This window comes from Trachypithecus francoisi, unplaced genomic scaffold (assembly GCF_009764315.1).
Source record: "Trachypithecus francoisi isolate TF-2019V2 unplaced genomic scaffold, Tfra_2.0 Contig01440, whole genome shotgun sequence".
NCBI lineage: Eukaryota > Metazoa > Chordata > Mammalia > Primates > Cercopithecidae > Trachypithecus > Trachypithecus francoisi.
In genome coordinates this window covers 7,248,036-7,320,124 of record NW_022681431.1, presented here as the reverse complement: position 1 = coordinate 7,320,124, position 72,089 = coordinate 7,248,036, and the positions used below count along the sequence as shown (strand labels likewise).

Here is a 72,089-nt window from a genome sequence, read left to right as displayed (position 1 = left end):
TTCAAGTTCATCTGAGTGTAGCCACGTTGGAAACCATGCCCTAAAAAGTGAATTACAAAGATGAATACAGTGACAAATACAGTACAATTTGATGAAGTTATTTGTACATGGAAATCCCCATGGAGTACTGGCCACATAAACTGTGAACTTAGGCAAAGCACCACTGTTGCAAATATGACACTTTACCCAAATTACAGGCCTCAGGCAAAAAGCAAGTAACTTCAGAACCCAAAGTTGCAAATATGCTAACACACACAAGGGCTCTACGTAGCTGTATGATCAAAGGCAAGATTTTAAAAGCCAGGTTGATTGGGATGTAACTTGCATAGTAAAATTTACCCTTTTTAGTATGAGTTTTGATCAGTGCATTCAGCCATCATGATATAGAACAGTTCCATCATCCAGAAAACTTCTCTGGTGTGCTTTTGTAATCAACCCCTCCCTTCACTGCCAACCGTTGGCAACCACTGGTTCATAATCCATATAATTTGAAGACAGAATTCTTTTTTTTTTTTTTTTTTTTTTTTTTGAGACGGAGTCTTGCTCTGTCGCCCGGGCTGGAGTGCAGTGGCCGGATCTCAGCTCACTGGAAGCTCCGCCTCCCGGGTTTACGCCATTCTCCTGCCTCAGCCTCCCGAGTAGCTGGGACTACAGGCGCCCGCTACCTCGCCCGGCTAGTTTTTTGTATTTTTTAGTAGAGACGGGGTTTCACCGTGTTAGCCAGGATGGTCTCGATCTCCTGACCTCGTGATCCGCCCGTGAAGACAGAATTCTTAATCTTTGTAAGTCTTGGTTTTCTGATTCATCATATGAGAATAGTAACACCATAACCTCTGTTATAGGGTTGTTGAAATGATTAAGTAAGATCATACATGTAAAATGCTTCGTACAATGTGTCGTGCAACAAGCACTAAATAAGTGTTAGTGATTTATTATTATTATGAAAATGCTGAGTATTGAGAAGTTGTAACCCAGAAGGCACAATAGTATAAGTAAGAATAAGTTCGAGTTTGTAAAACAAAGTCTTCCATGTAATGTAGAAGCTTTTTTCTTTTTTTTTTTTGAAATAGAGTCTCACTCTGTCGCCCAGGCTGGAGTGTAGTGGCACAATCTTGGCTCACTGCAACCTCCACCTCCTGGGTGCAAGCAATTCTTCTGCTTCAGCTTCCCAAGTAGCTAGGATTACAGGCATGCACCACCACACCCAGCTAATTTTTTTGTGTATTTTTGGTAGAAATGGAGTTTCACCATGTTGGCCAGGCTGGTCTCGAACTCCTGATCTCAAGTGATCTGCCCACCTCAGTCTCCCAAAGTGCTGGGATTACAGGCGTGAGCCACCGCGCCCAGCCAAGAAACATTTTGTATGGTACCCTGACAATTTGTGGCCAAGCCTAAATTAGAATGCCTCCAATAGTGGGAAACTCAAGGGTTTTTCCAGGCAGTTTATTACATGGGTGGACATTAATGGTTATTTAAATGTTTCTTTTTGCCTTTCCATAACTTTTACTCACAATGGCCTTTCAACACAAGTACAATTTCTCTATCAAATAATGTCTTGAAATATTGGAAGAGAGTAACCTCACCTCTCCTTAGTCCTATTCCTGAGATTTTTCCCCACTAAAGAAGACCAAAAAAAGATAAAGCTAGGTATTATTTGTAGGTGTTGCAAGGATATTGATTGTGCCTCAGTATATAAAAGAGTGTTCTAAGAGAATTACTCAAAGATGAATGTGCTCTAAATAGAGTGAATTATTCCTTTACCCCTAAGCTGTTTAAATCTTGGTTGAAGGGTAATTTATCAGAGATGCAGTAAGATCTGGAGTAATTGCTAAGCTCCCGCTAGCCTGAGGGGTATGATTCTACATACATTGGTTCTTTCTGTCATATTCCTATGTGACGGTTAATTTTGTGTGTATCTTGACTGGACTATGGTGTTCTCAGATATTTGGGGTTTCCATGAGCATGCTTTTCATGAGATTCACATTTAAGTGCATAAACTGAGTAAAGCAGATTGCCCACTCTGCTGTGGGTAGACCTCATCTAATTGGTTAAAGGCCTGCATAGAACAAAAAGGCTGACCCTCCCTGAGAAAGAGAGACCACTCTCTTTCTACCAGATCATCTTCACTCTGGGACATCAGCCTTTTTTCTGCCTACAGACTTGAACTTGAACTGAAACATCAGTTCTTCCTGGGTCTCAAGCCTGCCACCCTGGGACTAGAATTGCACCGTCAGCTCTCCTGGTTCCCAGGCCTTTGCCCTCAGATTAGAACCAAAGCATCGTTCTCCTGGGTCTCCAGCCAACTCCCCTTGCTGATCTTGTGATTTATCGGCCTCCATAATTGCATGAACCAAATTCCTCATAATATATTTCTTTCTCTACATATATACATCGTATTGGTTCTCTGGAAAACCCTAATGCACTCTAAAATATTTTATCCATAATTTCAAACAGAGTCATAGGAATCATCCTGACTTCTTTGAGGTGATTCCTTGCCTTGTACTTAGAAATCCATGTATCTTCCTTGAGTTGTTTGATCAAAGTCATCTCAAGTTTTTGCTAACCCATTTGGATAACAGAAAATGCACATGAGAATCTCTGTAACATTGTTAAGGTGCTGTCAAACTTTATGTAGTCAGAATCCTTAAATTGAACCTCAAAACATTATTTTAACTATTTTCAGTGGAAATTTGTCTACATTGTATATATGCTATGGTTATACATTTTTACAGTTTAACTATAATTTATGCTTACCTGTCTTTATTACTGCTGAAGATTTCACATTTTGGGCAAGACTCAGCATTATTGTTAAGAATACTACCAGGCGCAGTGGTTCATGCCTGTAATTCTAGTACTTTGGGAGGCTGAGGCAGGCAGATAGCTTGAGGTCAGGAGTTCGAGACCAGCCTGGCCAACATGGTAAAACCTTGCATCTACTAAAAAAAAATAGCTGGGTATGGTGGCTCATGCCTGTAATCCTAGCCACTCAGGTGGCTGAGGCACAAGAATCACCTGAATCCAGGAGGCAGAGGTTGTAATGAGCCTAGATCGTGCCACCGCACTCCAACCTGGACAACAGACTAAGACTCTGTCTCAAAAATATATATATTAATTGGAGGCTGGGTGTAGCGTCTCACACCTGTAATCCCAGCACTTTAGGAGACTGAGGTGGGAGGATCACTTGAAGCCAGGAATTTGAGACCAGCCTAGGCAACATAGCAAGACCACATCTCTATTTTTTTAAAAAGTAAAAGAATATAAATTGAGATACTGAGTCATAACACAATAATGTTCCCAGGGGCAAGTATAGCAATGGATCTTTGTCCCTACATAAAATGCTCCCAAACAACGCTTTGTATGTGTGCACTTCCACATGTAGGATTTCTGCTTTTTTTCCTGCGTCCTCGATCTCAAATAGTGGTCACAGTGCCCTTACCTGTAGTAAGTCTTTCTTTTTTTAAATTTATTACGCCTTCAAAATCACATATCTAAGCTTATTAGAACCAAGTATCAAACAAGAATACGTAAGTTCTGAGTGATGGACTAAGGTATAAAATTCATCAACCATCATGCATGGCGCTTATATCATATGTATTTCTGCGGTTCAGAGTAGTTTAAAAATAACTTCTGGTTCTCTCTTGTATTGTGTGAAGAGGAAGTTTGAGGCTGTGAGTGACTTGAGATCATGTGAAATCTGGAATTATTTCTCCATTAATAAGCAAAGTGAGTTTCTCACCTTCACATCCAGGATTAGCAGGGGCACTGCTTCCACAGCAGCAACTGCCGTCGCTGCGGGGGGACCGGCAGATGCACTGAAAGCAACATTCTCTTGGTATTAAGAGAGAAGCCGGTGCAGGGTTTGGTTTATACGCCAGATATCTTGGCCACTTTTACTCATTTTTGATAATTATCTCATTCAGTGAATATTATTTCAAAGAAAACTGTTAAAAATGCTAGATTCAAAGAAGTCAGAAAGGAAACTAATGGGAGAATTCACCCCAACAGTACTCCCCTTTGGGAAGATGAAGTGGAGAAATGGGAGTCCAGAGAAAGAACTGAAGGCTGTTTGTAGGAAGACAAAAGCTGCAAGAAGCAGAAAGGATAGGCTTATTTTTTCTTACGCTCATTTGTCACTGGCTTCTCCTTTATCTGGGGAGGTACATTTGGCTCTTTGTTCCTGGTAAAAGATGTTCTTGGATCTTGCATGGTGGCACCATTCCAGTTGTAGCATCAGGAGGAAGCTGTGGGGTCACTGAGGTCAATAGTAAAAGCTGCAATCAGAAAAAATGGGCTTCCTGGAATCTGCTGGACACCCTCCATCAGTGGCCCCGCAGGTCTTGTTCCCTTGGACTGCCAGGAACTGTGCTCCTGAGCTCTGCGCTCGGTGCCCAAACACCTCTTGAGAAGAGAATTTCTAGATTTCAATGTGCATAGAGATCATTCAGGAACCCCATTGAAATACAGGTTCTGACTCAGTAGGTCTGGGCTGGGACTGGGATTTCTAACAAGCTTCCCAGTGATGCTCATATGAATTGCAAATGGGCCTCTCTGAGGAGCAATGATTTTGATTATTTCAACTGACTGATTATTTGAATTAGCTAGGAATCTTGAGAGGAAAGGAAATAGTAGTTATAAAATAAACCAAGTGATGAGCTCCACAATGTTAGTGCTAAAGGGACAGAGAGAACATCCGAAAAAGGGAGGCCCAGGGAACTGTGTTTCCCCAGCACTCATCCCTAGTGAAGGGTAACAGTGCTGAGAGCCAGAGGCCAGGCCTCTTGATTTCCCATGCAAGGCTTTCCAGGTCACTGTGTTGTTCCTTGTGATAAATGGGTCTGGAAAATACTGAAAGAGAGAAGACCCTGGAACTGAAGAGAGGGGTGGAATAAAAATATGAGGGAGCCTCAAAAGGGGAGAAAAGCATGTAATCCCAGAACTTTGGGAGGCCAAGGCGAGCGGATCACGAGGTCAGGAGATCAAGACTATCCTGGCCAGTATGGTGAAACCCTGTCTCTAAAAAAACACAAAAAATTAGCCAGGCGTACTGGCAGGTGCCTGTAATCCCAGCTACTCGGGAGACTGAGGCAGGAGGATGGCATGAACCCAGGAGGCAGAGCTTGCAGTAAGCCTTGATCGCGCCACTGCACTCCAGGCTGGGCGACAGAGCAAGACTCCATCTCAAAAAAAAAAAAAAAAAGACAAGCAACTAGAGAGAAAAAGTGACAGGTGGCAGGAGTAAAAAAGTCTGGTTGCATGAATGGGGTCAGTAGGAAGTCCTCCAGTGACTGGAATTAAGGATATTGAAAGATCCTGACCCCAAACTTTCTTCCAGTTGATATTACAAGTCTGTAACCATTAAAACATGGACTTCGTTGAATCTCTGGACACCTTCCCACAGCCTCCATTAATTCCTGACTTCCCATTGGCAATGTCTCTTCCTCGTTATGAATGGCTCTCTTATGGTGAGGATCTCTTCAACTGAACATTCCTGTCTTAGTACTGGCTGCTACAACCCGATAGCATAACTGGATGGCTTACACAGCAAGCATCTATTTCTCACAGTTCTAGAGGCTGGTAAGTCCAAGATCAAGATGCCAGTAAATTTGGTGTCTGGTGAGGGTCTGCTTCCTGGCTTGTAGGTGACCAGCCTCTCTCTGTATTCTCATGTGGCAGAAAGAGGATGAGTGAGCTCTCTGGGAGTTCCTTTTATAAGGGTGCTGATCCACTCATGAGGGCTCTACCCTCATGACGTAAGCACCTTTCAAAGGCCTTGCCTCCTGATATCATCACCTTGAGGGGGTTAGCATTTCAGCACGTATGTTCTCGGGGAACACAAACATTCAGGCCATCACAACTACTGAGAAATTTAATACCTACGTCTTTATTATTTTGGCAAATACACGTAAAAGATGCTTCTTTGGGAAAGATAGAAACATCTTCGGCATGTTAGCAAAGGTAGAGGTCGAGGAGGGAAGCTGCAGAGCTGAGATGAGACAGGGAAGAATCTTGAAGGCAGCAAGACATTTTCACCAAAGAGGGAAAGGCAATGCATTTGCCTCGGTGCCAGGAACCCCAGAAAAGAAAAGAAGATACTCAAGCAGTGTCTCTCAGCAGAAAAATTAGAGGCAAAGCCGTGTGTTCCCTGTGTTGGTTCCTGCTCTGCTCTTCATGTGAGCATTCCAGCTCCTGAGCCTTGAGGCCCCAGAATATTCACCACGAAACTTACAGTCCAAGCTCAAATGGTGCTAGCACTATAAATATAGCATTCACATTCCCTTCACTGTGAAGACAAATGAGAGTAATGAATCAAGGTGTTCTCTTCTCTCAGAATATTTGGCATTTGAGAGCACTTCTCATTTCTATCATTTACTTGTGTGCATAGACACCTACCTCCAAAACAAAAACACAGTTGGCCCTTGAACAATGTGCAGGTTAGGGGTACCGCTTCCCCACCTAGTCAAAAATCCATGTATAACTTTTGACTCCCCCAAAACTTAAATACTAACAGCCTAGTGTTGACCAGAAGCCTTACCAATAACACGTTCTGTGTGTTATACGTATTATATACTGTATTCTCACAGTAAGTGAGCTAGAGAAGAGAAAATGTTATTAAGAAAATCTTAAGGAAGAGAAAAAGTATTTACTGTTTGTTAAGTGGAAGTGGATCATCATAAAGACCTTCACCATCGCTGGAGTAGGCTGAGGACGAGGAGGATGAGAAGGGAGTGGATCTTGCTGTCTCAGGTGTGGCAGAAGTGGAAGAAAATTCAACTATAGGTGGAACTACACGGTTCAAACCAGTGTGGCTCTAGAGTTAACTGCAATGATGACATATTAAAGCCATCACAAATTTTAAAGTCAGTCATCTGTTATTGTGCTTTATTAACAAACAAGAATCTCCTCTTTCATTATCCTTCCCTCTTTCCTTCTCTCCTTACTTCTTTTTCTTTCTTCCTTCTTTTCTTCTTCCTACCTTCCTTTCTTTCATCCCTCCTTCTCCCCTTCCTTCCTTTTGTTCTTTCTTCTTTTGATTTATTTGGAGTTTAGAGAAAATCATACTCTTGTCAAAATTAACCTTGATTCTTGATAGGATAATAAGTCTCCTCTAGAAATTAAAAGTTTACTAAGCAGAAACAACTTTGAAAGCAACTACCCATTTTTCAATGCAATCTACTTTCTGTTTTAGAGAAGTTCTTTTTCAGAATTAAGTGTCCTGCTAACTAAGCTCTCAGGCTATTTGTTGAAGTGAATGAAATGTCAAAGATTTTGCTTTGGCTTTTGTGTGGTTTATGCTTTCTAAATTTCCTTCACAAAGAATAGCCTGTAAAATTGTCTAGAAAGAGATCCCTTTGGGGAAATATTTATTCATATGAGTATTTTTATTCTAAAAATAAGAGCTTGATGTTTAATGAACAGTTTTGCTTGAGTGAAACCGTAGAAACTCTTACAGAGCTGTGTTTATGTTCTCTGAGATTCGTTGAATTTTCTAGAAGAAGGAAGTCTGTTAGAGAAAATAAGGATTATGGTATGGGATCAGTGCTATGCCCTATATTTTCTATAAAGCCAGTGTGCATTGAATGCCATTATTTTCTCTAACTTAACCACTTAATGTGTATTTCTGTGTAGGGCCATGCAAACCTGCTTTTTCTCAGGTTACATACTTAATTTGCTCAATTTTGGAAGCTAGCAAAGTGGAAGGAATAGGCATCTGGCATCAGACAAAACTGGATTTTCATCCAGTGTCTGCCATGACTGGCTATGTGACCTTGAGAAATATTCCGAAACTGACTGAGCCCCAGTTTCTGCCTATATAATCGGGGTAATAAAACCCCTCAGACTTCTTAGGAAGAGTAAGTGAGATAAATGCAGGAAATATTGAAGAAAAGGAAGAATATAAAATATGAAGTGAGATGTACTATAAAATTAGAAGATCAAAAGAGAAGGAGCTATCATTCTTAGATTCAAATAGCTCAGACATTCTTAAGGAAGCTTGAGAAATTGTTTAATTATTATACTTATTTCTCTTACAAGTTTTCGGAAATGAAAATGACAACAAAATTAGCAAATATCTCTAAAATCTTGACTTTAGTTCGAACAGTCAAAAGCTCAACCAGAATTTTAAAGAGCAGTCATTTGTTATTTATGATTTTGTGTTCCCCTGAATGCAGAGCTTGAGGCAAGGGTTTGAGTACAAGTATGTTAATTTGGAGGTGCAGTGGCAGAATTCTAAAGATGATCCTTCAAATTTTCCCATTCTAATTTCTGGAACTGTGAATATGGTGAGATATAATGACAGGGATTATATTTACATTATATGGCCAAAGGGACTTTGCAGATGCGATTGAGTTACTAATCAGCTGTCTTTGAGTTAAACAAAAAGGAGATTGTCCAGGTAGGCTTAATCTAAGAAGTAAGTCCTTTAACAGCAGAAAGTTTTCTCCAGTTGATTGCAGAAGGGGAAGATAGATTCAAAACCCAGGAAGGAACTGACATGCCATGACAGGCATTGGAAATGGAGGGAGACAGGCAGAAAGGAGCCGAGAATGACCCCCTGGCTGATAGTCAGGAGACAGGCACCTCAGTCCCACCACTGAAAGGAACTGGATTCTGCTAACAAACTGGATGATCTTGGAAGCAGATTCTTCCCCAAAACCTCCAGAGAAGTGCCCAGCCTGGTGGAAACTTGATTTCAGCCTTGCAATATTCTAAGCTGAGAACCCAGTCAATCCCAATCAGACCTCTGACCTACAGAACAGGTAATGCATCTGATACAGGTAATAAATGGGTGGTAATCTGAAATGCAGCAATAAAACTCTGATATGGGAGATGATGTCGGGAAGCAGGAGTAAGGGAGTGGAAAGTGAAGAGGGAAAGAGGAAAGCTGATATAATATGCCTGATGGGAGGTTATGGTTAGGAGCAATGACAGCTTGATGATCCTGTGATCTCCTAAGAAGCATGCAGAATGCCATCCAGAATTATCCATCGAGAGCCATGAGACTACAGCATTTACCTGCTGGTTCCATCCAACTCAGAACCCCACCCCTACTTAGGTTAGGGGGCCTTAATTACCTGCACTCAAAGGCTATCCTTGCAGGACAGTGTGAAAGTGTCCAGAGCAGACCCAGCAATCCCATTACTGGCTATATACCCAAAGAAATGTAGATTGTTCTACCGTAAACACACATGTATACATATGTTCATTGCAGCACTATTCACAATGGCAAAGACATGGAATCAACCTAGATGCCCATCAGTGGTAGACTGGATTAAGGCAATGCAGCAAAATGCAGTTTTTTTCAACTGAAGGCTGGACATACAAAATCAGTCTGAGTTTGCACAGAATGTTCTAGAAAGCTGCAGTTGAAAATAGAATTAGGTCAAAGTCTTATGAAAAGAGTGGTTAAAGTAAAATAGTAATAAAAATAAATAAGAAATAAAAATTATAAAGAATCAGATCTGAGCCTAAGAGAGAAGATGGGTCTCACTGAAAGGAGGCAAGTATGTGGACAGCAGGGTCAGAATGGGCACTCCAGCCCCGTGATGCCAGTGCAGCCTCTCTCCACTGCCCCTGGAGCTTCAGCCTTGTAGGAAATGCTGTGTTAAACCAATGAACTCAAGGTGGGAACACAAATTAGTTCAGCCACTGTGGAAAGCAATTTGGCAATTTCTGAAAGAACTTGAATCAGAATTGCCATTTGACCAAGCAATCCCATTACTGGCTATATACCCAAAGGAATGTAGATCGTTCTACTGTAAACACACATGCATACATATGTTCATTGCAGCACTATTCAGAATGGCAAAGATATGGAATCAACCTAGATGCCCATCAATGGTGGACTGGATTAAGGCAATGTAGTACTTGTAAACCATGGAATACTACACAGCCATAAAAAAGAATGAGGTTATGTTCTTTTGCAGCAACATGGATGGAGCTGGAGGCAATTATCCTAGGCAAACTAACACAGGAGCAAAAAAACAAATACCAGATGTTCTCACTTATAAGTGGGAGCTAAGCATTCAGTACGTATGGACACGAATAAGGGAACAACAGACACTGATGCCTACTTGAGGGTGAAAGGTGGGAGATGATGAGGGTTGAAAAGCTACCTATCAGACACTACGCTTATTACCTGGGTGGCAAAATCACCTGTACACCCAAAATTTTCCACCCACCTTTGGGACCACATTATTCTATGTGTTATACCAAACTAGAATACAAGGCTGTTTCCACCCTCTAAGTTCATTTCACACTTAAACATGTAGTGCTTTCAACTAGAAATAGATTTCAGGGTTACAGTGTATTAGCAAACCAAAATCATACAAAGCTTAGCATTATTCGCAAAGAATTAAATACCAGGATAGCCGGGAAAAGGTGCTATTGAGCTGATTACCTGTATTTCCAAGTTGCGAGCTCTCCACAATTCATGTTGAGTCATCTAGAAACTTCTCAGCTTCTCCTGCCTTGTGGCATATCTCTCTGACTTCCGGAGTTGGAGGGGAATTGGAAAAGAATGGACGGAACAATCTGATCCCCAAATTTCTTCCCGACAAAGTCTAGCTTCTTGTGGCAGATCAGTCATCCTAATCTACACCTATTTTTAAAGCAATAAGTCTGTTACTTCTCTTAATACTAAGCATTTAAAAATCTCATCTTGAGCAATTGAACTTACATAGCAACTAAGACTTAATAAAGTTGCTGATAAAGCTTTATCTTTGCACCCTAGGGTGAGGTTGGCAAGCTTTCCTGAGCATCTTATCTTAAATTTGATTTCAATTTCAGTTTCAAGAATTTAGACTTGTTTTTTCAGGTGCTCCAATTACTCTTAAAATAATCTATTCACCGTGCTGGGCCAGCATTCTCATTATATTTGAGCTTCATTCTAAGTACCTGGATTTATAACAAAGGAAAACAAGAAAGCGATAGTTCGCTTCACAAAAGATTGAACAAAGACAGCTTAAAATAGAGTTCCATTAAAATGACTTCAAACATTCTGCAACAAAGAACTTTCTGCAACACACCTAAAGCACTATATTTTATTAATTCAAAGGCGAATTTTTTTTTAATGTTTTGGCAACTATGAAATTGGAATGTATCTTACACTGATGTTGGCCAGGGAGCGTTTGTAATGTACAGATCTTTGTCTGTATATGCACAAACATAAAAAATGCCAGCATCAAAACTTGCAGAGTGATTAAGTCTGACACGGCCACCATTTTCTCCTACTGCCCTCCCCTTTTGAGAGCTCACTCCAGATATAGGGGCCTGTCTGAGGGTCTAGGTTTGGTTGTGCATCTTTGTATCATCAAATCAGTATGCTTGGAATGCATCTTCCTCCAATATCATTATAATCTTCATTCTTATTCCAGTTGTGAACCCTGAAAATTTGAGACAGGTCTCAGTTAATTTAGAAAGTTTATTTTCCCAAGGTTGAGGACACACACCCATGACAGCCTCAGGAAGGCCTGACAACATGTGCCCAAGGCGATCGGGGCACAGTTTGGTTTTATACATTTTAAGAAGACATGAGACATCAGTTAATATATGTAAGAAGTACATTGGTTCCATCCAGAAAGGTGGGGACAACATGAAGCAGGGAGAGGACTTCCAGATCACTGATAGGTTGTGTTCTTTGAGTTTCTGATAAGCCTTTCCAGATCAGAATATGCATCTGTCTCAGTGAGCAGAGTGACTTTGAATAGAAATGGGGGATAGACTTGCCTTGAGCAGTTCCCAGCTTGAATTTTCCCTTTAGCTTAGTGATTTTGGGGGCCCAGGATATTCTGCTTTCACACAATCTCAGCCTAAAATGTCTACTTAAACACATAACCTAAAGTAGCTGTCCAGTCTAGTCATTACATATCTGCACTCACTCACCACTATCTGAAATTTTCCTTGCTAGTTACTGATTGATTGACTGACTGACTGATTGATTATCTCCGCTTCCCAGAATACAAGCTCCTCCTGAGTTTTTCTGCCTGCCTGCATCACTGCTGTATCCCTAACACCGAGAGCAACGCCTTGCACATGTTGGTGCTTCACAAACGCATGTGGAAAGTAAGAATATATGTCAACTTTATTTTAATCCACATAATACGTAATACGGGCACTACCAAGACCAGTTTTGTTTTAATACTTAATTTGATTGAGCCAAAGGAAAAAAAAAGGAGGAAACGCAATTGAGCAGACCTGGCTGGCATGGCAACTGTGTGTTGTGTTAGATGTCAGGGGAGAAACCCCTTGATATGGTTTGGCTGTGTCCCCACCCAAATCTCATCTCAAATTGTAATCCAAACTGTAATCCCCACGTGTGGAGGGAGGGACCTGGTAGGAGGTGATTGGATCATGGGGCAGTTTCTTCCATGCTGTTCTCATGATAGTGAGCGAGTTCTCGTGAGATCTGGCTGTTTGATAAGTGTCTGGCACTTCCTCCTTCTCTCTGTTTCCTGCCGCCATGTAAGACTTGCCTTGCTTTTCTGTCACCTTCCACCATGATTGTAAGTTTCCTGAGGCCTCTTCAGACATGCAGAGTGTGGGTCAATTAAACCTCTTTTGTTTATAAATTACCCCGTCTCCAGTAGCATATAGCAGTGTGAAAATGGACTAATATATCCCTCACCATCTCCAGTTTTTAAGGCTCTTAATGCCAGTTTCTAAAGCTCCTCTCTGCTCTCTCTGCTTCATGGAAAGCAAGTCTGTGTCTCTTTGTTCCATGTCTCAAGAAATAATCAGAAGTGAGCAAAATTCCCGCACACACATTTATTCATGAGTACAAATGGTTTTGAATAAATAAACATACACACATTAAGGGAGCAATCTCCTAATCCCACCCAGTGACTGTGGAAGAAATGGAATGATTCCAAACAGTTCTATGGACCAGACCCACTTTTGGAAACAGCTGAGTTCCATGTGCAGATCTGAGTCAATGCCTGGGTCATTGTCTTGGAAAGTACAGAGTTCTACTTCTTATCACCATATCATGGAGCCAAATTCCCCCAATTTCCTCTTTTGGGACAAAGGATATCCTTATGTTTATATATAATGATCCATTAATCACTGAATAAATAACTTCCCTTTTTTTCCAGAAGCTCTTTATTGTATGCCAATTTAAGGGAATTGTAGAAGCCACATGTTAAAATTACAAATCTTGAAAACAGACAGGACCCTTATCCAGAGAATGTGGCTTCAGAAATGTACATTACCATGTCTCTTTTGAGTCCTGAGAAGCTGAGGTTAAAAGAGCCTTAGGGTCACCTGTCTGTGAGGAGTGGAGCTGGCAGTGAGGTCACCTGTCTCGTACTTCTCTGTTCTTTCTAATTCTTTCCCAGCTGGTCCATATTTAGCCCAGATCTCATCATTTACACATCTCATTTTTAAAACTGAGGCAAAAATACCTCTGCCATTAACCAATACCAAGTTATTCAGTATCAGTTTTTTTTAAATTTTGTTTTCTGTTTGTTTGTTTGTTTTGAGACAGGGTCTCACTCTGCACTGCAGCCTCAACCTCCCAAGCTCAGTTGATCCTCCCCACTCAGTCTCTTGAGTAGCTGGGACTTCATGTGCTCACCACCGTGCCCAGCTAATTTTGTGTGTGTGTGTGTGTGTGTGTTTTGTAGAGATGGGATTTTGTTATGTTGCTCAGGCTGGTCTCAAACTCCTGGGCTCAAGCAGTCCTCCTGCCTTAGCTTCTCAAAAATCATGCTGGGATTACAAGCATGAGCCACCCTGCCTGGTCTTCTTTAGTTTCTATACTCACCAAATGCTTATTGTAAGCACCATGGTGATTTTCCTTTGTCTAGCTGGTTTACTGTTTTCACAGTATTGTCAGCTGAAATGTTGTCACTGAATCCTTAAGAATGCCACAGGCGATGAAAGAAAGAATGCAAAGTATGGCTCAGAGGGGTGGTCACCAGAAAGAAACAGGGAAGACTCTGACCCTTACTCTGACCCACAGAAAGAGACCAAGACACACAATTACCAATGCAGAGAAAAAAAAATGAACTGGAAGAAAAAGCATCAGATAGTTCACAGCAGAAATACACAATGTTGGAAAAAATGCTGTTTGCTAAATGAAGCAAAGAGTAGGTGAGGCAGAGAGAGTGATGTGAGTGGGTGCATTAGAGGAAAGGAGAGACGGCTGTCAGGGAGTGGGTGACAGGCGAGAGGAACATGAAGCCCAGGTGGCAGAGCAAGTTGGCAAAGGGAGCCAGGTGAGGAAGTGAGCAATTTGCAGGGGTCAGACAGGCCAGGCGTTGATGAGGCAAGTATAGGTGAGAGGCATTCAGAAACCACTGCTCAGTCGATCAGTCTTTTCTGTTGCTTCAGGATCTAGCTTCAGTATCATGTAGAGCTAGTGGGGATGAAATTAGGTAAAACCAATTCAGTCCTCATAATCATACTCCTTATAATCAGCATCTACTTAGAGTCCAAATTGTATTGTCATAACCAATAGCATTTGTTTTCCAACATTAGTGCTTTGTAATGAAGTCAGGTTAAGTCGGTAAGTAAACAGACAGTTGTCTGTACAAATGTACTGGTTTTCCTTGAAGGCAAGTATTTATGAAAGCGGGAAGAGCTTACTGAAGTCATCTCTGCTTTACAAAAGCAAAATATCAGTAAAAATGTACTGTAGTGGATAATTTGATTATTTCAGTTTGGTGTAGTCAGTATGGAAATGTTTATAGTTGCCTAAAATCTATAGAAACAAATAATTTTCTCAGTAAACACTGATCAGTTAGAGCTTCTCTTTCTTGTGAGGAAGTTACAATTCAGTGTAATCAGTCAGATGAGTTTGGGAAAAGAAGAGGAAGCATTTTCCCTTTGAGAGTCAGAAAATAGTGCCACCTGCTGGTGTTCATGTAAAACTCCATTTCTTTCCTTAAAAAGAGGGAATAATGAGTAATTTAAAAATATATCTATATTAAATGTAAACGTTTAAAAAGTAAAGCATAGAGCATATTTTAAAATCAAGTATAACTAAATAACACATGACCAAAAATCGTGGGCTATACCCACACTCTTCTCCCCTCCTTCCCATATTCTGTTCTCCAGAGATAATCTCTTTTAACGTTTTTAACTGTGTTTTCTTATGTTTAGCTTTATACATCATTTTGGTAATAAACTTAGACTGCTGCTTTTGAACTATAAATTTTAGACATTATCTATGGATTTCATGTTATTATAAATGACTGTATTCCTTTTCCCCTACCCCCATCAAATTAAATATTCACTTTAATTTGTATTTAAAGCCAGCCAGGGTTTATATGACCACAGTGTGACTTTACAGAATTTATTTATTTCCTTTCTTTTACTCCTTGCTTTTCCGTAATTGCTTCTTTCTTTTCACTTGTGTAATTTCCTGTTAAGGTCATATTAATTTTTTCCCATTGACTCTATCATAGTCCTGTTAGTAGTTTTTCTCCAAATACATATATTTGGAGAAAAGATATTGTATCGTTGATAGAAAAAGATATTCCATCAATGATAGAAGATGTTCTGTTATTTCCATTCTTTTCTGGAGACCACTCTTCTTCTGGAACCTTCCCTCCACCTGCTCAAGGCAGGTCCTGTTGCTCTTGTGCCAACTCAGTTATCTGTCACCTTGAGACCCCTCTTCACCACCTTCCTGCAGTTCCCTCCTGAACCACGTTTTTCTCTTCTTTGAAGCATGTCCTCTCATAACTTATAAAAAAGTGAGGCATGAGATGTGAGTTTCTTTGAGTCCTTGTACGAATGAATATGTAATTATTCCACCATTACAATTGATTGACATTTTGCTGGGCGTGCAATCACTAGTTGAAAAAAATCTCCCCAGGATTTTGAAGAAACCCTACCATTTTTTTTCTATTCGTGATACTATATTCAATGGCTTTCTGTTTCCTGTTGCTTCAAAAGGGATTTTTTTTTTCTTCGTTGGATATACTTAGCACCTCTCTTCCCATGTTCTGAAATGTCGGTTTGATTTTCTTTGTGCTGGGTCTTTTCCTATTAATTCTCCTGAGCACTTGATGAGTTCTTTGATCGGAGGACTCATGCTATTCCATCCTAGAAAATGTTCTTGTATTCTTTTATTAATCTTCTCCCTATATTTCCCTTGCACTTTCTTTTCATAATTCCCATGGATGTTGTATTAGACCTCTTATATTGATCTTCTAATGTTCTCTTCTTGTAATTCCTGTTTTCCATGTTTTATCCTTTTGTTTGTTTTTCTGGGAATGTGCTATGTCTTTATCTTTTAATTCTTCTACTTTTTTAAAACTTTGACTACCATACGTATTTTTAATTTCCAGGAGCTCTGTTTATTCTCCTCGAGTTTCTATTTAATTGCATGCTATTCATAATATGTAGATGCAATATCTTCATACGTTTATTTGAGGGTATCATAGTAGTTTTCTTAAATGTTTTCTTCTGAGTCTTGCATTCGTCAGGCTTATTAACTTTTGGATTTCACTTCAAGGTCGCTAGGCAGCGAGAGTCAGTTTCTTTGGAGAATTCCTAAATGTTTAATGTCTCAATCTTTTCTCTTGGTCATTCAGTTTCTCTAGAGACAAACTCATCAGTTTCTGACATGTGGTAGGCAGCTGTCATTTGTGGATAAGGACAGGAAAAGAGGTTTGTAAAATCTCACCAGTGCAATATGAACATTTTCATTTACTCCTATTATTTTGAGATTTTGCCCCACCTTTTTCCTTACCATATCTGGTTTTTCCTTATTTGAGAGCCTTGCTAGTGACCTGTACAAAGTGTTCCTGCCCCCTGCAAGGTAGAGGTGGGTTTGGAAGGTATCTAGGATGTAACTATTCATAAGCAAACTTTCAATCAGTCCTTCATTTTTGGTCAGAACCTCACCATACCTTCTTGGTACCTGGATTTCAAATCCTAAGGTTTTCACGGGTCTATAAAACACATAAGCTAACTACTCTCTGCATACTTATTTATAGATAAAGTAATAGCTCTTTTTGTTCATCTAAGAGAATTCCCACCACATTTCCATCCATACCTATCTTCAATAGATCTATTTAAACCTCATGTCCATTGCGATGCACTCTTGCCCTCCTTCTTTGCTCTTGTGGGATTATATCTCTAAATCTATCTCTGTCTCCATCTCTATCTTTATCTGTAGCTCAGTCTAGTTCTATGTCCGTATCTACGTATTCTTTGCCACTTTACCGGCAGGCCAGCAATGAAGGATTTATGCATATATCCACCCATCAAGTTCAACCAGAACCATTTCCTAAAACTAAATCAGATTAGTCATCACCCTGATTCAAACCTTGTAGTGGTTTTGCAGTCAATTAACCCACAGCCCTTTCCCTGCCTACCTCTCTGGCCTCATCTTTGCCACTCCCTTTAAAAAAAATCTACTACTAGCTTGAGCCCAGGAGTTTGAGACCAACTGAAGCAACATAGGGAGACCCCCATCTCTACAAAAAACAAAAAATTAGCCAGGCAGGCATGGTGATGTGCACCCATAGTCCCAGCTACTCAGAGAGCTGAGGCAGGAGGATTGATTGAGCCCAGGAGTTCGAGGCTGCTGCAGTGAACCATGATCACACCACTGCACTCCGGCATTGGCGACAGAGCAAGACCCTGTCTCAAAAAAAGAAAAAGAAAAAATAAAATCTGCTACTGGAATCTTAAAACTGGAAGTGGCCTTAAAGTTTAGCCAGTTGAGTTGTTTTTAAACTCTGCCTTGCCGATACCCAGAGATTTCGTAGAGATGCCAGAGTCACTGCTGAAGGTTGTGGGCTGTGGGGGGTTGTGGTGGGGTGGTTACAGAAGTGGACAAACAGGCATACTCTGGCGTTTTCCCTCAGTTTAGTCTGAACAGCTCCGATTTTTATCAGTTTTATAAGCCAAATCTCTGCTTAAAAAAACTGCAGGCTGCAGTAAAATTAAAAACACAAAAACCATCCATCCGAAGCACTTACGTTAAACATGAGCAATCTGGAGCCCAGGGAGGTGGTAAGATGACCTCCGCATTCACGGTCAGTAGGGACAGCGCCAGGGCACTCAGTATATCATTTGCTCTGTGATGCTGCCCACAAAAGAATCCAGCGGATGATGTGGGCCGCCCAAGCCTGCGTTGGAACAGAAGAGGCATATTTATGTCTGGATATGTTCACATAAAAGAACATTTATCCATCACCTGCCATGCCAGCCACTGTTCTAGAATGCAGGGATGGAGCAGTGAACACCGCACACATGGTGATACACCCACCTCAGGCTCCCAAAGTGCTGGGGTGAGCACAAGGTGTGAGCCACTGTGCCAGGGCATTTTTTTTTTTTTTTAAGAAAAACAGGCTGGGTGTGGAGGCTCACACCTGTAATCTCAGCACTTTGGGAGGCCAAGGCAGGCAGATCACCTGACGTCAGGAGTTCAAGACCAGCCTGGCCAACGTGGCGAAACCCCATGTCTACTAAAACTACAAAAATTAGCCGGATGCGGTGGCACACGCCTATAGAATTAATAGTGGTATAGGGCTTATCAATGGACCAAACCTGGCCCACTACTGCTTTTTGTAAATAAAGTTCTAATGGAACACAGCCTTGCTCATTTATTTATGGATTGTCTGTGACTGCTTTTGCAACTATAAGCCATTGCATCAAAAATGGAAATTTAGGCCAGTTGTGGTGGTCCATGCCAGTAATCCCAGCACTTTGGGAGGCTGAGGCAGGCAGTGGATGGCTTAAACTCAGGAGTTTGAGAAACTGGACCAAATTGTGAAACTCCATCTCTACCTAAAATAAAAAATAAAATAACAAAAATAATTAACCGGGTATGGTGCCCTGCACCTGTGGTCCCAGCAACTCAGGAGGCTGAGGTGGGAGGATCGCTCGAGCCCAGAAAGCAGAGGTTGCAGTGAGCCAGGATTGTGCCCCTATACTCTAGCCTGGGTGGCAGAGGGAGACCCCATCTCAAAAAACAAACAAACAAACAAACAGAAAACCAAAACACCATACATGCTGAAATTTAGACTCTCAAAGCCTAAAATATCCGATTATTTACAGGAGAAGTTTGTTACATGCACAACGTGAATGTATTCCACGAAACAAATGGTGAATGGAAGAAGAGGACTCCCGTAAAATTCAGAAATAGTTACAACTAATCTATGATGTTAGCAGTCAGAATAGTGAATACTTTTGGAGTAAGATAGTGATTCTGCAGGGTGTGCTGAGGGCTTCTAAGGAGCTGAGACTATTCCATTTTTTATGTGAATGCTGGTTACACAGTTGGGTTAAATTTGGAACTTTGTTGGGTCATACATTGCATAAGATTTGTGCAGTTTCAGTATTATGTTTTAAGTTTACTTTTAAAACTCATTTGTTAAGGTAAGGCATAAAATCTCTTCTGCAGTATAAAACATGGAAGGAGATAAATTGCGTTAAAGGATGAATTAGATATCAAGAATGTAGGTTTCCCAGAAGTATTTACTCTTCCTTATATGATTTCTATCTTTTATGTTTTTTCTTTCTTTCTTTCTTTCTTTCTTTCTTTCTTTCTTTCTTTCTTCTTTCTTTCTTTCTTTCTTTCTCTCTCTCTTTCTCTCTCTTGCTTGCTTTCTTCCTTGCTTTCTTTCCTTCCTACCTTTCTTTCCTCTTCCCTCCCTCCCTTTTTCTTTCTTTCCTTCTTTCTTTTCTTTCCTTCCTTCCTCTTTCCTTTCTTCTCTTCTTTCCCTCCTCCCTCCCTCCCTCCCTTCCTTATCGCTTTCTTTCTTCTTCTTTCTTTCTTTCTTCTTTTGTTTTTGTTTCGTTCTTCATTTCTTTCTTTTTCTCTTTCTTCCTTCCTTCTTCTCTTTCTTTCCTTTCTTTCCTTCCTTCCTTCCTTCCCTCCTTCCTTCCCTCTCTCCCTCCCTCCCTTCCTTCCTTCTCTCTCTCTTTCCTTCCCTCCCTCCCCCCCCCTTTCTTTCTTTCTCTCTTTCTCTCTCTCTTTCTCTCCCTTCCTTCCTTCCTTGCTTCCTTCCTTCCTTCCTTCCTTCCTTCCTTCCCTTTCTTGTATTTGGGGTACTAGGCGTATAAATCTATTATGAGAAAGAAAAAGTAAACATTTCAGAAAGCTCTATAATTCTTTGAGGCTATTAACATAACATATAATAAATTAACAACCCAAGGCACATGTATTGTAATATAAAGAGTATTGCAGCTTCTAAAGCTCCCTGAAGTTACTTTTATGGAAAATCTCAGCACATCTATTAAAATGTAATCTTTCTTTCATGCAGAAGAACAGTGAGTTAATGAGCTGCCAAGCAAGCCTTTATGTGTTTCTGCAAATGGATTTGATATACTCTGGGAGGTTAAATTTATATCAAATTAGGGATTAGATGTTTCCTGAGGTTATAGTATTAGGGAAGTGGTTTAACTCCTTAGGTAAGCTTGGTAAATGGTTTCCCTAAATCATTAGCAAAAAGAAGAAAATATTCATGCTTTCAACTTTTTGCTCCCCTTGCTTCCATTCAGTCTTCTTATCTCTTTTCTTTAAAGTGCTTTTCTTCTTTTTATTAAATTTTCTTCTGAGACTACCACTTAACTGTTTCACAGTTTTCACAGTGTGATTTCATTTGTGTATGTAAGACTTTCTTTTTTCTTTTTTAAGCAAAAGGGTCTTGCTCTGTTGCCCAGGCTGTAGTACAGTGGTTCAATCACAGCTCACTGCAGCCCCTACTTCCTGGGCTCAAGCAATCCTCCTGCTTCAGCCTCCTGAATAACTGGGGCTACAGGCATGCACCACCATGCCTGGCTAATTTTTTAATTTTTATTTTTGCAGAGATAGGGTCTCACTATGTTGTCCAGGCTGGTCTTGAACTACTGGGCTCAAGTGATCCTCCTGCCTCGGCCTCCCTTAGTGCTGGTTTTATAGGCATGAGCCACTGCACCTGGCCAGAAAATGAAAATATTTTTCATGTTACATTAGCATGTATTTCGGGAATTCTAATTTAATCACTCATTCAAGGAGGAAGAGACCAAAGCTTGGGAAATGCCAGTCAGAAGCATAAGACTGCTACTTGGCCTTGGGAAGAAGTTAGGTAACTCACCATAATCAGCCACCCAGCCTTCAATTGCAACTGTTTGGCTGAGCCAAGGACATAACTCCTGTCTTCAGAGGTGTCCTAGCATAAGCTGGATGACCACTAGGGGCAATGTCATAGACCAGTGGACAATCCAATAGAACTATAATGTGAACCACAAACAAGAGCCACATATGTAACTTTGCATTTTCTAGAAGCCACATTAAAAACAGAGAAATAAATAGGTAAACTTAATTTTAATAATACGTTTTAACTCAACATATCTAAAATGTTATTTCAGTCTATAATGAACATAAAATAATTGAGATCATTTGTATCATTTTCTCCATAGTGAGACTGTGAAAGCTGATGTATATTTTAGACTTGGCTCACGTCTTATCTTTGACTAGACTCACTTCAAGTGCTCAGTAGTCGCTTCTGGCTAGCAGATGCTGTGTTGGACAGCACAGCTGTAGATTTCAACACCGGGAGAAAAAGTGAGACCCACCACAGGACTTATAAAATCCCTTCCAGACAAGATTATCTAATCCTATCTACTCTGAGTATGGGGCTATTGTTTTTGTGGTTCTAATTGTATTTTGTTAAGAGAACAAAGTCTTTATTTCCTTGGTCATACGGACTGTCATTGTTCATTTTGTGTTACTGTCACAGAATACTACAGAGCGTGTACTTTATAAAGAAAATAAATTTATTTTCTTTCTCATACTGGAAGCTGAAAGGCCAGTATCAAGGTGCAGGCATCTGGCAAGGAACTTCTTGCTGTGTCTTCCCATGGCAGAAGGCAGAATGGCCAGAGAGCCTAAGAGAGTTAAAAAGCAAGAGAGGGTTGAACTCACTTTGATAACAAACCCACTTCTGTGGTAATGACATTAATCCATTCATAAAGGCTCTGCCCTCTGCCCTCATGGCCTAATCACCTCTTAAAATTCCCACCTCTCAATGCTGTTGCATTGGTGACAGTTAAGTTTTCAACATACAAACTTTGGGGAACACATTCAAAACATAGCATTCCACCCCTAGCCCCACAAATTTGTCCTTCTCACATGCAAAATGCATTCATTCTATCCTAGTAGCCCCCCAAAGTCTTAACTCATTCCAACATCAATTTAAAAGCCCAAAGTCCAAAGTTTCATCTAGCTCAGATATGGGTGAGACTTAAGGCACCATTCATCCCGAGGCAAATTCCCTCTAACATTGAGCCTGGGACATCAAAATAAGTTATCTACAAAATGAGTTATCTCTACTGTAAAATACAGTGGTGAGATAGGTGTAGGATAGACATTCCCATTTCATAAGGGAAGAATAGACAGGAAGAAAGGGGTAACTGGCCCCAAGTAAGTATGAAAATCCAAAAGAGAAAAAAAGTCTGGAAGCTCCAGAAGAGTCTGCTTTGACTCCATGTACCATGTTCTGGGCACACTGGAATAGAGGTTGGACCCATAAGGCCCATACCACCCAGCAGCGCTCGCAGGTTGGAGTCTCTTGCTGTGCCTGCAGTTCTCCAAGGCAGTTCTGGGGTTGTGGGAGTGGTGTCACTCCCATGGCTCTACAGGGATTGTCCTGTGGGACTGTCTGTGGGGGCTCTGATCCCAGAGTTGCACTGGGCATTGCCCTCATAGGGGCTTTCTGTGGTGACTCTGACCCTATGACAAGTCTTACCCTGGGTCCCCAGGCTGTCTGTGGCACCCTTTGAAATGTAGGCAGAGGAAACCATGCCCCCAAGGCTCTTGCATTCTGCACACCTGCAGAATTAGCACCATGTGGACACTGCCAAGATTTATGACTCGTACCTTCCAGAGTGACAGGTTGAGCTACAGTGGAATCTACTTGAGTCACAGCCAGGGTGGCTGAGGAGCACTGCACTGGAATGTGGAAGCAAAGCTCCAAGGTGGCTCTGGGCAATGAACCCACAGAGGGTACCCTGGTCTGTCCCCCAAAATCGTTCTACCCTCCTAGAGCTCTGGGCCTGTGATGGCAGGGGCAGCCCTGAAAGTCTTTGAAATGCCTTTGGAGTCATCCTCCCATTGTCTTGATGATCCCTTCTATCCATCTGAATCTCCTTCGCACCCCCTTGGTTTGCTCTCCTGAGCACACCTTTTCATTCTTTACATGGCCAGACTGAAAACTCCATTCTGCTGCCCTTTTAATTATAAAATCCATCTTTAAGTTATTTCTTTCCTCTTCTATCTTACTGTATGAGGTTAAAAGTAGCAATGCATCCCATCCCCTTGGGAATGTTACCTCATACCTGATCAGGCCACTGACCTAAACTACTGGGCTTCCAATTACGTATACACTTATGAGTGAGACAGATACTTTGAGAGCCGAGGTTGTGGCAGGTTTCACTCTGTCAGCCGCTTCTCTGAATGGCGAGAGCTCAGGCTGTGATGGGCCTTGGAGCTTTGAAACATCCCTCCTTCCCCTTCCCACCATCACACTGCTACTACCCTCTAGCATCAAGGAACCTTACAGCCTTCACAGATTTCCCCCACTGTCTTGGTCAATCTACCTTCTCTGGAGAATCGCTCCTATAAAAGTACATCTCAAAATTTTATAATTAGGCTTTACTTTTCTCAGAGCCCTACTTCCATCCTAACTGAGCAATTGGGAACCCCACTCACTATGTGGTTAGCATACCTGGTCTATCAAGTGTATTCTCTGGGAAATCTGTTTGCTATTTTCCCCATCTTTAACCATTGTGAACCAAAAGAGAAAAAAAGTCATATGTCAGTAAACCATGTGATTCCTGAAATTGTGCTTTGATGTCTATTATTTTAATCTTGTAGAATACAATTCTACTGCCTTTATGATCAGATTATAAAATAACAGATATTACCAAAAATGACAGATGTTACTGAGAAATAAAGGTTGAAATGACAAATTTTATGGGATGTATATTTGAATACATTTTTTAAAAAATTTATGATAAAAATTTTTAAATTTTATCCCCATGAAATCTGCTATCTTAACCATTTCTAAGTGTGCAGTTCAGTGGTGTTGAGTATATTCATATTGCTATGCAACCCATCTCCAGAACTCCTCATCTTGAAAAACTGAAAATGTATACACATTGAACTAACAGTTTCCCATTCCCCTCCTTACCTGCCCCACCCAGCCAGCCCCTGGTAACCACCATTCTACTTTCTGTTTCTAGTAATTTGGTGATTCTAGATGCCTCATGTGAGTGGAATTGTACAGTATTTGTGTTTCTGTGACTTATTTTACCCAAAGTAATGTTTTAAAGGTTTATCCATGTCATAGCATATGTCAGAATTTCCTTCATTTTTAAGGGTATTTTAGCACAAATTAAAGTTAGGGGGTGGGGCAGAAGGACTGGATAGCATGGAAAAACCAGTGAATCAGTCATTCCGTCTTAATGGCTTATAATAGAAACTTATTAAGCCATATGAAGTGGAAGAAAAATAGTATCCCATCTTTTCTACTTAGCTCTTAGCTAATGGATCCCTGTAGAAAAAGATAGATTAACAAGAGAAAAATAAACAAGCTTATTAAAATGTATATATCATATTCACATGAGAGATACTCAGAAAATGAGTAATTATCAAAGAGGTGGCTTAGAACTCCAGCTTATATAGCAACTTCAACAAAGAACAACAAATGTTTTAGAATTGTGACAAGACAAAGGAAAGGGACTTTGAGCCTCTAGGGGCAACTAAATGGTAGATAAAGGTGAATTAGTAAAGCTCGCTATGTAAATTTCACTGGGTGGTCTCCAGGCTGATAAGGATCTAAAGGTGTCTCTGGTGCTTAACGTTTGGGAAGGAGGGATACCTTTGTAAATTTATGTCCTGCTTTTAGACAGATAGAAGGAGAGCAGAGAGTTTTTCCCGTGTCTGTTTCTTCTCAGTGCCTTCAACTCAAAATAATCTTTATGCTAAAAAGTTATATTTTGAAGCAGTATATTCTGGTCTTTTACACATAAAAAGGAATAGAACACTGATACATACAAAATATGGGTGAGCCGCAAAAACATTCTGTTAAGTGAAAGAAGCCAAACATAAAAGGCCACATGCTGTATGATTCCATTTATATAAAATATTCAGAATAAGCAAGTCCTGAAGACAGCAGATTGGTGATTACCAAGGTATGGGGCAGGGGTGAAGTGGGAAGTGCCTGCTTAATGGGTATGGGGACTGTTTAATGGTATAAGGGTTTCTTTTTGAGGTGATGAAAGTGCCCTGGGATTAGATGGTGGTGATAGTTGCACAACTTTGTGAATAGACTTAAAAAATCACTGAAGTGTACACTTTTTAAAGGGTGGATATTTATGATATGCAGATTATATGCTAATTTTAAAAATGGTGTGATGGAAAAAATAGGGACATGAAGGAGACAGAGAAAGAGTTGACATAGGGCACGGTTACCATTCTGATTGCTTCGTTTGCTTTCCCTACTACTAACGGATACAGGCAGGAGGCAGACAAATTCCTAGGCAGAAAAAGGTCCTCAGTGAAACCCAACCTTCAAGCTAAAAGACAGCATGACGCCTGAAAACCGGGCTGCCAGTTCCAGGTAGAGTCCACAACCCTGAGTGAGACTGTCCTTGGTGCCTTTTAGCCAATCAAATTGTGCTTTTTTCTTTTATTATTTTTTATTTTATTTTATTTTTTAAATTATACTTTAAGTTCTAGGGTACATGTGCACAACATGCAGGTTTGTTACGTATGTATACATGTGCCATGTTGGTGTGCTGCACGCATTAACTCGTCATTTACATTAGTTGTATCTCCTAATGCTATCCCTCCCCACTCCCCTAAGCCCCCGAAAGCCCTCGACAGGCCCCGGTGTGTAATGTTCCCCTTCCTGTGTCCAAGTGTTCTCATTGTTCAATTCCCACCTGTGAGTGAGAACATGTAGTGTTTGCTTTTCTGTCCTTGTGATAGTTTGCTCAGAGTGATAGTTTCCAGCTTCATCCATGTCCCTACAAAGGACAGGAACTCATCCTTTTTTATGGCTGCATGGTATTCCATGGTGTATATGTGCCACATTTTCTTAATCCAGTCTATCATTGGTGGACATTTGAGTTGGTTCCAGGTCTTTGCTATTGTGAATAGTGCCACAATAAACATACGTGTGCATGTGTCTTTATGGTAGCATGATTTACAATCCTTTGGGTATATCCCCAGTAATGGGATGGCTGGGTCAAATGGTATTTCTAGTTCTAGATCCTTGAGGAATCGCTACATTGTGTTCCACAATGGTTGAACTAGTTTACAGTCCCACCAACAGCGTAAAAGCATTCCTATTTCTCTACATCCTCTCCAGCACCTGTTGTTTCCTGACTTTTTGATGATCGTCATTCTAACTGGTGTGAGATGGTATCTCATTGTGGTTTTGATTTGCATTTCTCTGATGGCGAGTGATGATGAGCATTTTTTTATGTGTCTGTTGGCTGCATAAATGTCTTCTTTTGAGAAGTGTCTGTTCATATCCTTCGCCCACTTTGTAATGGGGTTGTTTGATTTTTTCTTGTAAATTTCTTTAAGTTCTTTGTAGATTCTGGATATTAACCCTTTGTCAGATGGGTAAATTACAAAAATTTTCTCCCCAAATGGTGCTTTTTTCAGATCTGCCCATGGACCAATCAGTATGCACTCCCCGATTCTGAGCCCATAAAACCCTCAGACTCAGCCACACACTGGGACTATCTGCCTTCAGGCTCCCTCTCACACAGAGGGCTACCCACTTTGGGTCCCCTCTTGTTTTGAGAGCTTTTATGTCACTCAAGATAATTCTTCCCCACCTTGCCCACTCTCTGGTGTCTGTATGGCTCATTTCTTTTGGATGCATGATAAGAACCCAGAGCCCACTGAATGGCAGGTGTGAAAAGAGCTGTAGCGCTGTAGCCCTCTCACCCTCCACTGGTGCCAGATGGCTTCTCCATGTGACAGGAAGTGGTGGCAGCAGAACTTGGCCAGCCAAGGAGCCACGGGCCTGAGCAGGGTGGCAGGACCAAACAAGCTGGGACATGACCTGATTTGCCGAAGCTTGCAGATGACAGGAATGAATGAGCCGTAACATAAATGAGCTGTAATGCCTTCTGAGAGCTCAGAGCTCAGGACTCCCCAAGCAAAAGGCTGTAACACCCCTTGGGGCTCTGTGGTTGCTGGCATCTTCAAGCTTTCAGGCACTGCTGCGTCTCCCTCATCCAGACATTGGTGCCTAAAGCAGAAGACATTCAAGGCAGCATGCAGACCAGTTGCAGACTGAGTGAAGAGCTGGTGGGCATGGGATCCAGGCCAGAAGCACGAGCCAAGTACAGCCTGCCAGGCAAAGTGGATGGAGGAAGCCAAGTGGTGAACCCAGAGCTGAGCAAGGTCCCTGCATTGCCAGTCACAGAGTTTTCTGGCTGGCACAGAGGCACCAAAAGACTCCTGTGTCATAACCTTTGTGGAGATAAAGATCACCAACATGAGAAAAAGATTTATTAATTGAGAGCTCGCTCTGTATTGTAAGAGTCAGCCACCTCAACAACTTGTGCTTGGCAGAGACTCAAAGGCAGGCAAAGGAGTGGGAAAGCTTTATGGTAGGACAAGGGGAATGTGCATCCTGCTGAGAGCCAGCTGATCTGAGAATGGCTGGAGGCAGACTGACAAGAAGAGGTACATTCCACATGATCTGTGAGGGTCAGCATATTTGGCCTTCCCCTGTTGGCCCTAACCTGGAAGTGGGTGTCAAAAATGAGGGAGGGTCTGGATTCAGTCCTGAGCATTTGGGGCAGATCACTGCGGAGGTGTGGGTAGGTTGTCCAGGCTGGTGGCTGCTCAGGGTCTTCCTGGACTCACCAATGAATTGAGACAATTCATTGGCCTGGAAACCTTCTTTATCATCTCTGGTCAACCGAATACCTTTCCTAGACAGGGAAGATTTATTCAATGTTTCTATAACAACTCCTATCGGTAGTCATAGTAATAATTACAATAATGATAAATAGCAATGACAATAATAACTTTTATATACTTATTAGTATTTATAAAATGTTTATAATCTATAGTTTAATTTACATTTTGGAATTTATATGACATACAGGGCTGGGCACAGTGGCTCACACCTGTAACCCTAGCACTTTAGGAGGCTGAGGCGGGCAGATCACTTGAGGTCAGGAGTTTGATACCAGCCTGGCCAACATGGCAAAATCCTGCCTCTACTAAAAATATAAAAATTAGCTGGGTGTGGTAGCATGTGCCTGTGGTCCCAGCTGCTTGGGAGGCTGAGACAGGAGAATCACTTGAACCCAGGAGGCGGAGGTTGTAGTGAGCCGAGACTGCGCCACTGAACTCCAGCCTGGGTGACAGAGCAAGACAGTCCCAAAGACAAAAACAAAAACAAAATTTATATAACATATTTATGTATTATATAATTTATAGATAAATATTTTGTATTTTATATATAGTTTATGTATAATAAAGTTATGTATTTATAGTACTTATATAATTATATATGTATTAATAATTACAATTATATTTATAAATAACAAAAAATATTCTCATTACTATAAACCTCGTGAGTTGCTCCCACACCTGACACCCCAGCCTGCACCCTGCATCCGAGGACTGAATCTCAGTTTTAACCCTCTAGCTGCCCCTTTGCACCAACCCCAGCCCATTCCCACCCCCATTTTACCAGGGTCAGGTCTGACCATCTAGTTGACATTCATGGATTACATAAAAGCAGTCGCCAACTTGTTCCTGGCAAGGGATGCAAAAGTCTTGTGTCCACAGAAGCCATCGCAGGTGGTGGGGGCACCTGGCCGCAGCTCTACTCACCTTGGGTTGCGTTTCTTGGCCCAGGGCTGGCGGAGACTGCCCGGCGTGGCCCTGGCCTCCACCTTGGAGCTGGGTTGGAGGGGGCCAACCCCCACAGTCCAGGGAGGCCTCAACATTTTTTTTCCCAGAGGTCCCTGGGCCAGGGTCAGCTGTGGGTGGGGGACAGCGGTGCCCTGCAAGGTTGGACATTCTGAGCCCTGAACCCCTCCTCCATTGCCTCCCACGGGTGGGACCCCTTTGTGGACAGAGAGCTGTACTCAGCATGTTTATTGCTATAGCTTCGACAACAAATAATCATAATAACAGAGATAGTTACAATTATGATGAGTGACAGTGAAAAAAATAACTTCAGGCCTGGCGTAGTGGCTCACACCTGTAATCCTAGCACTTCGAGAGGCAGAGGTGGTCAGTTCTCTTGAGTCCAGGAGTTCGAGACCAGCCTGGGCAACATGGTGAAACCCCATCTCTATAAAAAATTTTAAAATTAGTCGGCCATGATGGCATGTGCCAGTGGTCCCAGCTACTCAGAAGCTGAGGCAGGAGGATTGCTTAAGCACAGGAGGCTGCGGTGAGCCATGGTCGCGCCATTGCACTTCAGGGTGATTGTTACTCTGGGCAACGGAGCAAGACCCTGTCTCTAAAAAAATAAAAATAACTGTTCACATGTTTATTTGTTTTTCACATGAACTTATCATTTATAACCTCTACAATTTATATTTCATGTTATAGAAGACTGTATTACAATTTATGTGATTTCATATTTACAGATAAATATTTCTTTTTTTTTGAGATGGAGTCTCGCTCTGTTGCCCAGGCTGGAGTGCAGTGGCTGGATCTCGGCTCACTGCAAGCTCCGCCTCCAGGGTTTACGCCATTCTCCTGCCTCAGCCTCCCGAGTAACTGGGATTACAGGCGCCCGCCACCTCGCCCGGCTAGTTTTTTTTTTTTTTGTATTTTTTAGTAGAGACGGGGTTTCACTGTGTTAGCCAGGATGGTCTCGATCTCCTGACTTCGTGATCTGCCCGTCTCGGCCTCCCAAAGTGCTGGGATTACAGGCTTGAGCCACCGCGCCAGGCCTGGGTAAATATTTCTAATAACATTTTTCCCATAAACCTTGGGCCCCACCCAACCTGAGGAATGATTCTTTGCTTTGTCCCCGCTGCCAGTCTGGGTCCCCGTGGGCCCCTTCCTAGGTTGGCCCTGGCCTTTCGTCTAAGGCGGGAGCTGGACAACTGGTCGACCCAGCAGCTAGAGGCCTTGAGCTAGTCCACTGTCTCAATGGGCTGTCCCTCGGCTAGAGTCTAATGGGGACCCCTGGCCTAAGGCAGGCAGGGGCCCATCGATGTGAGTCTTTGGGGGTTGATGGGCTACAGAAGAGAGACCGAGCCTGGCAGACTGCTGGTCAACCCTGAGGATGCAGGGGCTATCCATCCATCTCCGCTGTCCCCACCACTCCCCAACTTTGTCCTAGCCCAGGGTGCATCCTGGCAGGGTGACGAGGAGGCAGCGCATTGAGTTGGGTTGCCAGGAGGCTACCTGATCACTGCCGCCCCACAGTGTGGCTCTGGGTCCGAAGTCCTGGGGATTGAGAGGGATAGATGCATAGATGCTTGGAGCCTCCACGTGGGTGGACAAACCCCAGTGTCCAGGACTGACTTTCAGTGGATTGCAGCGAGGGAGGCGTTCTGCTGCTTAGGAAACCCAGAGGCGGGTCCTTTATAAACTAGCATCAGTTTCCCCAGGAACCTGCGTTTGCTGACGAGCGAGGGGCGGGTACCTCTTTCTGGCAGTGCCCCTTTTCCCAGTAGGGACTCTATACGCAGATGGACCTAAGCGCAGGAGGAGGATGCTGTGCACGCAGGGTGCACCACGCTGCCCTGGGAGGGAATGTCTGGGACGAGATTTCCAAGGTCAGTCAAGCCTCCTATGCACCACTCTATCTTCTGCCTTAAGGTCACCCCGATGGTAACTTTGCCCCATTGGTTACTCAGACAAGCAGACACCAAAAGCCTGAGCCTGCAGTTCCTTTGTCAGGGAGCAGGATTGCCATGGCAACAGTACATCTCCTGTAGGAGTCTAAATGTTACAGTGGTCTAAACCCAGCTCAAATGTTCCCTCCCACAGGGACTGGGAGCAAGAGTTGTCTCCCTGAATGGATTTCAAAAAGCCAGCTCTGGGGTTCTTGAGAAAACAGCTCTGGGTGGTCGCTTTGCATCTCAAAGGGCAAAGAATGTATAATTGCAACCTTTCTAAAGTAACGATTCTAAGAGAGAGTCCGGGGGTCTGCCTGCCTATCACCTGGTTTGGTCTGGAATGAATTTTGGTGGCATGGAGCTTTCTCAGGCAGACATTTTAAGCGGGACTGAGGTCATGACCTTAAGCTGCTGGTAGCCAAGCTAGAGTTTGGTCAGGTCTCTTAGTGCAGTGAGTTGGATGGAGCCATTATGTGCCAAGAGGTCTGCAGTTTTCTGCCAGCTCCTTCCTTTTCTGCAAACTCAACCCTGAGTTTCCATTTTATTCTGTGGCCCTTTCTCTACAGCCTCTTCACAGAGAAGTGGCACCACTGCTTTTTTAAAAAGATGGTTAATCCTTTCATAGCCAGTGCCTACATTTTTGGGTATCAGAAAGTCTTGTTGTGATGTGCACTGCTCCCCCAAACACCGAGCTGAGGAAGCTGTTCGTGATGGTTAATATTAGGTGTCAACTTGGTTGCGTTGAAGGATGCCTGGATAGCTGGTGTTGTTTCTGGGTGTGTCTGTGAGGCTGTTGCCAGAGGAGATTAACATTTGAGTCAGTGGCTCGGGAGAGAAAGACCCACCCTCAAGCTGGGTAGACACCAGCGAGGCTAGAACAAAGTAGGCGGAAGGTGGGATAAGCTGGCTTGCTGAGTCTTCTGGATTTCATCTTTCTCCTGGTGCTGGATGCTTCCTGCCTTTGGACATCAGACTCCAGGTTGTTTGGCCTTTGGACTCTTGGACTTACACCAGTGGTTGGTCATGGGCTCTCAGGTCTTTGGTCACAGACTGAAGGCTGCACCGTTGGCCTCCCCGCTTTGGAGGCTTTTGGACTTGGTCTGAGCCACTGCAGGCTTCCTTCTTCCTCGGCTTGCAGACGGCCTGCTGTGGAGCTTCACCTTCTGATCATGTGAGCTAATTCTCTTTAACAAACTCCCTTTCATATATACATCTATCCAATAGTTCTGTCCCTCTGGAGAACCCTAATACAGTGTTAGAAAGCCAAAAGGTGAGAGTGTTTAATTTGGGAGGTTTTAGGTGACAGCACATCCCATGATTAAAAAAAAGAATTGCTTATATATCTGTAATAAACTCATATTACACTAATAAACACCACGAAACAAGCTATTTTTGAGATCAGATGTCTCTTATGTAAACCATCTTATTGATTTTAATATAGCTATAAAAAGGATCTTTATTTAGAAAAGATTTCTAAGACCTTTTACGCAGAGTAACTGCAAAACTTCTTAGCTCTTTCATTCTTAAATACTCCCTTGAAACAAATTTTATTGACGTTTGCTATATTATTTCATGAAGAGCAAAAGGAAAATAAAATTAGTCTAACTGAAAAAAAAAAATCTAGCCTAATAGCTAATACTGGTCAGCACTAACTACACTCAAGGCCCCCTCCCAAGCATTTCACAGGGAGCAACATTTCATTCTCCCAACAACCAGCGAGGGGAGGACCATTCAGCTCCGTTTTCAGACAAAGAGCTTGACGCACACAGAAGTTACCTTGTCCACGGTCACATAGCAAGTAAAGGGCAGGGCAAAGCCAGGATGCAAAGCCACACAAGGCCACCTGGCTCGAAAACCCCTGGGTAGAAACCAGTGGGCCACCCTGGCACAGCAGCAGGGCCTTCCTGGAGCCAAACAGCAGTGGGGAGGCTGCTCGGCTCACCTCGCCTCTTACCTCCACTTCCTGTCCTGGGCTTTTTCAGCAGCCCTGAGCACCTCTCCTTCAGGGGACCGTCAGTGGGGAGAGGTCAGGCTCAAGTTCATTTTTACATAAATGTTTTTGGTGTTAAAACTTCCTGAATGAGGCTAGGTATGGTGGCTCATGCCTGTTGTCCCAACACTTTGGGAGGCTGAGGTGGGAGGATTGCTGGAGGCCAGATGTTTGAGACCAGCCTGGGTAACATGGTGAGACCCCGTCTCTACATAAAATTAAAAACAAATGGCTGGGCATGGTGGTGTATGCCTGTAGTCCCAGCTACTTGGGAGGCTGAGGCAGGAGGATTGCTTGAGGCCAGGAGTTTGAGGCTGCAGTGAGTTAGGATCGTGCCATTGCACTCTAACCTGGGTGTAGAGCGAGACCTTGTTTCTGAAAAATAGACCACCTGAATGAAAACGTCTAATATTATGTTGACATGTAATACTGACCAAAGCCTAACTATGAAAAATAAAATCTTAAGATCATGGAAGACATATGTCTTTTAAGTATCTGTATTAGTAAAATTCATTACTCACTTCAATTATGCTGGGTTTTCCCCCTTGCTATATGCTTAGAAAAGAAGAAAAATGCACCCCTGTTCAAAAACTCATAAGAATCAAAAGAAATTTTTAAAAACTTCAAATTTTAGGATGATTTTTATTTACAAAACAGATTGGGTCTTTGTTTTACAAAAATTACAAAAAATGACTCTTAAAAATAGAGAGAACTTCTCAGACTCTTGGGAACTACTTTTAAGCAACCAAGGAGTTAGAACTCAGCTGGTTTTCTTCTTTGTAACAGCAACAATGACCACGGCTGCGTGCCACGTCAATCACTGCCGGGTGTCTTCTCCTAAAATGACACAGTCCTGAGCTGTGTCTGGTGGAAAGGTCTCCACTCAGGTCAGAGTCTGAAGGAGCAAGATCTTCTCGTTAATGCAGAATCTGTGCAGAACTACCATCAGATTCTCTCCACAGCGGGAGACCTGGCGCTCCATGGCCAGGCGAAAGTCCTCCTTCACGCCTTTGGTGATGCCTCGAGTTACCGTGTGGTGCCTGAGGTCAGCAATAGGGAAACAGACAAAGACCAGGGGTTAGCACCAGCATCACTGATTGCTGCTACTTGGGTAGGAATAAAGCCTGCCCCATATCTAAGTATAAGTTAAGATATTTTAAAAAGAACACAAGAATAGCTGCAACCAACCAAACATTCCAGCCCATTCCTTTTCAGAAAGACTTAAAACTAGACAGACATCTTTCCCACTCTATAAAAGGTTATTTCAAACATTTAACTGTTCACTGAAATGCCACCTGCTTTGCCTTTGAATCAATGAAACTCTGGTGTTATGCATCCCTACTGCTGACTAGTACACACTTCAGTTACTTAGGGCCAAATGGGTCCAGTCCATACTGGCTACAAAGAGCTCGTGTCCAGCCAGGCCAGCAGACCCTCCAGAGGCAGCAGCAAGGAGGAGGGAGACCTGAATGAGCCAATCACCCAAGTAAGCTCCCACCATGGTCCCCGCAGCTGGTGCTCCCAGAAAGGTTCAGGGCTCCTGCATAGCTGGGTCACGGGCACATCTCTCTCCCCAGGACACCAGAACAGGGCAGCTCCTCTAAATGCCGTGCCCACCTAGACTCTCATATGTTGGAGAAAACGCAGGGGGAACTGGGGTCCTGACATGAGAATGTGGCACAGGTCGGGAGAGAGAGGCAGAATCTCTGAGGGGCAGAGGCAGTGGACTGCGTGGTCCTATGCTGTCCGGGTGCTCAGGGGAGACCTGCACGTGTGTGGAAGGGGTGGTGGGGACACAGGCAAAAAAGGTCTCTACGCCCCAAAAGTTGTGCTTTAGAAAAAGAAATCACACATGAAATCCTAGAAAACAGAAGAAACAAAATGAAGAAAGGAAAAGAAAAATCTAGCAAAAATCAGTCAGCTCAGTTAAGAGGAAGGGAGTTGTACCTTACTAGTTCAGCAATTTGGTCGACTCAGACAAATAAAAGTCACCTCTGTTTCCCACCCTGCTGCTAATTTCCCTCACACAAAGTTATAAGGATTGAAACTGAAGACTTTTTATGTCCTGGGCAAGATAAAAGTGTTGAAATTACTCTAAAATGTTTCTGTTTTTAAAAACTTGTATTAATTATCATATCAAATATGGACAACAGGAGTCACCAAGTTGTAAAATGACAGATGAATAAAAAAATCCAGCTTTGTTAGATAAGTAAAGCTATTACAGAACCTTCTAATGCCCGTGGATGTTTTAAAGAACTACAGAGGAAAACAGCAGGGTCGTGGGGTTAATGCGCAGTTCTTTGTGACTGTCTCTCATCAGGTCTGGGTGGGTAGCTCAGTAGTTAGGACATAGCGTCAGTGAGGTCCCACTGGGACAGATGCAAACCATTTTATGCTGCCCTGAGATACTGCTCGTCTGGGTCCCAGGCCGCAGCCTCAAATTGGGGCTGACCCTCTGACCATGTGGAGGTTACTGGCATTTGCAGACGGTTAGCTAAAGGGTACACCCTCCTTTTTTTTTTAGATGGCGTCTTGCTCTGTCACCCAGGCTGAAGTATAGTGACATGATCTCAGCTCACTGCAACCTCTGCCTCCTGGGTTCAAGCAATTCTTGTGCCTCAGCCTCCCAAGTAGCTGGGATTACAGGCACATGCCACCAGGCCTGGCTAATAAACCCTGCTTTTAATACCACTAAAAATATAACTAAATGCTACATTCTGCTGATCAGGGTCCAGTTGTATTCTCTCTATATATAAAGAGTGGCACAATTCAATTATATTTCTATTAGAGCCACTATCACTCTGGTAAGTTTGGATGAAAAAGAGAGTGAGTAAGCTTCTGTGGTTTAAGAATAGGATAAACCAGCTAATAAATGTGGCATTTTAGCCTATCAAATATTTTCAATTCAGAAAGGTAAGGTCTCAAAAAACATCAGTAGCAGGAAAAAAACCACATTAGTGCCTATTTAGATACCAGGCAACTAATTGTAATATGACCATAATGACTGGTCACTCGTATGAATAGCCACAAGTAAAAATGTACTTAAAATAAATGTCAGCATCCTTAAATGTATATGACCAAAAGCCTTAACGTTTTATCAAAAGAGAATCATAGTGCACCTAAGCTAATGTGCACGTAATTGAATACAGTTTTAAATAGCTTTCATTTTTTTTCTAGATCCATAATGATTTTTAAATCGAACACAAACACACTGGCAACTTATGGAAAAAAATAAGAAATGTTACAATATTACAACCAGATGGTTTGCCAAAATGCAGAACAAATTAAAAAATAAAGAAAGCATGAAAAAGAGCACTGAGGAACAAAGAGCTGAGAACCATGGGCAGTGAACATGTTGACAAACAGCACACTATGAGCGGGCGTTTATTCCACTTGGTACCTGTCAGCAGTCTGTATGCTGGGCTGAAGCACAGGTAAGAATTCCTGCTGCAGCAACCCCATGGGAGGGCTAGAAGGCCTTTAAAAAACAGCAAACAGCAGCATTCAAACACCCACACCGACTCACCCTGCACTGCAAAAACAACACTCCAGAGAAAATACACAAGACTGGAAGCAGACTAAACAGAAACTCGTTAACCTCAACAAGCCCCTGGCCGTGGCTGGGTGTTTAAGGAGACTGGGGAGAAGCTAGCCAGCCCTCACTGCACCCGCTGCTGCTGGTGCGTGTCCAGAGGCGTCTCAGTTCCTGGTCCCAGAGCTCAGCCCCCTTTGGATGTGGTAAAAAAGCGACCAGTGAGGAAGAGGACGATGGAATGCAGCTGAATGGCAACAGGGAGTAGGGGCAGCCTTTGAGAAGACACATTTTCAAAGCCAGCCTCTTTATTCCACTCTTCTCACGGTACAACAGTCCCAGCATTCAACCTGGTGATGTCTGGTAACCATCTTTAACAGGATTGAAGCCCCACCGGAGAGGCCCTTCCAAGAGGACTAAATGGTCTGGCAATGTTTTTGATTTAAAAAAAAAGGGTGAATTTGAATTTCAAAAACGTATTGAGAATAGATGGGGGAAAATAAGAGTCCGGGACCCATGGCTGTGCAGAATTCTGTAACAACAAAGATTTAGTATATTAGCTGGTGATCACCTCATAGAACATTATTATCCACCCTATTCAGAGTATAAGTAGGACATTGTTTTCCATTGTAATCCACTCTAATACAACTAAGATACTGCATTTATCAGCACAGAAACATTTCTCTATTTTAAAATACTTAAGAGCAAAAGGTCTGTATAACAGATTAAGAGCTTCTCCCTCCTTCGAGTGAAGCACCGGGTGCCTTCAGTGTTGGTACTGTACCTGCTTGCATCCCAGATGCCACAGCTAGGGCAGACTCACAGCCTTACCCCCGGGGAGAAGTGTACACTGCTCACAACATCTCTGCCACTCATCTGGAGGGACCACCCAAAAGGTCTGTAATGGCTTCAGAGAACTTGTTTGGAACCCAAAGGGAAAAGGAATTTAGATTGTTTAATGAAGAGTCCAACCATTCCTCAGTTAGGAAGAGCTCTCTGCCTTAACCATTGTGCTTTCTACCATGTTAATTTAGGCATAAGTAATTAACCTTGAGATTCACACAGTGAAGACTCTGGGCAAATCCCTAAACGGTCAGATCACTACGGAATAATCCCTATTCCTGCTTCCAAACTGATGAAACTGCAGCCTTCCTAAGAGGCTTGTCTTCTGTAGAAAGTTAGAAGAAATTAACAGTCATACTGATCACGGTGGCAGAGCCTGGAGTTATCCCTCACTAGTTAGAAGTGCATGATGGGTATCCTTTACACAAACAGCTCCAAACACTCTTCCCTGTGATACTAGCTGGTACCCAACACTCCCTTGCTCTCATTCCTCATCCTAGGGTTTGTCCACATGGACTTCTGTCACTCTTCAGCTCAGTAAAAACTGGTAAAAGAAGAAAGGTTCAGTACAATGAAGTCTGAGGTTCAACTGTTGATTTTTTGACAATCCGTCTCTCACACCTGCACTAGTAGTTACGCATTATCTAGGTAAAGTGATCATCATCCGTAGGTTTAATCCTACGTACACAGACTTCAGTTCCACTCTGGCTGTCTCTGTATTAACTCGTATGGTGACTGCTGATGGGAATTAACTAAAAAGCTTGATTCAGGCTGTATTTGTATATCCAGTTTCAAAGTCTAGAAAACAAATCACAATACAAAAGGGGTTACCTGGGCTTCCGTATCCAAAGGTAATCTTTATCCCCAAACACTGTTAAGAATATTTTGAACAACAGGGTTATTCTTCCCATAGTTTCGATTCACCATCTTAGCAAAGTAAATGGGGATGGGAAGATGCCAGTCCTTGTCCATCCTGCTTAAGCAACCCAATGCCGAAAGGTCTTGCATATTTTTAAAAAGAGCATTGTTCTTTTATTTTAAAAGTTTATAATTTAATAACACTTATAACAGGAAGGGGAAAAAAAACCACTTAATCTTTCCATTCTTGAGAATGGATTCCACAAGACCCTACTCTTGCTAGACATAAAAAGAAATGTTTGCTATACAGCAAATTACTGAGGTTACAGCAATCTAAAATGAACATTTCTTACTTCTTTCCCTTGGCATTTCTAAGACTATCAAGATAGAACAAGATGTGGAGTTTTGCTTTCAACAACTGAAAACCAGTTTATTCCATAACTGAGGGAAAAAGAAAAATGTTTTTAGTTTTAGCAGTACTTTCTTCTCATTCAGGATTCAGTCTCTTGCAGAAACTCTAACACTGACTTACAGACACACTGAATGTGCAGGAAGCAAAGGAGGAAGTATGAAAATAAAACTACACGTGGCATTTACAGCAGAGAGGATATATTACCGAAACTACAATGAGGATTGAAGGAGAGAAGCAAGATTTATGAGCTATTTAAAAATCATAAATGGTCACTAATTTGGCATTTTCATCTCGGCCAACCTGGAATTTTAGTAACATCTTGTGGGTTCAGGGGAGTATGGTGGAGACCGACCACTCCCACCATCATTTCTTGGGACAGGTGTGTTCTTAGAGGGACTACACCTGGCTATTAATACTTTGTGTTGTGTAAGTAATGAGGACTGCATAGGAGGGCTTCATAGGTAGTTTATAAATAAAAAGTCTGTAGTTTTTCCTATTTTTCTAACCCAGCACAATTTTAATTAAGCACAGCTGTTTTTTTGTTTTTTTTTTTTTTTTTTTTGAGATGGAGTTTCGCTCTTGTCGCCCAGGCTGGAGTGCAATGGCGCGACCTTGGCTCACTGCAGCCTCCGGCCCCTGAGTTCAAGCAGTTCTCCTGCCTCAGCCTCCCAAGTAGCTGGGATTATAGGCGCCCACCGCCACACCCGGATAATTTTTTTTTTTTTTGTATTTTTAGTAGAGACGGGGTTTCACCATGTTGGCCAGGCTGGTCCTGAACTCCTGGCCTTAGGTGATCTGCCCGCCTTGGCCTCCAAAAGTGCTGAGATTACAGGTGTGAGCCACCACGCCTGGCCACACAGCTGTTCTTAATTAAAGGTACTCTGTGACTAATCAGAAACTTATAGAATCACCCTATAAATTTTTGAAAGGAAAAGATATCATGAATGAGACTTTTGTCCAGTGAAAAAGTTGCAAATGTGACAAAAATACCCCAATTTAAGCAAAGTGTTTTAAGAAATGTAGTTAAGGAAATGCGAGTTTTTCAAAAGATAACCCAGAATCAAACTGACTGTCAAAACAGAGACCAGGTTCAAAGTCCTTTGTATTAAAGTTTTGATAGGTATAGACATTTACAAATACTTCATACAGAGACACAAAAGGTGAGCACTGAGCATGGAAGAGCAAAAGAGAGCATGCTTACTTGATCAGCATTCCTTGATTGGGTAGTAATTCCAGATGAATTTTCCCACCTTCCTGAGTTCTCAAGTAGGCAAATTCCTCCAGCATATCAATATCTGCAGGCCAGATTCAGGTTAACCACAGGTAAAAACAGGTGCCAGTTCTCTCTGATGAGGAAATGGGGTCTCGGCAGTTGAGTAACGTTCCCATTGCCACCCCACTAACTGCAGACTCTCTATTTGAACCCAGATCTGTCTGATTCCAAAACCTCATTCTTATACCCACCAAGCTCCCTCGCACAGATAACTCTTGGCAGGAGATGTGCCAGACTAAAGAGCACAAGGGCAACGTGTTTTCCATATCGATGATAATTAATACTACATGATCACAAGAGCAAAATCTTTTTGTTTTCTTAATAAGAAATGAAAGAGGTGGTGAGAGTAGGGAGGACTGTTTGGTGTTAGAGAACATAAAATTCATAAAAATCAACTGATTACTTCTTCATAGCTGGGGTGCAAGGATCTTTAGATGCATCAGAGGAGGAAGCTTCTGCGAGTCACCCAAATGTTATGCAATACGTCGATGACATTCATGTACGCATTTTTCTAGTGAAAAATTATGTAACTTTCATCAGATTCTCAAAAGATATCTGTCCCAAAAAAGGTTAAAAACTATTACTTTGGCCTGGCATGGCAGTGCACACCTGCAGTCCTAGCTACTCAGAAGGCTGAGGCAGGAGGGTCTCTTGAGCCCAAGAGTTTGAGACTGCAGTGAGCTACGATCACACCACTACACTCCAGCCTGGGTGACACAGCAAGACCCTGACTCTAAAAAAACAAAATCAAAATAAAAACTATTGCCCTGAGCACCTGAACAAGAATATCATTTATATTCCTTGTGATTCAGAAATAATGTAATAAGATAAGCAATGAAGTAAAAACACCCAAATTGATAACTAACCTTTAATTCAAAGGTCTTTCCCTAATAAACTGTGAAATAAACGCATTACCTAATGTCAGAAGCAGCTACTATGCTGTGCAGCATCTCTGGTGGGTACTCATTGGTAGGTAAGACAGTTATGGCAGGGTGCCCTAACAAGTGATTGGAGGGCACAGCCACTGTCCCCAGAGGCCACAGGAGGCATTCTTTTGATAGATGGAAGAAGAGGAACTATTAGTATTATATTCCATGGCTAAACCAGGCAGGCTGGACCTATCAGCAACCTGTAGGCTATTACTGGAGGCATTTTGGGTACCTTCTGAGAAGTCAGCTAGCAGTGGAAAATGGAAGAGGGTGGTAAGATTCCCAATTCCTTGAATCATGTCTTTACGACTTTCACAAGATCAACTGCCACAGCCCCGGTTTTAATCCCCATTCCTTCTCTTCACTGCAAAATAGTAAAAATCATTATTTCTATGCAGAATGGTTCATTCTTTTTGTATCATGTATTCATTCTAAAGAAAATCAGAATGTGTTATGCTTAAACAAGAAAAAAGGATACTTGTAACGTAATTGAAAAAATTCTCATATTGGAAATTTCCTTGTTGGCAAATCTTATTGACAGCTTTCAGGAACAGATTCTCGCCCCGTGGCCACTCCTGCTGAAGGAGCACAATCACATGCCCCAGTGCCATGTCGTCTCTGTTGTCTGTGAAAGCTCTAAGCTGCAAGACAAAGATTTATACAAGATAGAAGGAAAGGGAAGTCACAGGGTCATCTGAAATATACCAAACATCACTTTCCAAAAACATGCTGTAGATGCAAATGTGTGATAAAGGTCGTTAGAGTAAGAAGGAAACAAAGGCAAAACGAAATGGCTGGTAAACATCACAGCTGCCTTCTAAGGAAGGTGGATTCTAACCAACGAAGCCTCGGGCTCCCTCTGGGCTGTGCACAGCTGCTGGCAGTGTGTGTAGATGGGAGTCAGACATGGGTGGGCCTGAAGCTTTTGCATATGGGAATCAGGGGTAGAGAACTTTGATTGATCCTGTGTAACGGAGAAATAAATCTGGAGATTTCTTTGAAGGGGAGCAGATGGGAGCAGAAGGTGGGCAAGAGGCCATCTAGGAGACAACTCTTTGCAGAGAACATGGGATTGGGGAGAAGGAAAGGCGATGAGCCACAAGGAAGTAAGCAGAAGTGTGAACTAGAGAAATGGTCACAAGAGTTTTTGTTTCAAATGAGCGGTTATGCATAAAATCACACTTTAAATTATTTTTGTTGCCCTAAGTGATATGGATGATGAGTTAAGTTTGGGAGTTACTGCACTGAAGTGGAGTCCCAATGTTTTACTCTCTGGCCGACAAACGTTCTACAAACAATGAAGCCTCCCTGCTCTAAAGCTGTGCTGTATCTACCTGCAGCCAAGGGCCTTGGTGTTCTTTCAAGTCCTGGAACTTTCTCAGCTGTTGGGCTGTTACTGGTGTTTACCTCTACGCCTAACATGCTTCATCTAGCACATCTTTACAATGACAAACTCATCATCCCTCCGTGGACCCAACCACAATTTGTATTCCCTTTCTTTGTAGCTAATGTATTTATATTGATAAAATATTTACCAAACACTACAACAGTCAAGGTTATTTGCATATCTGTCCTACTATTACACTTTTCGAGGACGGGGAGAACTTCTGACTTCTCTTTGCCTAGCACAGTCATTATTTAATAAAGACTTGTTAATTACTAGCCCATGTGCTTTTCTAACTGTTTGGGCTGCTCTTGAAAGTACTAAAATAACAATCCTTAACAAGGTTCTCAAGTTCTCAAGTCATGAGAATAATATTTGAAATGAAATTTTTTTCAAGCTAATCAACTTTGAGCTTACCTTAAAACAGGCTAACATTAAATGCAGGCAGTATGGCATGATAGCTTTGCTGGTACATGGCAGGAGCTTCAGATCCGAACCTAACAGAAGTCCACAGTGTTAGGTTAATGCATGTTATGATCAAAGAAAACAGTTTTGAAAAGCAACTGTTTAAGGTGCTTTCTTTAAATAATAATAATAAAACAAAAACAAAGAATATGCAACAGTCACACGATTTCAAATATAGTTGAAACACAATTATACTTTGTGATGGTGAAACTGGCTTTTGATGCTCTCTAGATTTCATTTATCAATATTCTTTCCTAAACTTGGTTAAATACCTTTTATGAGAAAACATTTCAAATATACAGCAAATTATATACAGAGAATTTGATAAACACTGGTGTGCTCACCACTCAGCTTCAAGAAATGTTAATATTTTAATTTTAAACATTTCTAACATGAATAATCACAAAATCAGTTAAAGCCTATTGTGTATCCTTCTCTGATCCCATTCTCTTCCATCCCAGAAGTAGCCATAATTCTGAAGGCAGTGGTTGTCATTCCTATGACTGTTACACACATAGGCAACAATGGATTGTTCTGCGTGCTTTCGGTCTACTGTATAAATGGTGTCATTTTGTATGTATCCTTCTGCAAATTGCTTTTTTTACTCAACTTCATGTGGTTCGTTCAGATTTATTAAGTGATCAATATCAATACATGTAGCTCCAGTTCATTCATTTTCAGTGTTATAATAGTATTCTGTTGTCTACATATACTGTAATTGATGCATCCATTCTTTTTACAGTGGATATTGACATTTCCAATTTTTCACTATTACAATGATAAATATATATTCTTACATATTCTCACACATTTGTGGAAATCACTTTAAGTGACAGCTTTCAAAGCAAGATCCCGATCTTTCCTTTTTGGTCTGTGTTCTTTATGTCTGTTATTTTTCTCTGCTCAGAGGCAAGATAGCAATAAATAAATATATTTTTTCACATGGGGCCCTTTACACACATACTTACATAATGTGATATATCCAAAACAAAAGGTGCATGAAATAATAGTCTCTCTTCTTATCTGAGATGTCTTTTAAAAATATTATTAAATTCTATCTCATTAAAAAAGAAAATTTCTGGTTGAAACTCATGACCCAGTAAATGAAGACTCATAGCTTGAAAAACACTAATCTAAGGTATACAACTAGGAGGTGAGGTACGTTTAATAATTAGGTAATGAGATGTTCAGCTTGGTTATGTGAAGTTGGTTTCCAGAATGGTTGCATGACTTTCCACCTCTCCCAGAAGCACATGGCACTGTGTTCCTTCACATCCTAACAGTCATTGCCTCTTCAATTTTTGCATTCTGCTGTGTGTGAAATGGTAGCTTATTGTTTTATTCAGAATTGCCCATATGACAAAATGTTGAGAATCTTTCCAAATAGTTTTTGGCCATGTGGATGTCTGCTCCTCTGAATCTGTTGTTCCTATCCTTTGCCTATTTTTCTATGGGGATTGGGTAATTGCTTCCTATTGGTCTGGAGGAGCTCTTTCAAAACTCTGGATACTAAGTTTTTGTTGATTTTGTGTGATAGACAATTTTCTGGCAATCTATGGCTTATCTTTTCACTTTGATTGTAATAGCCTTTGTTGGTGTTTTAATTTTAATGTGATCAAATGTACTAATCTATTTTTAAATTTTCTTCTAAAAGTTTAGAAGTTTTGGAGTTTCTGCTGTCACATTTCAACCTTAAAATTTACAGGATGTCTATGTAGTGTGAAGGAGGGGATCTCATTTTTTTATTGTCGTTTTTTACATTTGAATAAAAAATTGTTCTAGTACCACTTACTGAATAAATTCATTCTTCCCCCACTGAATTTTAATGTCATCTATTTCTCAGTTTTCTATGCTGTTCCACTGGTCAATTCCTGTGCCATTACTACCCTATCGTAATTACTAAAGCTTTAAAATAAGTCTTGAAGTCAGCTAGGTCAGTCTTATCCACCTAATCAGTTTCTGGAAGGTATATAAAGTCATGCAACCACTCTGGAAACTAACTTAGCATTACCAAGTTGAACATGTCGTTACCTAATTATATACCTTGCCTCCTAGTTGTACACCTTAGTGTTTCTCAAGCTGTGAGTCTTCATCTACAGGGTCATGAGTTTCAACCAGAAACTTTCTGTTCTGCAGAAATACTTAATTTTTGAAGAAGTCTGGGCTAGATTTTTTTTTTTTAAACAATTTGTTGTAGAAAACTTCAAACATACACAAAGTAATCTGCTCCAGCACCACTGGTTGAAAATCTTTCCTTTTCCTATTGAATTACTTTGATGCCTTCATTGAAAATCATTTGATCAAATCTATGCAGGTCTATTTCTGGATTCTCCATTCTTACATCAATATTTTGTCAACTCTGCCTTGATTATTATGCTTCTATATTAAGTTTTTTTATTATGTAGTATAAGTCACTTAGTTGTGTCTTTTTTAAAACTTTTGACTATTCTAGATTATATAATATTTCCACTTACATTTTAGAATCACTTTGTGAACTTCTAGCAAAAAACTTCCAAAAACCATAAAGTCTACCGTAATTTTGCATTGAATCTACAGATACATTTGGGGAGAAATGGCACCATAATATAATATTGAATCTTCTGATCTGGAAACACGATCTGTCCATTTTCAAAAATCTTTCATTTTTCTCAGAAATATTTTGTGATATTCAAAGTGGAGGTTTTGCATATCTTCCATTAAATTTACCTCTAAGTATTTTATGTTTTTATGATGCTATTAGAAACAGTATCTTTAAAAATTCATTTTGTAATTGCTTATTAATAGCATACAAATTGAATTGATTTTTTATACACTAAAATGTCCTGGAACTTTTTTTTTTTTTTTGAGACAGGCTCTCACTGTCGCGTAGGCTGGAGTGCAGTGGCGCAATCTTGGCTCACTGAAACCTCCGCCTCCCAGATTCAAGTGATTCTCCCACCTCAACCTCCTGAGTAATTGGGATTAAAGGCGTGTGCCACTACACCTGGCTTATTTTTGTGTTCTTAGTAGAAATGGGGTTTCACCATGTTGGCCAGGCTTGTCTCAAACTCCTAGCCTCAAGTGGTCCACCTGCCTTGGCCTCCCAAAGTGTTGGGATTAGAGGTGTGAGCCACTGTGCCCAGCCTTGGGAATTTGTGGAGATTCCCTCAAGTTTTCTACACAGCCAAATATGTAACTGTGTTGGGTTTTTTTGTTTTTGTTTTTTGAGACAGGGAAATCTTTCTCTGTCGCCCAGGCTGTAGTGCAGTGACAAAATCATAGCTCACCACAGCCTTGACCTCCTGAGCTCAAGCGATCCTCCTGCCTCAGCCTCTAGAGTAGCTGGAACTACAGGTTCACACCACTAAGTCCGCCTGATTTTTAAATTTTTTTAGAGATGGGATCTCACTTTGTTGCCCACGCTGGTTTGGGCTCTTGGGCTCAAGCAATCCTCCTGCCTCAGCCTCTTAAAGTGCTGGGATTACAGGCATCAGCCACCATGCCTGGCCAAAATATGTAACTGTGAATAAAGGTAGTCGTATTTGTCAAATCTTTATGCCTTTATTCACTTTTCCTGCCTGCTGTACTGCCTAGAATCTCCAGATTATTGAACAGAAGTGGTGAGGGCAGACATCCTTGTATTGTTTCTAATCTTAGTGGGGGAAAGCATTCAATATTTCATAGTTAAGTTTGATGTTAAAAAATAGTTTCCTTCTATTCCTAGTTTGCTAAGATTTTTGTTATCCTGAACTGATATTGAATTCTGTATGCATCTATTAAGACAGTCATGATTTTTCTCCTTCTATCTGCCCATGGAGTGAATTACACTGATTTTTTGTTTGTTTGTTTTTGATTTTGTTTTTCTTTAAGACAGAGTCTCGCTCTGTAGCCCAGGCTGGAGTGTAGTGGCACAATCTCAGCTCACTGCAACCTCCGCCTCCCGGATTCAAGCGATTCCCGTGCCTCAGCCCCCAGAGTAGCTGAGATTACAGGCGCCTGCCACCCTGCCTGTCTACTTTTTTGTATTTCTTAGTAGAGATGGGGTTCCACCACATTAGCCAGGATGGTCTTGATCTCCTGACCTCGTGATCCTCCCGCCTCGGCCTCCCAGCGTGCTGTGATTACAGGCATGCGCCACCGCGCCCGGCCGCTGATTTCTGCATGTTCAAACGCCTATGCATTCCTAGTATACTTGGTCATAATAGACTGTCCTTCTATATTGCTGTATTCAGTTTGCTAATATTTTCTTAAGGATTTGACACCTATTATAGTTCATGGTGGACACTGGCCTTTCAAGTTCTTCTCTTGTGATATTCTTGTTTGGTTTTACTATCAGGGTTATTGTGTCAGCCTTTAAAAATGAGTTGGGACTCTTCCTCTATTTTCTGATAAGAGTTTGTATAGAATTGGCACTGTTTCTTCCTAAATTCTTGATAGAATTCACCAGTGAAGCCATTTGAACCTGAATTCTTTGTGGAAGGTTTTTGATAACAAATTTAATTTCTTTAATAGCTAAGGGAACATTCTGATTTATTTATTTTCTTTCTTTCTTTCTTTTTTTCCAGAGTCTGGTTGTGTTGCCCAGACTAGAGTGCAGCGGTGTGATTTTGGCTCACTGCAACCTCTGCCTCTCAGGTTCAAATGCTTCTCCTACCTCAGCCTCCTGAGTAGCTGAGACTACAGGTGTGTACCACCACCTCCGGCTAATTTTTATATTTTTAGTAGAGATGGGGTTTCACCATGTTGCCCACACTGGTCTCAAACTTCTAAGCTCAAATGATCTGCCCTCCTTGGCTTCCCAAAATGCTGGGATTACAGGCATGAGCCACCGTTCCTGGCAGAACATTCTGATTTTCTATTTCTTTTTTGTGTCAATGTTGGTAAATTGTGTTTAAGAAACTTTTTCATTTCATCTAAGTTGTTGAATTTATTGGCATAAAGTTTTTCATAATGTATTCTTTTACTGTCCTTTTGATTGCAGTAGGATTTGTAGTGACATTCCCTTTTTCATTTCTGATATTGGTAATTTATGTTCACCTTCCTCCTGATCGATCTTGTTAGGGGGTTATCAATTTTATAATATTTTTCAAAGACAACTTCTAGTTTTATTAATGTTCTCTATTTCATTGATTTCTGCTCTTAGCATTATTCTTTCCTGTCATCTATTTTCTTCAGGTTTAATTTATGTATCTTTTTCCAACTTTTTCTTCAAGTTTAATTTATGAATCTTTTTCTAACAAACTTAGATCAGTTGTACGTTTCATTTTTCAAGCAACATGAAGCTTGAGCTGAAGCTCAGTGGTTTCAGAGGGATATGCTGACAGATACCTCCTCATTAATCATCTACACATTTTTCTAGAATTGTAAAGATAGGAAAAAGAGTTCACTGAAATTTGTCAAAGAGATAGCAAACTCAGGAAGTGAAGAGAGCTTTGGAAGAAAGACATTTACAGCTGCTCATGAAATCAGAGCCAAGGAAACACTTGGAAAGGGATTAACTTTTTATACAATTTGGCAAGCCCTGCAGCAGTATTATCTCATTAGGAACTGTAAAACATTATTCAGCCTTGGGTCCTAAAACTATTTTTCTTTTCTTTTTAAATTTTTTAAGAGTTGGGGTCTCACTACATTGCCCAGGCTGGTCTCAAACTCCTGGACTCAAGCTATCCTCCCGCCTCGACTTCTGAATAGCTGAGATTACAAGTGTGAGCCACCGTGCCTGGCTTTCTAAAGCTATTTTTACAAAATAATAATAAAACATGTCACTGTACCTTTTCTGAATTTGGGCTTTACTTTTGAGGGTTCCTCCTGGGATTTGCCTCCATCTTGAATGGGTAGTACCATGTAGCACATCAGATCAAGGACTTTTTCACATGTCATCTAAAGCGGAAAAGACCAAAAAGGAACTAACTTGAAGCTTTCCAAACTGAAATCAAATAAACAAAGGACCAAAATATTTGCAGCATACAATCAGGCAATGTGTCCATGGAGGTCTGTATTTCTGCCTCTTTATGTGATCATTACCACTGCTCAACAGTCAGTACAGAAAGAGTAAACAATAAGACTCAAATCTATGTACTAGACCTTTAAGGGAACAATAACCCATTCTTTGCTATTAAAAAACAAAACTTAAAGATTAACCAAGCATTAAGTACTGAGGTGTTCAACAGCACAGCAGCAGCCAAAAGAAAGATGTCCCTGCCTGAAAGATAGAAAAACTCACTGCATAGAAAAACTAACAAAGAAAACATGTAGCAGAGGTCTAAGGGGTATGATAGAGAGCATAAGTTAAAATGCAGGAGAAAATACACACAGGAGAAACCAGCAGGAAAAGCTTCAGGCAGGAAGATTATCTTGACCTAAGCCTTAAATAGAGGATTTGGAATGCAGAAAAGAGGCTTTTCAAGCAGGAGAGAAAGATATGGGGAAGGGCTATGTATGGGTTCAGGTGATTCACTTGAGGGCCAGAGGTTTGGTCTAGGACAGAGATGAGACACTGGACGCAGTGGATGCAGCACTGGATGCAGTGCTGGTGCAGAGGAGCCTCGAGGTGCCTCTGTGCAGGCTGGCCTTGATCCAGACAGTCCGCATCACCGTTCCCCCTCTATCTACTCAAATTCTCCTAACAACAATCAGATTCCATGCAATGAGCCTTTTATCTGTGTCAAGCAAACCCTTTTGTTCTCTATTTTCCAGAGGAGGAAGTGGAGCTTTTTCTGTTTTGTTTTGTTTTGTTTTATGCAAAAGGCCAGAGACATCTCTGGGTCTCTGGGTAATTTTTTTAAACTTTAAGTTCTGGGATACATGTGCCGAACATGCAGATTTGTTACGTATATATGTGTCTTGGTGGTTTGCTGCACCTATCAACCCGTCATCTAGGTTTTAAGTCCTGCATGTATTAGGTATTTGTCCTAATGCTCCCCCTCTCCTTGCCCCCGACCCCCTGACAGGCCCCATTGTGTGATGTTCCCCTTCCTGTATCCATGTGTTCTCACTGTTGAACTCCCAGAAGCGGGGATTTAAACCCATGCTTCCCAACCCTTTTCATGTTGTGGCACACCCTGAAAGTAATTTGTGTGTGGCTGCTCAGCAATTGACCTTGGGTGGCCCCAGCAGCCCTAGGTCATGGCTGACTGCCCCAAAGGCTGCAGGATCCATATACTGGCACCTCTAGAACCCACCTATGCCCACAGGGTTGTGAAGCTCTAGTTTAGAGAGATGGGCAGCCTGGTAGTTGAAAACTTGAACTCTGGAGTTGGACAGGCCCGGGTAAGGTAACCTGCCAATGTCACAGAGCTGGCCAGGACTCGTACTCCAGAGCTATGAGCTGCCATCCTTCGATGCCCATCTCCAGCCAATCTTTTCTATAAATCTTTCCTTGACTCTTTGGATCCAACAAAGAAAATGCCCTTCCCCGAACGTCTATTGTGCCTATGACTGAGGACTACCAACTAATATTTGATTTTTTCATTGTCTTATACAAACACACTTTTTTCCCTAACTCAAACCATATGGCCCTGAATGAAGGGATCTCATATTCCCCACCCCCTGCTTCTACTCCCCAGCCAACATCAGGTTCAACAATGAGCACCAAGAAAGCCAATACTTCAATTAAGTGGAATGATGAAAGCAGTATTTTAGAAAGCAATGACCGTAATCTTATAGGGTTGGAAAAAGGATTTTTTCCAAAAATGGATTTGGGTGGTGACAATAGAAATACAAGGTAATATAGCAAAGAGATTAGTATCACACTGGAAGAATCAAAAGGATATGCTAGAGTAGGAGTCCACCAAGACTTTAAAGTTTTGTGTCTAAGGGCCAGTACTATGGTCTGAATGTCTATGTTCCCACCAAAATTTGTAAGTTGAGACCTAACTCCCAATGTGAGGGCATCAGGAGGGAGAGCCTTTGGGAGGTGAGTAGATGAGAGCAAAACCCTCATGAATGGGATTTGTGCCCTTATCAGAGAGACTCTAGAGTGCACTCTTGTCCCTTCTATGAACGAGGAAACGGGACCTCACCAGACACTGAATCTGCTGACACTTTGACCTTGCACTTCCCAGCCTCCAGAACTATGAGAAATAAACTCCTATTGTTTACAAGCCTCCCACTTTTTGGTATTTGGTTATAGCAACCCAAGCAGACTAAGACAGCCAGAGAACTAAGGACACTTCCATCTGGACATACTGAGTCTGGGCTAAAGACGGGAAAGCAGGAATCAGGTAAGTCCAACATTGCCCATAGGTCTAATAGTGATATACTCAGAGGATGGAACTAAGCCCTCAAAGGGAATGAGTCTGTCTTGTTTAATCTAGACGAGTCTGTCTTGTTTAGTAGTTTATATTGCCTACTACAATGAAGTAGTACACGGTATAGCTAATTCTACGTGAGATACGCATGTCGGTGTAAATATGTGCTGCCTTTTAAGTTCTTAAAAGGAATTAATTAAAACTTAGAGTTAAGTCACTGATGGATAATTATATAAATAATGGTGGAAAAGCATTTTCAATTTTGAATGCTCTACACATTCTCCAACTGTTCCTTTCTAAAGATCACCAGGACAAATTAATAATCATATTTCAGAGTTCAAGTTACAAAAAATTTAGGGTTTATAATCACAAAGTGATGAACAACATACAGAGTGGTGAGAAGAAATCAGTTTGTTGTGTTATGCTCTGGCCTTGAGTTTATACAGTCCTTGAATACACAACAACAACATGGTTATCATTTTAATTGAATTCAAACACTTATTGTACTGTGGTAGGTGTCATGCGAGTCCAAAGATAAACACACAGTCACCACCCTGTAGTAGGAAGGGCTCAAAACCTCCTGGAGGAAACACACTCATTTATAAATCTGCTTCTACAATATCCCTATCAGGTGTTATCACCGTTTATTTTATTTATTTATTTTTGACACAGAGTCTCACTCTGTCGCCCAGGCTGGAGTGCAGTGGTGCAATCTTGGCTCACTGCAACCTCTGCCTCCCAGGTTCAAGTGATTCTCCTGCCTCAGCCTCCCAAGTAGTTGGGATTACAGGTGCCCGCCACTACACCCAACTCATTTTTGTATTTTAATAGAGATGGGGTTTCACCATGTGGGCCAGGCTGGTCTCGAACTCCTGACCTCAGGTGATCTGCCAGCCTCAGCCTCCCAAAGTCTGGGATTATAGGTATGAGCCACCGCGCCTGGCATGTTATTACCATTTAAAGAGAGAATCTGAGATTTGAGTAAGCTAAATATAAATCCTCCATCTCCCACTTAATAATGGCCTTGTTTTTCCAAGTACAATGGAACAGGCAAGAGTGTAATAATAATAAAAAGAAAAATAATAAAAAGAAAAATCCTCCAACAAATGGAACAATGAACAAGAAACTTTAAAAGTACTGATGCCTTATTTCAGGGAAGCTGCAGTAAACAGAAAATTAAGTAAAACAAAATCATTGTGATGTTCACTAGCAGATTAAGTAATACGTCTAGGCAGAAAGACCAAATTGAAACAAACGTGCACTGAATGAAAAGCCACGCTAGGAAAGGAGAAAGCCCAGGTGGCCTCGTGCACCTGCGGCCGGCATGTGTGCAGTACTCACTCTGTACTCCCCTAGTGCAAAGTGGCACGTTGCCAGCTGGATGAGTGCCCTCTGATGCTCCAGGGTCCCCTGCCCTGTGATCTGTGGCTGAGAAATGGATCCCTGGAGAGCTGCTAAGTGATGCAGGCTGGCTATCGCCTTTTTATATTGACCCTAAGAAAGAAAAAATAGAAAGGAGGGGAAAAACATCGCCATTAAAAAAAAAATTTTTTAAATGCCCTTATAGAGTTCATGAAGCAACGAGCAAGCAACTATACAAAGATGGTAGCTTGGTTCCATCATCTGAGGAAGAAATGGAGACTTGGCAATAGAATCAAATCAACTTAATTAAAGCCAGGTGAGAGTTCTTTATGGCGGTACTTTATAAGGATGAAGATTCGTCTTTCTGGTCTTAGGTCTTAAGACTAAAGAAAATAACCAAGCCCTCTGACCCAGCACATTTTGGATATAACACTTCTTTAGAAATATTTTACTACAAGCACCACTTCTCCTTTATGAAGGATAGAAGCAGCAACCTGCCCATTCCAACAACACCTCATTGGTGAATTATCAACTCTCTCGGTTCTAGGTCTAAGATGCTGGAGAACAGTACAGCCAGGCAGACTCCACCAGCAGAGAGAGAAGGAGGGTGAGAAGTAATCCTCTTATACTGAAAAGTAAACATCTTACTTTTACAGAGAGGTGTGACTGGATATACCAAAAGTAACACAGAAGGTACAGGCTTGTCATTTTGAAGTGTTTGTTGCGTTTTGTTTTTGATATAAGGTCTCACTGTCACCCAGGCCAGAGTGCAGTGGTGCTATCATGGCTCACTGCAGTCTTGACTTCCTGGGCTCAAGTGATCCTCCCGCCTCAGCCTCCTGAGTAGCTGGAACTATAGGCACATGCCACCACACTTGGCTAAGTTTTTTATTTTGTAGAGACAGGGTCTCACTATGCTGCCAGGGCTTGTCTTGAACTCCTGGGCTCAAGCAATCCTCCCACCTCGACCTCCCAAAGTGCTGGGATTACAGGCGTGAGCCACGGCACCCGGCCCAGAGTTATTTTGAAAGGAAAATGGACCATACCCCCTCAGCCATTGAAGACAGAACAGGTGTCAGCAGGCAGTAGACTAGCCCAAGAGGGAACATGACACATTCTGCAAGGGAAAGCTGGTTTGCCACCATAGCCATCCTGTACAGACACAGGTACCTAAAATATGTGTAATACTCTACCTGATAGATGATCATATCAGTGAGGAAGATTCTTAACCAAAGCCAAGTATCCGTCTTCCAGGCCAAGCAAATCCTTGTAAATTCTGAGTGAGAAGTCAAGAACAAATTTACCAAATATATGCAGCGCAGAAGCAGAAAACAAACAAATCCAGTGAGAGAGAACAGAGACAAACTACCAAAAATGCGTATCAAGTTTGACTTTGATTTCTAAAACACAGCTCTAGAATTTCAAGTAGAGAAGAAACACACAACGCTTATCAGTAATACACAAGCAATATTTTGCGGACGCTAACAACTTGCGAGCACATACCAGGTGCCAAGAACTATTTAACGTGCTTTTCATGTATTTCCTCATTTATCTTTTTTTTTTTTTTTTTTTTTTTGAGACGGAGTCTCGCTCTGTCGCCCAGGCTGGAGTGCAGTGGCCGGATCTCAGCTCACTGCAAGCTCCGCCTCCCGGGTTTACGCCATTCTCCTGCCTCAGCCTCCCGAGTAGCTGGGACTACAGGCGCCCGCCACCTCGCCCAGCTAGTTTTTTGTATTTTTTAGTAGAGACAGGGTTTCACCGTGTTAGCTAGGATGGTCTCGATCTCCTGACCTCGTGATCCGCCCGTCTCGGCCTCCCAAAGTGCTGGGATTACAGGCTTGAGCCACCGCGCCCGGCCTCCTCATTTATCTTTTAAACTACTTTGCTTTCCCCAAAACAAGGTCCCATTTTATTTTTATTTTATCTTATTTTTAGAGACATTCTCCCTGTCGCCCAGGCTGGTAGTACAGTGGCCCTAACATGGGTCGAAGCAGTCCTCCTACCTCAGCCTCCTGAAGAGCTGGGACTACAGGCACATGCCACCCTACTTGGCCAATTTTTGTTTTTGTTTTTTTATAGAGACGGGTTTTTGCCATATTGCCCAGGTTGGTCTCTGACTCCTGAGCTCAATGATCCACCTGCCTCAGCTTCCCAAAGCGCTGGGATTACAGGCATGAGCCATCTTACCTGGCCCATTTTATTTTGACCTAATTAAAATAACACACATACAATGACACTAAAAGGTTTTATTCATTTTTTAAAAAATCAATTTCTAACTAAAGGAAAGATCCCCTCTAGAACTGTCACATATGTGTTCACAATCCCAAATGTAACAAAGGGAAACTGAACAGTGCTAAATTTACTTAGAAAAGATGACACAGCACATCTGGCCAAGGGCTCTGTCTGACACATGACTGCAGCCAGGGGATGAATGTCCGTGGGCTAAAAGTAAAATAAGGAGCCCCGATTCCAAAGTGTAGTAAGAATACCTTAGTTAGCAAACAGTTAGTGATTTCTAAGCAATGTCAAAATACCCAGTATATTCAAAGGAAAATAGGCTTCCTGTAGTTTTTGGATTTTGAGTTTTTCAGACAATGGAGTTAATGCAGATAAGAATAGCAGTACGGCTGGGCACGGTGGCTCATGCCTGTAATCTCAGCAGTTTGGGAGGCTGAGGCAGGCAGATCACGTGGTCAGGAGTTTAAGAACAGTCTGATCAACATAGCGAAACCCCGTCTCTAGGAGTTTAAGAACAGTCTGATCAACATAGCGAAACCCCGTCTCTACTAAAAAGACAAAAAATTAGCCAGGCATGGTGTTACGTGCCTGTAATCCCAGCTACTAGGGAGGCTGAGGCAGGAGAATTGTTTGAACCCAGGAGGTGCAGGTTGAGGTGAGCCAAGATCACGCCATTGTACTCCGGCCTGGGTGAAAAAGAGTGAGACTCCATCTCAAAACAAGAAAAAAAAAAAATGCATGAACTACTGGAATCTACTTAATTTGCCATGAGTGACCTGACATTTCAAGTAGCATAATGATTTTATATAAAACATTAAACAGTACCAATGACATGTGCTTTCTTACCTTTGTCAAGGAATTCTAGGGAATAGAGCAACTCCCAGCTCTCCCTGGCCAATTTAAAACTTTCTAACACTTCAATGGAGTTAGCAAGTTCGGCTTTATTCACTACGATGTGACGATTTCTTCCTTTCGCCGAACAGTCTTCATCGTCTGAACTCTGCTTAAAGAATGTGGAGAACATGGTTAATTCAGTTATAAATATAGTCATATATGGAAACATATTATTGCTGCCAGTTTTGCCCATGATATGAATTTTATACCAAAGGATACCACATACATACAATGTTTTTGAATTTAACAATTTAGCTTTGAAAATTAATTTTTTTTGTCTTTATACTCTCACACATTCCATTTTTACTTTTAAAATTGAGTGAATTTTTTTCTGATGCTAAATTCTTATGTTTGCTTGCGGTGGTTTTGAGCAAAGTTTAAAAATATCAATTTTATGAAAGTCAAAATTTAGATTTTTACCTTGAGAGACACAGCTTAAAAAGGTCCTGTTTATAGTTTACTCTTTTTTTCTAATATGTGACATGATTTAATTGACTTCCAAATAATGGTTTGGCATGTACTGGGATAAAATTAAACTCGGGGCCAGGCGTGGAGGCTCACGCCTATAATCCCAGCACCGTGGGAGGCCAAGGAGGATGGATCACTTGAGGCCAGGAGTTCGAGACCAGCCTGGCCAACATGGCGAAATCCAGTCTCTGCTAAAAATACAAAGTCAGCCAGGCATGGTGGTGTGTACCTGTAATCCCAGCTACTTAGGAGGCTGAGGCACAAGAATCGCTTGAGCCCAGGAGGCAGAGGCTGCAGTGAACAGAGATCGCACCACTGCACTCCAGCCTGGGCGAGGGAGCAAAACTCCGTCTCAACAACAACAAAATTAAAGCCTGCGTCTTCTAAGAAATAATGTCAGAGAATAACTCTTAGTTATCTTTGGTTCACTGTGCATGACTCCCCTGCACTGGTCACCCCTCTCTCGCTCTCCTCACCCAGTGCAAGGTCCTGGTCAGAAAGTACATTTGTCTGCACTTACGTAACAATGCCCTCTGTATTTTACAATACAGATTTCTACTTTTCTTGCTTTTCATCTCAAGTAATATAAAGTCCTCAGAAAAGAGAGGGCTACAGAGAAAGGCAATTATCAGAAATACCGCTGGGTAGAATCAGATGTTTTGCCAAAAAAAAAAAAAAAAAATGTAAAGGTAAAACAGCTCCACTGAATTTTATTTTGCTAAGAATTTTCTGAATCTTTTAGTCCACCTAGGTCATTTTACTGATGTAATGACCCAAATTAAATTTTTCCTGCAGATCTTTACTCCACTAAGATCATTTAAAAATACGCCCAACTATTGTCACTAAAAGCTTCAATCCTCAAGCTCATCTCAGGTAAGACGGGCAGGAAGCTGTCAGCCCCTCCCTCCGCTGCCTACCTTTCTCTCCACTTTCTGAGCTTGGTATCTTCCTGCTAGTCCCTGTGCTTGGCAACCTTACCCTACCCCACCGTTCTGCTCTATGTTCTCATCCTCCCTAAGTAATGTTTTTGCATTAGGAAAAAAACACCCTTTCCAATCAAATCCTATCTACCAGGCCAGGTGTGTGGTTCACTCCTGTAATCCCATCTATTTTGGAGGCCAAGGTGGGAGGATTGCATAAGCCCAGGAATTCAAGACCAATGTGGGCAACATAGAGAGACCTTGTCTCTACCAAAAAAAAAACCCCACAACCCTATCTGCCAGGTACTATTTCATCAGGGGCCTGTTCTTTGCCAAGTAATGGCAACTTAATATACACGAACATGCATGGCGCTAGTGCTGCAGCTTATGGGAAACATTCCTGCCTCAACATAAGATCAGGAAGTTATGAAAGGACCCCAGATGTGGTGGGACTAGTGTGAGTTTCAAATGTTTTTAAATTTAGAGAAACTGATTTTGAAATGTGCAAGTACACTGTGAAGCACTGAGGGTGTGCTCTGAAGCAAGAATGCACCAAGTGGGGGACAGATGTCCACAGGAGAGGCCCGTCCCAGCACCAGCCACTTGTGACGTCGCATGTGCCTGTGATGTAAGCTGGCTGGAGAACTGATGTGGGCCACCCCCCAACTCCAGTTGTGGGTTACCACCAGGGGCCAGTGTGATCAGATATCCTAATTACAAAAAGGAAGTCAGAAATCTGGATTATCATGAGAAATGCTAGGTTTCTACTTTTTATTTTATTTTATTTTTATAGACAGGGTCTCCCTCTGTTGCTCGGGCTGGAGGGCCGTGGTGTGGTCATCACTCACTGGAACCTTGAACTCCTGAGCTCAAGGGGTCTTCTCATCTCAGCCTCTGAAGCAGTTGGGATGACAGGGGCATGCCACCAGCCAGCTAGTTTTTCTTTCATTTTTTATAGAGATGGGGTCTCACTATATTGCCCAGGTGGGTCTTAAACTCCTGGGCTGGTGATCCTCCTCCCTTGGCCCCCCAAAGTGCTGGGATTACAGGCGTGAGCCACTGCACCCAGCCTGGTTTCTAATTTTTAAATGCTAGGTTATTTAAACAAACAAAACACTGTGAACAAAGCAAGATATCTCTGAGCTGAGCTCATGGGCCTTTAAGGTCTGGACCTGCATCCGGTTGGGGCAGACTCAGGGATAGAATGAAAATCAGGATGAAATCAGTTAAGACCATGAAAACAAAAATGGATGGAAATCCCACATTGGGTGGAAGGCCGGGTTATGAGAACAGGGCTCGCTAGATGAATGCTTGACAGGCCAAAAAAAAAAAAAACCGGAAGGAAGAACAGCTGGGCCAGGTTTAAACAGCCATCCCATAGCCTGCATGCCAAACCCAGGAGGGATCAATGGGAATTCCCCCCTTCACCAGATGGTCGCCAGACACCTGCTCCAGCCCAGGCACTACTCAGATGCCTGGGGTACGGTACAGGACGAGGCAGAGAAAATGCTAGGCCCCACGGAGCTTGTGCTCTAGTGAAGAAGTAAACCAGTCAGTGAATAAACAAGAAAACACAGATAGCAAGGAGGATGCCGCAGAGAATTAAAACAGAGGAATAAAAAGAAAGACCCGGACAGCTACTTCAGATGGGTGTTCAGGAGAAGTCTCAGAGGGAGACTCGTTTGGGCTGGGACCAAGTGACCAGGACCTAGCTGCGCAGAGATTCGAGGGAAAAGCACTGTAACCATGGAGCACAGCCTCGACGGGCTTGGGGCACTGCTTGGTCAGGTTAGAGGACTGACGACTCTTCACGTTCTCGGGCTTCTTGCATCTTTGTGCAAACTTTTCCCTCTCAACAAAATCTACCTCCCAATTCCAACGGACAAAACCCTCCATCTTTCAGCACTGATTTCAGTGTTGACCTCCTTCATGAAATCTTTTCTGCATCTGCCCACAGGCTGTTCCTGCTGCCCTGCACACCTCAGAGCTTTCCATTCTGAGGCCAGTACCCCACACTGCACCCTGCTCTAGAGGTCCGATGCCATGCTGGTTTTGTTTTTTAAACGGAATCAATGCCATTCAGTCAAAACATGTGTAAGGAACGTATACCATGGGTTCTCCACCTCATCACTGTCCTTTTGGGCAGTACACTGTGAAGTGCTCAGCAGCATCCCTGGCCCCTCCCCACCAAGCTGTGACAACCAAAAATGTCTCCAGACATTGCCAAATGTGCCCTAAAGGGCAAATCACCTCCAGTGGAGAACCACTGACTTAGTAATTATTAATATATCATACGATTTTAAAACCCAAGCTTTATTGATTTAGCTCCAAAGCCATATTTTACAAAGATTCATCTCTAGCAAACCGTCCCATCCAATCTGTTAGTAAGTATATTTGAAAGCCTTACCATGGTTTTTTCTCTTCCTTCAGCTAGTTTCCTCTTTTTATGGATGTGTTTATTACGATCAATTTCTACATCACCATACACGTTCGATACATCTTCGAGAAGAACCAGTGGAACTTGGCTCGGGGCATTAGGACCTAAGGATGGGGAAAAACACCAACACTTACAAATGCAGCAAGGAGGCCCGGCGCCGTGGCTCATGCCTATAATCCCAGCACTTTGGGAGCCTGAGGTGGGTGGATTGCCTGAGTTTGGGAGCTTGAAACCAGCCTGGGCAACATGGCGAAACCATGTCTCTACTAAAAATACAAAACATTAGCCAGGCATGGTGGCAGCGCCTGTAGTCCCAGCTACGCGGGAGGCTGAGGCAGGAGAATTGCTTGAACCCACTGCTGCACTCCAACCTGGGCAACAGAGCAAGACTAAATAAATAAATAAATAAATAAAGCAGCTAGGAAAAGAATACTTAAAACAAGGGAGAAGCTTACTCAACTGTCATGACAAAAGTCATTAAAAATATGTTCAGTGTGATCTCAATTAGGTAAACAAACAAGTAGATGCACATAGAAGAAAAAGACTGTAAAGATATATACCAAATTGTTAAAGACTTCCTGTCAGTAGTGGAATACAAGTGACAGTTCCTTCTTTGTATTTGTTATGTATCTGCAAATTTTTTATAATGATCATGAGTCATTAAAGTACCATAAAAAGACTACCAAATTATACTTACATTATAGTTACAAATTCCAAACAAAATCTAAATATATGGGATATTATAAGGCAATACATAAAAACAAATGCTGTATTATACTGGAAGGATTGTGGGTGATTTCACTCTTATTTCCATTTTTCAAATTTTCTACAGTATATTTATGCATACACTCTATATATAAAATGGATATTTTACTGAATAAATCTTTGCCTACTGTGATGTCTTCATGAAATCTACTTAAATATGCTGTTACATCTACTGGTTTTTTCTTAGATGGAGCCTTGCTCTGTCGCCCAGGCTGGAGTGCAAGGTGTGACCTCAGCTCACTGCAGCCTCTGCCTACTGGGTTCAGGAGATTCTCCTGCCTCAGCCTCCCAAGTAGCTGGGATTACAGGTGCTCTCAATCATGCCCGGCTAATATTTGTATTTTTAGTAGAGATGGGGTTTCACCATATTGGCCAGGCTGGTCTCAAACTCCCGACCTCAAGTGATCCGCTGGCCTCACCTTCCAAAGTGCTGGGATTACAGGCGTGAGCCACCGCGCCCAGCCTGCTGTTATTTTCAAAATAGTGGCATTTGGTATCTGTATTTAGTTGTGCAGTACCATTATGCCCTTTGATATAGAAACTTTTAATGAAACATACTTACATAAAAACTACCAATTAAGCCAAACTAAACAAAACCAAATCACCAACTATAAAAAGGACTGGTACTGCCCCACAGTTATTCGGATCCAACAATAGTGGATAAACACTTTCATCTTCCTTACCATCCCCACAGTATGAACCGGCTTTTTGGACACTAAAATTTGCAAACCAACCTTGGAAGAGAGACGGCTGTATGCTGTTGACATACTGGAATGCATTCTTAAAGAAGACCAGCATGGTGGAATACACCACTTGGTTTTTATATTTCGCATGTGCTTCACTATCAAAGTTGTTCATGTATCTGCAGAGATCCTTCATTCTATGCAAAATATCTCCATAGCTTCTAAAAAAGAAGGAATGATGAAACCTACTCGATGACTCTGGGCTGGTCAGCAAAAAGTCTAAAGGAAAGCTCTGGTGGTACCATTACGTGTACCAAATGTTGCTCTAGGCATGTAAAACTATTCTTTATTGTTCAATATAAATGGTAACTTTTCCCTTCTGAATTAGGGTGGTGATCAAGATTTCATGACACAAACATGCTAAGTAGCTTTTCTCTGACGTAGCAAGGAGAGGTTCAAACACAACATCGTCTTAACAGTTCATATTTCAGTAAGAATTTTTTTTTTCTTCTTCTTCTTTTTTGGAGACAGTGTCTCACTCTGTCACCCAGGCTGGAGTGCAGTGGTGTGATCTTGGCCTATCGTAGCCTTCGCCTCCTGGCGAAGTGATTCTCTCACCTCAGCCTCCCAAGTAGCTGGGACTACAGGCATGCACCACCATGCCTGGCTAGTTTTTGTATTTTTAGTAGACATGGGGTTTCATCATGTTGGCCAGGCTGGTCTCCAACTCCTGACCTCAAGTGATCTACCCACCTCAGCCTCCCAAAGCACTGGGATTACAGGTGTGAGCCACTGTGCTCAGCCAGAAATCTTTTGATAAAATGAAAAACCATCCTCTTTTGCCTAAGTATTGAGTGTCACAAAATTTGCCCAAAAACTATACCTGTGCATTACACAGTTTTAAAAAGCATGTTTTTGTTTTTATAAGGAGCCAAAAGAATCAATAGGCAATTCTGGAAATAAGCTATTTATTACCGTCTTCCTTTATCCATCTGCCATTCACATCTCATTCCAACAACATTTAAAATCTTAAACAACCTCTCCCAAGGGTCCACGATCTGGGATGATTTTTCGGTCAGCCCTTCTATTACATACTTCTGAGAGCTACGTTTGCTAGGTGACATTAAATCAGATGTATCCTGGGCACCTGAGACGGAAGAAAAAAGGAACTTACAATTAACATTATGACTTATTGTTGACATGGTACCTGATAAAGAAAGTCTGACTCCCCATGAAAACGCACAGAGCACAGAATTCCAACACATTTATGTTTTGCTCAAGGACCGACAACAGGCCACTGGTATAAGCAAGAAGTAATTTCCACTACTTCACTACTTCATCATGGTACATGTATAATGTTCCATGCAATAACGTTACAGCTCAGCCAGAAGACTGTTTTGATCAAGGGGTGGCACTGCTTCCAGAAAAGCCTCATCTTTTAACTCTAGTACTTTTTTCTAGATACCATCTTTTGAAACACTCCCAAACTGGTACGTATCCAGAGGAGAATAATCAGAATATTGAGGGGTTTCGGAATTTGCAATTTTACTAAAGCCTATTTAAATAAAAGTACAGGATATTCTTCCTTACCTTGATGCTGATTTTCTGTTTGAGTAGACCTAGTGACATAATTGATATAAAATTCAGCTGCTTTGTTCAAGTACTTATATAATAAATTGGCAGGCAGTCGAACATCATGGTTGTTAATTATTAGAGGAAGGACATCACAAACTGTTGGAGGAGAAAAAGAATAAATAAATTAATTAGGTTATCTAGCCTAGAGTTCCAACAGATACAAAAGCTTTTAGAGTTCATGTGATGTAGTATCTAAAATATATAGGGGGAAAATCCCTTACGACTCATGTATTCAAAATGTGCTGTGCAGAGAGACACCAGTAGCTGGAGTCAGGGAGGAAACACACAAGCAGTTCTATGCTGTGGGTGAGGGTGCAGTTCTTCCATTGAATTCAGATGTTTCTTTACTATTATGCTTCATACTTACATATACAGTTATCATATTCTTTCAGAGGTATCAGATCTTACATAACAGAAGTTTAGAAGTTGTTTAAAATGCTTTTTTTTTTTGAGACAGAGTCTCGCTCCGTCACCAGGCTGGAGTGCAGTGGCGTGATCTTGGCTTACTGCAACATCCGCCTCCCGGGTTCAGGCAATTCCCCTGCCTCAGCCTGCCTAGTAGCTGGGACTACAGGCATGCAACACCACGCCCAGCTAATTTTTGTAGTTTTAGTAGAGACAGGGTTTCACCATGTTGGCCAGGATGGTCTCCATCTCTTGACTTCGTGATCCACTCACCTCAGCCTCCCTAAGTGCTAGGATTACAGACATGAGCCACCACGCCTAGCTAAAATGCTTTCTAAATAAAAAAAAAAGAAGAACTTAAATGCCATAACACACAGAGCTCCTCTGCCTTCCATCTATGAGCTTATCCCTGAACCAACACTTACCCCAGCATATTAACTTACCATAGAAGTAATAGAGAATGCAATTTTCCTTACCAAATAATTTTCTAAAGCAGTTCACAGGAGATTCTTGTTCTTCAATAGTTTCAGCCTCTAACAGTGCCTCCCCAAGGCCAACCTATTTCAAAACAAAATTAATCATTTACATGTGTTACAGCATAAGTTGTCAGAACTATATGAAGTAATGGGTTTTTTTTTTTAACTTATCATAGTTGGTGTAATCAAACTTACCTGAGAAACAAATAATCACATTTTAAAAACTAGAAAGTAAAAGAATGCACCAGCCACACACCCTAGAAGGCCAAATTCACCTGAACATCTGACCACTCTGTCTTGGTTATTCTCTTCAGAATTAGCAAAATTCTAATTAACGATGAACAAGAATTAACAAAATGTCTATAGAAATGTAAAGGAAGCATTGGAACTGGAGGCAGAGATTTTCTAAGAAATAAAGAAACTTAAATTTATTCTCTACATGAAGATGTATCAATATAGACAAAACATATCATGTTCAAGATCAGTTCTCAGGAGTAGCCAGTCATACAGTCTGGCGTAGATTGGGCAGAAAGGTCAGAGTTTTAAGGCTACCTTTCCATTGCTGATGCCCTAGCATAGTAGACAGTCTCTTACCCAAATCCACCAAGACATTGGTGTCAGCTTCCTTGTGACCACACAGGGATGCCTCATAGGAGTGGAAAAGTGCGAAAGATAACATCACACAGAAGGTTAAAGGTCACAGTTATGAACAGAAAGTGTGCTGGGCTGCACAGTGTCTCCCAAATTCATATCCCCCCAGAACCTCAGAATGTGACCTCATATATATCTTAACTTTTTTTTTTAAAAAATGCCCTTGGCTGGGCACGGTGGCTCAAGCCTGTAATCCCAGCACTTTGGGAGGCTGAGACGGGTGGATCACGAGGTCAGGAGATCGAGACCATCCTGACTAACATGGTGAAACCCCATCTCTACTAAAAAAAATACAAAAAAAAAAAAACTAGCCGGATGAGGTGGCGGGCGCCTATAGTCCCAGCTACTCGGGAGGCTGAGGCAGGAGAGTGGCCTAAACCCGGGAGGCGGAGCTTGCAGTGAGCTGAGATCTGACCACTGCACTCCAGCCTGGGCGACAGAGCGAGACTCCATCTCAAAAAAAACAAAAACAAAAACAAAAAAAAAACAGGTGCCCTTGTAGATATAATTAATTAAGATGAGGTCATAGTGGATTAGAAAGGCCCTCAATCCAATGACTAGCATCCTTACAACATGGCCATGTACACACACCTGTAATCCCAGCTACTCAGGAGGCTGAGGCGTGAGAATTGCTTGAACCCAGGAGGCAGAGGCTGCAGTGAGCCAAGATCATGCCACTGCACTGCTGCCTGAGCAACAGAGCAAGACTCTGCCTCAAAAACAAACAAAAACCAAAAAAAGGCCATGTAAAGACACAGGCACAAAAGAAAGATCATGTGATGATGGAGGAGAAATTGGAGGAGTGATGCAGCTGCCAGCCAGGGAATGCCAAAGAGTACTGACAACCATCAGAAGCCAGGGAGAGGTAAAGAAAGATTCTTCCCCAGAGCCTTCAGAGGGAACATGGCTCTGCCAACGCCTGGCTTTCAGACTTCTAGCCTCCAGAATTGGGAGAGTCATTCTGTTGTTTTAAGCTACCCAGTTTGTGGTACTTTGTTATGGCAACCCTAGGATTCTAACACAAGCAGGTATGGAAATGATTAACCAGGGCCAGATGCCAGAAAACTGGCATGGGAAAGAATAAGCCACAGAGTATGAACGAATCGAATGAATGGTTTGACTCCTGACACCTCACTGGCTATGGGAAGTTACTAAAACATGAAATGCTCAGTTTCGTCATCTGTGAAGTGGGATACTATTTACTTAAGGGGGTTTAGGAAGATAGGAGATACTTAGCACTTACCCATGCCTGCCAATAGCACTCAATAATTAGTACAGATGAAGGGAAGGGGCAGGAATAGAATGAAAACAGTCTTCATAGGGCAGAAGCACAGGAAAAACGCATCTGTTAAAAGACTATAAACTGTACCCTAAATTCAAAAGCACATTGTAGAATACAATGGAAAAAGATTACTTTTTAACATACGGATTGCAAATAAATAGTACTGTCAGAGCTTGGTAATCTTTCTGACAAAATAGCTTCTCCTGGAAACTTCTAAAATTTGGTAAAAAGAATGTCCGTTTAGCTTTACTAACAAAGAACCTTTTCTTTCAGTTCAATCTTAACCAGTACTCTTCAGAAACTTCTGCTTTGTATTCCTCACCATACTGATGAATCTGTTGATGACCCATTGTATTTTATATTAAGAGAAGGGAAAGAATAAAATCTCACCCCATGTTGCACCACCGTTTCAGGGAAGCGCCTCAAAAGTAGAAGCAACATTTCTGATCGTTCTAAAGTGTTGAAGCATTGTTCCGTGACCTTTAGTAACATTTCACACTGGACCCGACCAGGCAGAGTTTCAAATAAACCTGTACGAAACATATTTCACTTTTAAAAGTTTCTTGCGGACAGAAAAGACTGCAGCAAAAAGTGCTGAGTAAGGCATTTTCATGTACAGAACAGTCAACACTACATGTGACACCAATGTGGTTAAGTTTCACCTACAACCTGGCAGCCTTTTGGGGCCAATAGTATCTGGTACAGGATGTTTGCTGAATAATGGTAAAATATTTGGCAGACGGATCAAATTCAAAAAACAATGACGTATGTGAATGGTCACAAGAATGCCTGTTGCAGGCTGAGATAGAGAGCATGTGCTTTTTGAAGCTGAAATGACCTAAACATCTACTTGCTATTTTATGTAGAATTTGAAATCTTTGATTGACTACAGCAACATGGAGAAGTTTAAAGAGAAAGCTTCTAAATTACTAAAAGCTTCTCTCCAATTTTATGGAGAGCTAGTTAATCTATAGCTGCTATCTGGTTACTGTAAAACCTGTTAAAAATATATACAATTGATTTCTTGTCTCACTGACAAATCCATATCCTTTAAAGAAGCTGAAAGGGTTCTAAGCAAATCAAGGAACTGAGTGACATGATTATAGACTTTGGTTGCCAAGAATAAAACATATATAGGGTTATCAATACCCCAGGTGTGACTTTTTTGTGTGTGAAATTACTATCTATGATTTGGTATTCCAGAAATGGTAACTTATACACCATTATTCTTACTTCTTAAGAATTGGGTTTGTTTGTCCTGTGAATCATTCCTTAATGCTGATGTAATAATGCTGATTTCTCTCCACACCACCGGCTGATCTGGGAAATTCACAAACCTATTTTTAAAATAAATACATTAAATTAAAATGTCAAAGTCTATACAGTATCCAAAAGAAAAAAACATTAGCATTTGGTGAAAAAGTTTCCTTTATTCCAAGTGAATGCTTAGACGTGCCAAAACAAACCAAAATAAAAATGTAAAAACAAGAATTATTTGATTTATAAAAATGAGAGTACTCACATAAGTCTTTAGTGGGCTTTATAGGTGAAAAGACAACCATAATATAGAAAGAAATCCTAAAAGTCAACAAGAATAAAAAACTATTCGAAAGAAAAAATAGGCAAAGGCAAATCACAGAATACACATAGCCAAAGAGAACAGTTGAAACAATACTGAATCTTAGTACGAGTAGTACAGAATTTTAAAAAAAATAGCAAGATACCATTTTCTCCTATCACAGTGGTAGGAACTAAAAGGAGACTAATAATATCCAATGTTGGGAAGGGTATGGGAAAACACATTCTTTATACACCGTTGGTGGCAACGTAGATTGGGATCACCCGTTTTGGAGAGTAATTTCATAGTGTATCAAACTTTCAAATGCGCATAACCTTTAACTATGAAAATGTCTTAGAATCTGTTCCACAGAAAAACACCAAAATATGACTACAAAATTGTTGACACACTGAACACAATTTCAAATAATCTAAAACTATCTATTTAAATGTCTACCAAGAAAAGAGTGGCTATGAAACACTACACAGGCATGAAAAGAAATGCAGTGGATCTCCACGTACTGATATGGGAAGGGATCCATTACAGTGAGTAAAGGAAACATGCTGCAGGGCAAGGGTAGTATGGTCTCACTTTTGTCACCTCTTCCCCCCAAAAACCTATTTATGTATTATGTATATATAGATATAGATATAGATATAGATATAGATATACTGCCTACAAAACTTAATTCTGGTTGAGTTTAGGAGGCACTTTCACTTTTTATTCTCTATAAGAAGTAGTGTTTGAATTTTTGCAATGAGCACATATTCTTTCTAGAATGAATTATGGAATAGAAGTTTTAACAAGGATAAAACATAGGAATAACAATTAAACTCTTCTGCAAAAGCCACATCAGCAATTTATGGCAGACCTGGACTCCTTACTAGGTTTGCTTTAGGTATCGAAGATGTAGATGAACTTGAAGATCTTCCCCCAACTCCCACTTCTGCAGACAGAAACAAAACCTCATGGAGAGATGCAGTGCAGTAAAAGTGATGGCAAGCGTCCCACTCACATGTCGTACAGCAGCCTCCCGGCGGTGGCGGTCCGCTCTGCATTCCGCTCGATGGTGTACATCTCATACTGCAACACACATCAGGTACCCTGGTCATTCACCCCTGCCTGGAAGGTTCCCAGCTCATCCAGCATCTCTCCTTGGCCCTCCCGCGGGAAGGGAGGACCTGAGAGTGAAGCTCCGCCTGGTGACACACCGCCACATATATGGCAGCCTTGCCATTCGGCTTAGAGTGTGACCCTGGGGTTCACTTGCAATCTCAGGCTCCCAGGATTAAGTGGAATAATGTTTCCAAAGTCGCTGGCACTGAACAAACGGCTGCCATTATGATGAATGAATGAGCGAATGGCCTTTTGCTAGTAGCGATCATGTGCTGTCTAGGCCAGATGGCACGCAGGGCCCCAGGGACCCAAGCACACCCGACCTCAAGCGGGGTCGGCCGTCTCTCAAGTGGTGGGGAGAGGGCTCCTGGAAGGTGTAGGAGCGAGGCGGGTGAAAGGTGTAGGATGGGAGGGGAGAGAAGAGGGAGTGGGAGGGGAGAAAAGAGGGGGCCGGGCAGGAGGCGGCTGCCTCCAGGCAGGCGCAGCTCTGAGCCTGGGCAACCCGAGCGACCGGAACGCGCACCTCCCCGCAGGGCGAGCACTGCCGGGACCTCACCTGGATGTTAAAGTCTGCGGGGTAGAGGCTGCGGGCCGTGATCAGCCACGCCTTGGCTGCCCACAGGTCCTGCGGCACCAACTCCCGGGCTCGCTGCACCAGGAACTCGCAGTCCCCCTGGGCCGACATGACGCGGGCGCTCTCCAGCCGCCAGCCCGAAGCGGCCGGAACGTCCGACTCTGGACACTCAGCAGCCACGGCAGCCACTGCCGCCACCGCGGGAGAGGCTACTGCGCATGTCTGGAGGCGCTCGGAGGCCCGCAGAGTGGATCGGGAAAGCTTTTCCGGGTTTTACGAGCCGTCGCCTCCCCTTGGCTCCTCGTTACCGCCCGGTACCCTCCTCTTCTGAGAAGCCAGAGCATTTGAACGGCTTCCAGGTCACCTCCAAAACGCGGAGAAGTGGATTTTCCTTCCTGCGGGCTGCAGCGTGACCCTGGTGAAGTCAGGGAGCATGCGCGGGAGCGGGCAGGCGCTAGGCCACTTCGCCATTTCCATCCTCTCTGGGTATTGCTCAGTTTGGCGGGGGCGGGGGCGGGAGCGCGGGCGGGGGCGGGCGGGGAGATGGGCGGTCCCGGGGGATGGGCGGTCCCTGGGCGTTCCCGCGGCGTGGAAGGCTGGGAAGAAGTTTGATAGGAACAGCAGAGAGTGTAGGGGAGGCGGCGGAAAGCACTCACCACCCGGGCCGGCCTGAAACGCGTTCCCCGGGGGCCGCTGCCTACGACTCACTCCCCGGGCTTCCATTTACTCGAAAACTGCTGGGGCTGGTGAGGGTGATCGTGCAAAGCATGAGCTCGGGGGTTCCTTCTCTTTCTAAAATCCGTCCACGTTTTATTATTTCATCTTTATTCGCCGGTTTCTCCAGCAAACGTTTATTGAGCAATGAAGTACTTGGAAAGCGCTTTGGTGGATGCCGTCCGTGAGAGCTGCAAAGATGACTAAATCCCTGACCCAGCAAGGTTTTCTAAATGTTTTAAGTGTTCTGGACGTGAAACCCACAGAAAGATAACTACGCTATTATTATAATTATCTCCTCCAGCCAGAATCAGTCTTTTTCACCAACACTCCAGATTTGTTTTCCGTCTAAGAGATGAAAACACCTAAGAGATTCTCCCATTGAAGAGATTCTCCTGCCTCAGCCTCTTGAGTAGCAGGGATTACAAGCGTCCGCCACCACGGGCAAGCCCGGCTAATTTTTGTATTTTTAGTAGAGATGGGGTTTTACCCTGTTGGCCTGGCAGGTCTGGAACTCCTGACCCCAGGTGATCCGCCCTCCTCCGCCTCCCACAGTGCTGAAATTACAGGCATGAGCCAGCGCGTTGGGCTTCAAAGCACTGTTTAATATCCCATAATTATGCACAGAACAGCATAACTGTATGATTATAGGCCAGGATTACTCAGTGATACCATTATTTGGGCCTTGTAGAATAGAAGAAGGTAGAAAATTGGATTTAAACAGAGAGCAGGATAATTTTGATCTTATAAAGTGTAGAGCATTAAAGCAGATTGCTAGCTTGATTTTTTAAAATTATTTCATTGATGTTAATGTATGCAGTGTAAGAATTTTCTTTTTTTTTTTTTGAGACGGAGTCTCGCTCTGCCGCCCAGGCTGGAGTGCAGTGGCCAGGTTTCAGCTCACTGCAAGCTCCGCCTCCTGGGTTTACGCCATTCTCCTGCCTCAGCCTCCCAAGCAGCTGGGACTACAGGCGCCCGCCACGTCGCCCGGCTAGTTTTTTGTATTTTTAGTAGAGACGGGGTTTCACCATGTTAGCCAGGATGGTCTCGATCTCCTGACCTCGTGATCCGCCCGTCTCGGCCTCCCAAAGTGCTGGGATTACAGGCTTGAGCCACCGCGCCCGGCCAAGAATTTTCAAATGGTAAAAACGACTGATTTAGTCATTAAACTTTCTGATTTTGGTCTTTACCAAAAATAAAAAAAAGTCTACACTTGTTCCTGAGCCTACTGTTCTGTGGAATAACAATTGTAAATTAAGACTTTAAATTTAGAGGCTAAATAAGGGAATTCTGTGTGTTTGTTTGTTTTTGAGACAGTGTCTCGCTCTGAAATACAGGCTGCCACTGAGTGTGGCGGCTCCATCATGGATCACTGCAACCTTGACCTCCAAGGCTCAAGCCATCCTCCTGCCTCAACCTCTGGAGTAGCTGGGACTGCAGGTGTGTGCCATCACATCTGGCTAATTTAAAAAATTTTTTTAGAGACGGGATCTCCCTATGTTGCCCAGGCTGGTCTTGAACTCCAGGGCTCAAGTGATCCTCCTGCTTCAGCCTCCCAATGTGCTGGGATTACAGGCGTGAGCCACTGCACCCAGCCTCTGTATGTATTTAGATGCCAACCTTGAGGGGGCCTCTAGACTTTTTGCCAGAATACAACGTCAGGTTTGTGGTTGTTTTCTAGTCAGCTTCTTGATTTTGAATGGTCGCCAGCTAAACATTACTCCTACAGTATTATGCTGGCATCTCAAAGTATGGAAGGGAGGTACCACACCAGGTGAGTTTACATCTTTTGGCCTCCTTGCTGTGATCTTGACTCACAGGAGACTCGAGGCACCTAGCTCATGTTCTTCTTCATGACAACTCTTTTTTTTTTCCTTTTTTTTTTTTTTGAGATGGAGCTTTGCTCTTATTGCCCAGCCTAGAGTGCAGTGGTGCAATCTCGGCTCACTGCAACCTCCGCCTTCCCGTTTCAAGTGATTCTTCTGCATCAGCCTGCCAAGTCGCTGGGATTATAGGTGCCCGCCATCACGCCCAGCTAATTTTTTTTTTTTTTTTTGTATTTTTAGTAGAGTCAGGGTTTCACCATGTTGGTCAGGCTGGTCTTGAACTGCTGACCTCGTGATCCACCTGCCTTGGCCTTCCAAAGTGCTGGGATTACAGGTGTGAACCACCGCGCCAGCTCTTGATAACTTGTAAGTCACATAAAATGCCCTCCATCCAGCACCCGGCTTCAATTTCCATGAGCTCAGTTCAGTGATTTGAATTAAACTCTACATTGCTTTTCGCCTTCCACTTCAAAATCTTCAAACTCCAAGTTTCCTCACATAACCTCTTAACTTACCTGCCCTCGACTCTCTCCTTGGTTCTTTTTAATAGTTTCCTCCTTTTCCTTCTCTCTGATTTTGCCTTCATGGGCCTCTATCCCCTTGACACCTACATTTTCCTCTGAGTGTGTCTGCCATCCTTTGGGCTTATTCCTCTCCCACTCATGCTAAACTCTGTGCTCAGACATTCAATATGTTCATGTCTTTGCCTTCTTATCCTGCCACTGTATCCACTATTTTTTTTTTTTTTTTTGAGACAGAGTCTTGCTGTCTTGTCCAGGCTGGAGTGCAGTGGCACAATCTCAGCTCACTGCAACCGCCTCATCACCGGTTCAAGTCATTATTGGGCCTCAGCCTACCGAGTAGCTGAGATTACAGGCGCACGCCACCACGCCCAGCTAATTATTGTGTTTTTAGTACAGACAAATTTTCACCGTGTTGGCTAGGCTGTTCTCAAACTCCTGGCCTCAAGCCATTCACCCTCCTCAGCATCCCAAACTGCTGGAATCACAGGTATGACACACTGCGCCTGGCCCTTAAACTCCCAAGTTTGAGCACCACAGTGCTATTTATCTTTCAAGACTGTACATCTGATCATATATGTGTTTTTGTTTTGTTTTGTCTTTAAACAGTGTCTTTCTCTGTCACTCAGGCTGGAGTGTAGTGGCATGATCATGGCTGACTGCAGTCTCAACCTCCAGGCCCAAGCAATCCTCCCACCTTAGCCTCCCAAGTAGCTGGGACTACAGGCATGTGTCACCACACTTGGCTAATTTTTTTTATTTTTTGTAGCAATAGGGTCTCACAATGTTGCTTAGACTGGTGGTCTTGAACTCCTAAGCTCAAACAGTCCTCCTGCCTAGGCCTCCCAAAGTGCTGGGATT

General features: G+C 42.2%; 1 protein-coding gene across 9 annotated transcripts; it reads right to left on the bottom strand.

Annotated features, from left to right (window-relative positions):
- Window positions 1-33,401: 33,401 nt before the first annotated feature.
- INTS10 (integrator complex subunit 10) lies at window positions 33,402-69,076 on the bottom strand. Of its 9 annotated transcripts, none has more exons than XM_033227026.1 (18): window positions 68,150-69,076; window positions 67,493-67,560; window positions 66,153-66,256; window positions 65,310-65,449; window positions 62,987-63,068; window positions 62,061-62,201; window positions 61,446-61,617; window positions 60,522-60,691; window positions 58,993-59,126; window positions 55,150-55,306; window positions 53,259-53,341; window positions 52,045-52,197; window positions 48,226-48,334; window positions 42,428-42,507; window positions 41,105-41,267; window positions 39,626-39,719; window positions 36,180-36,257; window positions 33,402-33,819 (listed from the first exon to the last, which is right to left on the bottom strand). In XM_033227026.1, the coding sequence occupies exons 1-18, from the start codon at window positions 68,276-68,278 to the stop codon at window positions 33,663-33,665; spliced, it is 2,214 nt and encodes a 737-aa protein (XP_033082917.1). In that variant the 5' UTR covers window positions 68,279-69,076; the 3' UTR covers window positions 33,402-33,662. The 9 variants fall into 9 exon arrangements, with proteins under 9 accessions (XP_033082917.1, XP_033082958.1, XP_033082974.1 ...); XM_033227067.1 differs by having other exon boundaries at window positions 67,362-67,560; window positions 68,150-68,658; XM_033227083.1 differs by having other exon boundaries at window positions 55,150-55,303; window positions 67,362-67,560; window positions 68,150-68,658.
- Window positions 69,077-72,089: the final 3,013 nt, after the last annotated feature.

Coding starts and splice junctions, on each gene's coding strand:
- INTS10 (XM_033227026.1), bottom strand. CDS start 68,278: ATGTCGGCCCAGGGGGACTGCGAGTTCCTGGTGCAGCGAGCCCGGGAG. Junction 60,692..61,445: donor CAGATGGATAAAGGAAGACG/GTAATAAATAGC, acceptor CTTCTTTTTTAG/AAGCTATGGAGATATTTTGC. Junction 59,127..60,521: donor ACAGCCGTCTCTCTTCCAAG/GTTGGTTTGCAA, acceptor CCCCATCCTTAG/GTCCTAATGCCCCGAGCCAA.